Below are 60,948 nucleotides of genomic sequence, written 5' to 3' on the forward strand. Positions count from 1 at the left end.
CGGCAAGCATCATGTCCTTCAATGAGACTAGTGACCGGATGTTGGATGAGAATCCGGTTGACACTTTCAACCAGTGCAAGCACTTGCACATAGCCAATCTCTCATCTGGTGTTAAGTTGCTAGCCAGGGGAAGGTATTGTTTACCATTAGGAAGTTCTTGCGGGTGGAGCTCTAGCCTGATTTGAAGGTCAATTAGATCCTTCCATGATTTTAGTCCGTCCTTTGCCTTGCCTGATAAGCCCAAGAATCCGATGGTGCTATCGAACATATTCTTTTGAAGATGCATCCCATCAATGGCATGGTGCACCGCCAGCTCTGGCCAGTATGGCAAATACTTCAAGAAGATAGACATCTTCTTAAATGGCACGTCTGCGACATCTGTAGTTTTAGCCTGCTTCCTTCCCCTTTTTGAATTATTAGCACCACCTAATGACTTCTTACTGAGTTTAAACTTGACCTTCTCGCACATTTCAAATACTATTTTACCCATAGCCGGTTTTGGAGCAAAATCATTCTCATCTATGCCATCAAAAAAGTCCTTCATCCTACGGTATTTGTGCGTCTTCAATAAGAAGCGCCTGTGCCGTGTGAACATTGTCTTCATAGATCCCTTAAGGTACACATATGATGTACCATCCAAGAAAACTACGCGTGTTGTCTTACCTTTTACCTAAGCTGTCAGGACAAATAGGGTAGTATAATTATTGATGGTAACAAAGATAATAGCCCTTAATGTGAAGTGCTCCTATCTGTATTCATCCCACATCCGAACCCCATCTTCCCAAAGCTTCTACATATCTTCTATCAAAGACTCAAGGAAAACATCTATGTCGATGCCAGGTTGATTTGGGCCTTGTATGAGAATGGTTAGTAAAAAAAACTTTCTCTTGTGACATAGCCATAGGGGAAGGTTGTATATGGTCATCAGCACTGGCCATGTGCTGTGTGTGCTGCTTCTTTCACCAAACGGATTCATGTTGTATGTACTCAACACGAATCGTACATTCCTTTTTTTCATCTGAAAACTCTAGATGATTGGCATCAAAGGTCCTCCACTGGCGAGCATCGAAAGGATGTCGAAGCTTTCCATCAGCTTTTGCTGGGCGATCAGCATGCCAAGTCATCCTTTCAACGGTCTATGGGTTTGAAAATAAACGCTTCTAGACAGTCCACCATTGGCAAGTACCACATCACCAAGGTAGGAACTCTGCCCTAAGTTGTCATGTCAGTACCTATATAGGACTCGCCCTCCACTTGAGCACCTGCACTTTTCTTTGTACCATTCTTCTTCTTATTCCCGATAGAGGAATCGGCACGGTCCTCACAGAAATCGGTATTACTTTTGTAACGGCTAGCATCGCAATTTAGACACTTTTCCAATGCTGCATACTCACCGCGGTACAATATGTAATGGTTCCTGCACGCGTGTAATCTTTGCACGCATCTTTAATGGATTGATAATTTTCTTTGCTTCGTATGTGTTTTTTGGCACAAATTTAGGCTTTGGGAGCAACTTGCCCAGCAGGGTGAGGAGATCATTAAAACTACTGTCTGACCAGCCGAATTTAGCCTTCAGGATTAGAAGATGAAGGACGAAATGCAACACTGTCCACTCTTTCCCACATCCCTCATACATACGGTCCTTTGCTGCCTTTTTGAGTGTCTCAAAATTCTCTAACCCTTTAGCACTCCGTAGCAACACTTCTGATTCAATGTGGTGCAACATGTCCTCCATATCAACATCATGTTCATCGTCCACATGTGGTTCCACACGCGCATCTATTTGGTCACCATTTTGATCTCCACGGTCATAATCATCATCCATCATAACATGCTCATTTTCGTTTGCATCATCACCACCCACTTCATCAGAGCCAGTATCGATATCTGTGTTGTTGAAAATACCTTCCATCTCACCATGGTGGCACCAAATTGTGTATCCATCCATAAAATCTCGCTTTATCAAATGCCTCTTCATGACATCAGTATCCTCCCATACAATATCGTTGCTACAGTCAAAACACAGACAATATATTTGCTTTGTCTTGCAAATGCGAGCGTGCTTCTCTGCAGCCTCCACAAACTTTGATACCTCTAGCATGAATGTATGCGAATGTCTCCATATGCCATACATCCATGCTCTATGATCCATCTTTAACAACCTAAGACAACAATTCTACGTTATATTAACTAATTTATATAAACTCAATTAAATTATGGATGTAGTAACTAATAAGTAAGAAGAAATATAAGAAAAAAATAATTCTATATTACCCTAAATGAAACTCAATTAAACCATGGATGTAATAATTAATAAGTACAAGGTAAAAAAATCAAACTCAATTATATATTAATTCAATCAAACTCATTAATTAAAACTACGGATGTAATAAAAATATAATCAAACTCAATTCTATATTACATTAAAATGACAAACAAAGCATTGTAATAGTTATAGAAGTTGAAAAAGAAGGATGGAATGGCACAAACTTACCTTTTATAGCCACCTCCTATAAAGAAAATAAGAGCAAAACCTTCCCCCTTAGATTTAGTATTTTAGGAGCTTTTCCTAAGCTCCTCTCAGGCAAACTCCAAATGGAAGGTTGGATGGGGAAGAAGCTGTTCGCGGTTTTGTCTGGGTGGCATTTGTGCTGGCCTAACGCACCCGCCAGCACAGATGCATCCGATAGCGGGCACTAGCCCTGTGGCTCTAGTCACCCTTTGCGCTGGCAGGTGCCAATTCTGCCCGCCAGCACGCTAATTTCGACGTGCCAGCATAAATTGTTTCTAGCATAGTGTTCACAACTTCCTTGTTATATATATTATGTAATCAAAGTGTTTTTTTTCTTTTAATATGTTGAGGGCCTGAATATATAGTTTGTATCAAACGTACATACACTACTAGAAAAATGACATTTCATCCCAAAGATTAGTACCTGTCACTTTTTGACCCAGTAATAATGTTAGCATTAGTACCGGGCCTAACAGATAGCCCCCGAGGGCCCCCCATGACCACCTTTAGTATCGGCTGGGGGCTCCATCCGGTACTAAAGGGGGACCTTTAGTACTAGGTGGGAACTAAATCCCCCCACCCCGTGCATGGTGCTCCTCCGTCCTTATCCCTTCCTCCTCCTCCTCCTCCTTAGTCTCTCATCCCCCCCTCTCTCTCTCTCTCCATGTAGTGCCTTCCCTTATCCCTCTCTCTCTTACACAGTCTTCTCCTCCTCCTCTACTGCCTCCGCTACCCTCCCCCTCCGCTTGCCCCTCACCGGCGGTGAGGAGCAGTGACGGGGTGAGCTGAGGTGGCGACGGCGACGGCGGGCGGGGAAGGACGGAGCGGCGACGACTGCAGGGTGAGGTGAGGTAGCAGCGGCGACGGCCAGCGGGGCGGGGCGGAGTGGCAGCGACTGTGGGGTAGGACGGAGCGGCGGCGACGGCGGGGCGGAGCGCGGAGGGGCGGCGGGCGGAGGGGTGGAGGCGGATGCGGGGCGGTGGGGCCGGGCGCGCGGCTAGCGAAGGCAGGTGGGCGGAGGGGCGGGGTGGCCGGGTGGCAGCAGGAGCGGAGGAGGGCGGCGGGGTGACGGAGGGTGAACAGGTGGCGAGCGGAGGAGGGCGGCGGGCGGCGGGGCAGAGGGCGGCGGCGACGGGCGGCGGAAGGGGGCAGCGGTGGTGCAGCGGGGTCGGGGCCGGGCGGGAATTTTAGTTTTTTTATTTTTTTAATACTCTTTAGTACCGGTTATTTCAACCGGTACTAAAGGACCCCCTCTAATACCGAATTGACAGTACTGGTTGCGAAACCGGTACTAAAGGGTTCCCAACCGGCACTAGAACCGTTTTCTTTAGTGATGATAGACTAATATAGTTCGTGCCAAGCTCTGTTTGCCGGTTGTCGGTTTGGCACATACTCACGATCCATTAATTCATCACAAATATTCTTCATGGACAAAAATGAAAAAAAGAATTGAGGTGTAAACAATATCGTCCATATATGCCATATCACAGCTCAAGTTGACACAACTTGTATGAACTTTTATTCACGTATATATGAAGTTACAGACACAAATGTTTGTATGATGAAATAGAACAATATTTTACATGGCAAAAGCTCTCCCGATCCATCACCCGGACACCGAAGTGAAGAGAACACATACGTGCATTCAGATATAGACCAACACATAGACTATAATAACATAGGTGCACAAGATCGCAGCAAGGCAGTGGTTACTTAGAGGGGGCAGGTGAAGTCTGCGGGGCAGACCTTGCCACAGTGGTTGAGGAGGAGGCGCAGGTCGATGGGCACGTTGAGGTTGATGCCGAGGATGTTGGCCTTGATGGCGGTGCAGAGGCAGACGGCGGCGTCGAGGTCGACGAGCCCCTGCAGCAGCGGGCAGCACTGGTCGTTCCCCAGGCCGGGGATGTTGAGCTTCAGTAGGTTCAGCACGTTCGCGCACACCTGCAGCTTGAGCGCGTTGATCGGGCAGGATCCACCGCCGGACGGCGTCGGCACGACCGGCGGGGTGGGGACCACCGGCGGGGTAGGGCAGTACGGCGTGCAGCCGTGAACGGCCGCCGCGAAGGCGAGGACGGACAGGGCGAGAAAGAGGGCAAGCTTGGATGGCGCCATTGCTATCTCAGCTAGCTATAGCTTTTCAAGTGTGCTATGAGCTTCTCTAGCTATAGCTAGCTCTTGTGAGTAGTATTGGCTTGTGTGTGTGGGATGGTTATCTTGAAGTGGTGCTTCGGGTGGTATTTATAAGCTGATTGGGCGAGTACGTGATGGACGTGATGCCTGTAGGCCGTGGGCTGTGGGCTGTGGGCTGGTCTCTGTCAAACCCTACGTGGCTTCTGGTCCTGCAAGTTGCATCCGTGTGAAAATATGTAAGGTAGTAGCTGGCTGGGGATGAAAGAAGGGACAAAGGATTCATGTGGCCCGCGAAGGAATGAGCCTTGGTCGTTTTCGTTTCACTATGTTCATTAACGTGCCGACACTCCTCTGAATCCCAAAGACAAGTCCAGTCATCACAAAAATAAAAAATAAAAACAAGTCCAGTGAAACATTAACTTTTATCTGTCCCATATGAAAGCATTTTTCATAATAAGATTATAATTTAGAAAAAAAATTATCTTGTCACCCTATTCCCACCATCCACAAATTAATGTAACAACTTTTGGGGTTCAAAATTTGCCCTCAAATATAAGTCTTCTAACCTAATTTATCATAATAGGAAAGATCTAATGCTGTCGTTTATGGCATTGATTGCCTAAGGCGTGATTTATAATTGCATTGTTGTTATATTGGTGCTTGGATAAGGGGTACATGCACCCTTTGCCCCATGCTTGAACTGTCCTAAAAATCCCACAGGTAATTATATTTGTGGATGGAGTGAGTATGTGAATTTTTAGAAGTTAAACAAAAGGTTTGACCAGCAACAATGCTAGATGGGTTTCTCATTTTTAGTGTCAAGGTTCGTGGTTTATTGGTCTCCATTATTTAACACCTCTAGCGAAAACCTCATAAAACAAGGTTTTTCTTTATAATAAACAACAAAACGTCGAGAGATGCTCTGATTTATGGGATGGGAGTGTGGGTGTTTTATACCCAGCAACCTACTGAGGGGTATCTTGAGGTAGTAGATTGGTTGGTGGGGAATCGTCGGATGTGAAACTTAAAGATAAAAGCGAGGACACAAGACACGGATTTAAACAGGTTCGGACCGCCAGAGTAACGTAGTACCCTACATCCTATTTGGGGTGTTGTATATTGCGCCCTGCGCTTGGGTGTTGTTTGGTGTTGAGGATTTGGTCCTCTATTGTGGTTTTATGAGGTTTCACCTACCGATCTAGGGACCCCTACCCTCCTTTATATACTCCAGGGGTGGAATTACTAGTCAGTTACAAGGAGGAGTCCTAGTAGAATTACATGGTATGAGTCCTAGTAGGATTGCATAAGAATCCTAGTAGGAGTCCGTCTTTTTTCCTTCCTTACGGGTATTGGGGATCTATCCCCGATAAGCCTTCGAGCGCTTCATAGTCGAATGTAGCAGCCTTCGAGTACTTTTCAGATCCTCGCCAAGTAGTTTTGATGCTCTTTAAGTACTTTATCTGATTGAATCTTCAAAGTTCCTCAAAGCTGTTATGAGGCTATGGTGTGCTCAAGCCCTATGTTATCATGATTTTGTAATCTTCATCTTTCGAATGTGATATGGAGGCTGGCAGAAGTCGCAGTCCATATGGAGTAGGCTCTGAGCCATAAGTTAAATAGAAGAATCAGGCTGAGGGTCAATAAAATCTTGAATCTTCTTCCTTCATCTTGAAAAAAATCAACTGTTGGGTGTAGCTTATCAGCCCCCGAGCCTTGGAATGATTAAATAATCAATCCGAGGGTATTTAGTCTTCACGTTAGTCGTCTTTTGAGTAGTTTTGTGGCATCCAGACCCCGAGCTTATGCGCCAGGTGGGCCGTAGAAGCCACGTCAAGTAGTTATTTGACGCTTAGCGCCCAAGCTTGGAAGCTACCTTAGCCATTAGAAATATTCCGAGTAGTAATTGGTGCTTAGCCCCCGAGCTTGGGAGCTAGCGGAGCCATTGGAGGTACGCTGAGCATCCTGGAGAGTCGTAGCTGAAACTTGACCTGCAAAAAGAGATGCATATATTATGTAGCATATTTGTAGAATTTGGAACTACTGAAAATGTAAATGTTGTGTGTCATGCTCTTATTTCGACCATATTTTTCCCGAGTAGTTAGCCTATTACATTTAGGCTCTCAATCCCTATTTAGTCATTGCCATTGCGTGTGAGATCTTTGTCTCATGTACGCGTACTGGCAATGCTGCTACGGAGATCTTTGCATTTAGGCATGACAAAAGATCCGAGACTTTCATGAATTGAGGTGTGTTCTGCTTAAGGATATTGGCGACCGCTAAGAGAAGACATTTAAAATAAGTAGTCGGCATTGTGACAAAAAGATTGCGCGATTGCACGTATAGTAGTCATTGAGACTTTTCTGCCTTTTTGGCAAGGAGAGCGCGTGTTGCCGCGCATAGGATTTGTGCCTCCTTAGGGTGTAACCGCTTCGAGTCTCCAGCACTCAGTCCACCAAACTTCATGGTAGAGCCTCCTAATTCGGTGTAACAAGCCTGTGGCGGAGCGTCCAAAACTCAGTGCACCAAACCCGTGGTGATAGCCTCCGTAATTCGGTGTACCAAGCCTATGGCTGTCGGTCAACATGCCTCAAGAATAGTTGGCGAAGTGTAGCTCTGGAGGGTAATTACCGTCGAGAGGCGTATATAAATAAGTACTCGGCGCGTTGCCCTGCATGCAGAAAACAAGCCAAGAAAAATTATATAAAATAATTAAAAAAAGTGACTTAGCTTGATTCGTGAATGATTGTCAACGAAGCCGTGTCGATTGTTGATAAAGCTAACTAATCGGAGTCGATTCTGACTAGTTGTTGATCACGTCGAACCCGCCCTCGACTAGTTTTCTAGTCGAGACGAGTAGTCGAAGTAGACCATCCTCGACTAGTTTTCTAGTCGAGACGGGTAGTCAAAGTAGTCGTCGGCAACTTGATGCGGCCGGACGTCGGGTAGCAGTGCTCACGTACATCTTCTATGTACGTTAGGCTATGACTTTTTTGGTCTTGTGGTAGCCTTCCATGTGCTTGTAGCACAAATCCCTCAAAATTGCTTTTTACGGAGAGTAGTCGAAGCTAATTATTTGCTCAATCCGCGCGTGACTGTAACAGGTCTTTATCTTCTTGGAAATTATGGCATGGGTCCCTTAGTCAACCTGATCTCCCAACTCGAATCTGATTTGCCTCTGCCTTGATCGACGAGCCGTATGCAGCAGCCTGTGGCGGAAACCGACTGGGTCTTCGACTGGAATGTGGAGCACATCGATTCTATCTTGGCATAGATTTGTCTGCTCGGAACTCCGACTCGACGACTCGCTTCTTGTCGAGTAGATTGATTTTGATGATGAGATTCTTCAAGCTCGCCCGATGATCTCGACGATCACAATTACCCACCAGATGTCGGTGTTTTATACCTGGCAACCTACCGAGGGGTATCCCGAGGTAGTAGATTGGTTGATGGGGAATCGTCGGACCTGGAACTCGAAGGTAAAAGCAAGGACACAAGATACCGATTTATACAGGTTCGGGCCGTCAGAATAGCGTAATACCTACGTCCTGTTTGGGGTGTTGTATATTGCGCCCTGCGCTTGGGTGTTGTTTGGTGTTGAGGATTTGGTCCTCTGTCGTGGTTCTATGAGGTCTTCGCCTACCGATCTAGGGAGCCTCTGCCCTCCTTTATATACTCCAGGGGATGGGATTACTAGTCGGTTATAAGGAGTCCTAGTAGAATTACATAGTAGGACCATGAGTCCTAGTAGGATTACAGAGAAATTCTAGTAGGAGTCCATCTCCTTTCTTCCTTGTGGGTACTAGAGATCTATCCCCGACAGAGGTTTCATTCACAGGTTGAAACAAAGGAAGAAAAGAGATGTTAAACGAGCAACACCCACACCATGTTGATATATATAAAAGCTCCACGGTATATATGGTCATGGTAGCATTATACATGAGAGTTCTGATTTCATCCTCGTCACTGAGAAGGAATTAATCCAGAATTAGCCAAATGCTACACGAATACGAACCAGAGTTTTGAAAGCAAAAGACCTCTTAATAATAACAAATCTAAAAACTAAATGATCATTCGTGGGAGTTGGGAGGTCAAGAAATCCATTCACAAAATGTATTGCGCGCCACAGAAACTTAGTATATTATATATAGAAGCAGCTAGTGAGTTTTTTCCAAAATTCCAGTCGCATCATTTTGTAGCTATCTGTAGTATATATCATCGTTATCTGGGCACCGTATATATCATTGTTATCTAGTGGGTGCCCAGGTGGGTAGGTAAGCTCCCAGTTTAGCTTTAAAAAAAGTCCCAATTTCACTCAAAGCCACACGAAAGATAAATTGTGATAAGTATGTGGCTCTCTCTTCCTCTCTAGATACTCCATCCGTTCCAAATTGTAGGTCATTTTGACTTTTCTAAATTCATGTATAGTAGTGCTAGATTAGACTTTGAGATTGTAATATCCACAATACAATATGCATTTTCTTTTTGTTAACCTTGGTTGCTACTTTCAATTTTTTTTTTTTTTTGGCTGATGATCGTTGATCGATCAATAATAGTCGACGTGTCAAGTCTTGCAAATCGGCCATGCATGTCGCCGGTGTAGAGTAGCTAGCTAGCTCTACTCGTGCACACGCACGTCTGGCCCATCCAACGACGAGTAAAAATCTCATTGTTGACGAATATACATGTAAGGAGATTATTCTACGAGAGCCTAGAGCATTTTGACCTCTTTGCTTGATGCTAGGTATTCGACTTTCTGATGGGCAATCAGGCAGTACGTACCTCGCACATGTGGTGTAGCTGTGTGACACCGTGTATACGTTCATATATTTCCACATAACACACCTACTACTCTATAGTTTGTTTTTGCAAACTATTTTGCTACTTTCCAATCATCTATGATTAAAACACGCCGAGTAAAGGTCTAGAATTTCTGTGCAATATAACTCATTTTGCAGTTTTTTTTAACCATTTTGCAATAAGGGCTCACGTAGCTTTACTTTGTTGTGACTTTTGACTAGTTCCGGCAATCTGTTTTGGATCTTTTGGGCTTTCGTTAAACCTAAATTTGGTTTATGTTTATGGTTAAAAAACATCTTTTTGATTCAAAATTCATCATCAACACAAACACAACTGTTTTGCAATCATCTTTGATTAAAACACGCCGAGTACAGGTCTAGAATTACTGTGCAATATAATTCATAAAAAAACTTCACTGCTTTTTTTTGCAGTTTTTTTAACCATATATTTGCAAGAAAGGCTCACGTAGCTTTACTAGTTCCGACATTTTGTTTTTGGATCTTTTGGGCTTTAGCTAAACCTAAATTTCTTCTCATTCTATGTTTAAAAAAAACATCTTTGATTCAAAATTCATCATCAACACAAACAACAGAAGACAGGTTTGGTTGCTATTTTTCTGAAAGGGATAGGAGCAAGGGGCTTGCCCCTAACAAATGTATGCTGAATTGAGCAAGATCCATTTAAACCAAATGCTAAAGCAATGATACAAACAAGAACTTGCATTCTCTCCTGGACATGAGCCAACATTTGGAAGATTGACAAAGATTTGGGATTCAGTAAATTGGGCACTACAGTTTATTTGAACCTTGATGTGATAAGTTCAACAACATTCATACCGCCAACTGGCTAGTAGGCCGGTTCATTATTGGCTCAGAGTTAGTACCTCACGCATTCTATCTTAATTATTTTATTGTATACACAAATTTAGAAATATATGGTTTCTACTGCTATTATTAAGTACTCAACATGTATGATTCTTTTGTCTTAGCCTTGTGATATCTCAAAGTAGTACTCCAACATGATGATCTGGACTTCCTTGTTAAAGAGTTGATGTTGACAATGACATGGTAACTATATTCATATCGCATATACTCTAAATATAAACTTCAAAACCGTTGCGTGTGGTCCAGCATTATGCCACAGCTAGGTGCTAGAGGCGTATATTTTGTTCTGTGATTCAGATATACACGTTTATAGGCGCCATTTTCAGTAAAATTTCAAGTTTAATTCCTTGGCCATCATCTTATAACTGGATATATTGCTAGACATGATTTTATAACTGACGTCCAGTTGAATGAGTAAAAATATACTAACATAAATGTTGCATCATTGGTACGGTGTAAATCATGTGCGGTTGCCTATGAACCGCATATGGTGTAAACAGTCCACAAATGGGTTTAGGTATAGTCATGTTAAAGCCACATCTATTTTATTTTATTTTATTGCGAAGAACATCTATGTTAGCCAGAAGAGTTGTGTAGAGGATTTCCCTTTTCAAAACCCCTCATAATTATGTTAATGTTACATCATTGGTGTTTTCTAGGGTCATGTATACCACTCGGATGTAAGCCAACCTAATCGAGTAACCGTAGTGCCCCAGGAAAGAGTTGCGATAAAAACTAGGGAAAATGGACGATGTATGCCTCATTAACCATCAAGTTACCAAGCATTTCATTCGAATTTGTAAATTCACTCACATTATTATAATTTATTGCAGTTGCAAGGATTTACAAGTTTCTTCTCGTTTTATGCATTGCATTAGCAAGATGAAATTTTGCTTTAATATGTCAAGGGCGTGACTAGTTTGTATCAATTATTCAGCGCCTCCGTATTGATGCCAAGCTATGTTTGCATTGCCAATTGGCAGTTTGGAGCCCACATGATCCTTCATCGCAAATGCAGCATGCCGATCATTCTTCATGGTCGAAATTGAAAAAGGAGTTCAGGTGTAAACAATATCACAGCTCAAGTTGACACAACTCGTATAAACTTTTATTTCACGTATATATGAAGTTACAGACACATGTTTGCAGCAACAAGGACAGCAGTTTGCGAGCTCCCCTGAGATCGCTCGGACCCGAAGAGAAAAAGAACACAGATGCAGAACAACACATAGACTGACAACTAGGTGCACAAGATCGTATCAGATGATGCGTGGAAGCGTGGAGCGTTTCATCAACTGGTTACTTAGAGGGGGCAGGTGAAGTATGCGGGGCAGACCTTGCCACAGTGGTTGAGGAGGAGGCGCAAGTCGATGGGCACGTTGAGCTTGATACCGAGTATTTTGGCCTTGATGGCGGTGCAGAGGCAGACGGCGGCGTCTGGTCGACAAGGCCATGTAGCAACGGGCAGCACCGGTCGTTACCCAAGATGGGGATGTTGAGCTTCAGCAAGTTCAGCACATTAGCGCACACCTCTAGCTTCAGCACGTTGATCGGGCACGATCCGCCGCTAGACGGTGGTGTGGGGACAGGAGCGTAGTAGCTGCAGGGTATGCCGGGTGGGCCGCGGCATACCCTGTGTTTTGGCCCAGTAGAGCAATAGATACAGTCCATCAGCCCGCAAGTAAAAATAAAAAAACATCAAACCCTTCCGTCACCGCCACCGCCTCGTGCCCTCGTCTCGCGACGTTTGGTGCCGCGCGTCGCCGTCGTCCAGTGCCTTCACGTGGCCACACCTCCGACCATCCGCCATCCGCCGCCGCCTGTCCACTGCCCAGCAGCCCAGAGGCACCCGCCGGCAAGCGCCGAGTGGTCCGGCCATCACCACGTGCAGGACTCAGCAGGCACGCCGGTTGCCCCATTCATCTATAATCCTTTTCCTCAGTTCCTTTTGCAGACTTGCAGAACTTTCAACGCAGGTACAGTAAGAAGTATTCTCGTGTTGCTTGATGCGTTCTTCTCCATTAATACTCTTGTAATTAAATTAAATAATGATGCATGCAATTTTTTTGTTTGTAGAATGGTTGAATTATGAAGAGGAACGGAAACATTGCATCTTTTTTTCCAAAAACATGTAGCAAAGAAGGCGGCTGATGCTGCTTCATCTCCTTGCGCAGCTCCTGTTGCAACTTTTATAAAGGTGTGTAACCTTTTTATGCATATTTTGGACGATTTGTATTATACTTTAGGAAACTTTTGGACGATATATTTAAGATTTGGTATGTTATTTTTATAAATTTTTAAATTGTTTACCAGATTATATACACCGTTTATATATTGACTGAACCGAATTATATATGAAAAAATTATTGCGGCATACCCTTTGATAAAATTCTAACTACGCCACTGTGTGGGGATCACCGGTAGGGTAGGGCAGTACGGCGTGCAGCCGTGGACGGCCACCGCGCTAAGGCGAGGACGGACAGGGCAAGGAAGAGGGCAAGCTTGGATGGGGCCATTGCTATCAGCTAGCTAGATGTAGCTTCAGGTGTGTGCTAGATAAGCTGCTAGCTTTAGCTAAGCTTGTGAGTAGTATGAGCTCGTGTGTGTTGGGATGGTTCTCTTGAGGTGGTGGGGTTGTATTTATAGGCCAATTTTGCGAGTATATATATGTTTGATGTGATGCAAATTGCATCCATTCATGTGAACAGAAGATATAGTATGTTGATGAATGGGACAAACGATTGGTGTGGCCGTGACGAAGGAATTAGCGTTGGTCGTTTAACGGGGCAAAGGGCTTGGTTGGTTATCTCAGATATAAATCCATCGAGGCACACGTTTGTAGCAACAAGGATATAAGTTTGTAAACCGTAGGTTGTTGTAATTTTTCTAAATATATAGTTTTTTATGCATCGAGATATATATTAAATCTAGATACATAGCAAAATCTATGTATCTAAAAAATTCAAAACGACCTACAATTTGGAACGGAGAGAATACCCCCAAACCACACGTTAGTGATACAACTTGGTATGCAATAAGATAATAATGGGTGTGGAGGGTCAGAGAATAATACCACTGGCCAAATGCTCCCTTTAGTCTTTGGCCACGAAACATATAATCTCCAATATACTCCAACCTAAGGGAGGAAAATGCATGGTATCTTTTTATTAAGGTACTAATAAGGTTCGTCTGTTTTCCTTCTACTGCCGTATATTGTGCATCAAAAATTAAAATGAGTTGACATATAGGGTGCCAGGTTGTACTCTATCTGCATGCTTCATGGGACGGGTGTTCATACACAGGTTTGAAACAAGGTAGAAAAGACACGAATATCAAGCAACACCACTACCATACCGATATATAAAAAGCTATACTGCCAGTATATTGTATATACATAGTCCTCCATTACGTAGATCCAGCAGGGCAGCATACACCCATGAATCTTGATTTCGCGAGGCCTGCGTGCCGACAGGCTCGGCGCATTAGCAAAGTTATTAACTTATATTATTGGTAGCCCCTGGCATGTAGAAGGCCAGGCCTGCTTAAACACACACATCTGGATTGGCTAGCTTCAACATATTTAAACCAACCACACAAAGGCGTAGCGATAGCTGTATAGAGCTCATTTGCTGCAGACAACTCCGGTTTCTTCATCCATACTTGATCATTAAAGCTCTCCTTGCCATCGAACAACAAAGCCTTCAAGCTATTCATCCTGCAACGCTAAGACCTCGATAAGCACAAGCAGATATTGATCACTGAAGGCCTGTATCTCAGGTGATTCATTATTAATTATGCGAATTAATAACTTTATTTACAACGAAAAACGCAAAGCACCAGTGGTCTAGTGGTAGAATAGTACCCTGCCACGGTACAGACCCGGGTTCGATTCCCGGCTGGTGCAATGTTAATAAATTGTTTTAAAAATAATTAAAGATAACTCCGTAGATGGGCAGTGAATACGTGTGCTATGTAAATGCCTTGTTAACATTGCATTTTTTTCTATAGTTATTTTTTGAAGATTTTTATAGAAAATTTGACAACATAGTAGAGAATTAGGATTCTTGTACTCGGGAAAATAATAGGCAGAATTCAATATTTAGTCCTGTTTTGTTTGTAATTTGGCCATACCGTGGCTTACTATTTTTTTTGTTTTGAGAGGAAGGTTACCGTGGCGTACTATATTATTATCTCACACCTGCTGAATGATCTGTGTGATGCGTCCCGAGCTACCAGCCCACTAATGGTAAATGGGCTGGACCCAGCACGTTGAGCTAAAGAAAACCGAGATGGAGCATAAGTGTATGACTAGCAAGAAATCCGTTTTCCTCAAAACAAAAGGCAAGAAATTCGAATTAAATACGTTGAACAGTGTCATGGTGGTCTCAGGCCTGTAGGACAATGTCCTTTTGCATTGGTACTATTGGCTGATGTGTCGCCACGCCACCCTGTCCTCAGTGTTGCAGTTTTTGGCGGTGCCTCCATGGTTCTGCTTTCTGATCAATCTCAATACTGAATGCTATGAATATCTTCAGATAAATCGTGATATTGTACGTCTTGCAGTCTCCACACTCTACATACATGCAGTTTTATCCGGTCGCTCTATATGATTTTTCAAATGTTAACAGTCAAAACAAACAAAAATAGAATTTGACCAACGACAATGCTAATTGGATTTATATTTTCGATCAAAGGTGGTATTCAGATTGTGTTGACTGGCTGCAGTACGTGGAACACCCCACCCATTCAAGCCTAGCCCCTAGCTAATAACCATACAACTTGATATGCAATAAGTCAATAATGCGTGAAGGGTTAGAGAATGCCACTGGTCAATGCTCCATTTAGCTTGTTTGTTTTGTTCCTGGCAGGAGCTGCCTAAGTGCAGGCAGCATTCCCGAGCATCGCCTGAGGCTGAGCGAGATCGCTACATGCCTGGTCGGCAAGGTGCCTGCCAGATCTCAATCTAAACAAGTCTTTAGTCTGGCCATGAAAAATATGATCTCCAATATACTCCGACGGTTAAACCTGAGGGAGGGAAAATCCATGTCATCTGTTTTATCCTTCCGTCCTAAATTACTATTCGTTTTGATTTTTATAGATGCATAATTACTTTGTAAATTGTAACACTGTCGACTCTTCCTGGCCGCTCGAGTTCTGCCGCTGCGGCCTCCTCGGCGATGGGCAAATCTAGGGTCTAGGATCCATCTGTGCATTTGAGTCTCTCTCGAATTGCACTTTTTTATCTGATTCTCCTCCTGCCACTATATCCCCAATTACTTGTTTCCCTCTCACTCCTCTCACCATGGGTTCGGGACGACCAAGGGGCGAACCTTGCTTCGCTGCCCATCCTCGGCCTACGTCTGTGAGGGAGGTAGGGGATTAGGGAGTTGATCTACGGGATTTGCCTGGGGGAGATCGATTTCTTCTTGTCTCGTGGTGGGAGGAGGTGTTTCTGTGCTGCTGCACCTATGGAGGTCCATGGCGCCTCTAGATCTGGGGCTAATGTAGCAGAAATGTTGGGAAGACTCAATCTCACTGCTGAGGAAAATGACACACTAGCTATTGATGATGATTCAGTGGAGAGTCTGGCGACTTCGGATCTTGCAATCATTGGTAGGGTCCTATCGTCTAATGTTCTTCACATCCAAACAATCATGGCAGCTCTGCGTCCAGCATGGGGAAATCCAAAGGGATTAAAAGCAAAATATGTGGGGGAGATTTCGGTTCTAAATAGGATGTGGATCGAATCCTTGATGGTTCACCATGGAATGTACGCAACAAGGTTGTTCTGATTCAGAAATTTGATCCAAACCTAAGGCCAACAGATGTCAAGTTCGACAGGATGGCTGTGTGGATAAGGATCTACAATCTCCCCTTCGGTCTCATGAACAAGAAGTGGGGGATGGAATTAGCAGGGAAGGTTGGCATGGATGTAAAGGTGGAAGTTGATGCCCAGGACAGGGCATGGGGACTGTATCTTCGGGCTAGGGTGATGATCGATGTATCAAACCCATCCGTCGTTCTGTGTCAATCTTTTCTACTAAGAGGCAAACCCAAGAGTGGTATGATGTACGCTATGAGAAAATCCCCAACTACTGCTACTCTTGTGGGATCATTGGTCACTCATCCCTAGAGTGTCCGACGCCGGCAGAGCAAGATGAGGCAGAACTACTGCCCTACGGGAAGGACTTGAGTGCTCCTGATGACAACAAGAAGACGGGGGTGGGAGAAAAACAGTCCTCTTCTGCAGGATGCAGTTCAACACAAGTGAGCACCATGGCTCTTTCGACAATCGCACAACCCCTTGCAGCAATGACAATCGGGGCAAGGAGGGTATTTCATCAAAGGGTGGAGGAACGCACCAGAATGGTAAGGATGATGAGGCTATCTCACCTTTGAAGAGGCCAAGGTGCATGAGAAAGAAAATCGAAGATGATAAGTTGGGTAAAGCTGGGAAGGAGCTGTTTCCATCCCAAACAAAGGGGGAGGGGAAGAAACGCAAGCAGACTAAGAATGCTCGTCCTCTCTTTGATAACAAAGATGTGCTAATGGATAAGGGAACTCATCATGATGCAATGGCGCTAATTGTGGCAAAAGTGGCTGGAAGGCCCCCAACTGAAGAAGAGGCACCACAAGCAGAAATTGTTCTGGAAGAGCATAGAGATAAGAATGCCAAGAAGATGAAGAAAGAGCTACTCACAAATCCTATGATATCGGCGGTGGCTGGCAACCAGCCCGGCCATGAGCCATGAATCTCCTAAGTTGGAACTATCAAGGTCTGAGGCGGGACTTGACAGTTGGTGAGCTTCACTAGCTAGTGAAGCAATACCTTCCCTCCCTCCTATTCTTATCGGAAACAAAAATGAGGGATGACAGGGTGAAGGGTTTTATGTGGTCTTTAGGATATAATGGTTGTATTGTTGTTAGTAGTGAGGGTAGAAGTGGGGGCCTTGCACCTTTTTAGCCTTCCAGTATCTGTGTAAACTTAAAATCTCTGTGTTGTAACTTTATAAATGTTCATATTACCGAGGGGTCGGGCGTCATTTGGCGAGCCACTTTTGTCTATGGCGAGCCAAGGATAGAGCTCCGACATGTTTTTTGGAATCGGCTTCATTTCCTCAAAGCTGAGTGGGCTGGTCCATGGGTTTATGATAGGGGTGAAGCACAGATGCAATTATTCCACGATTGCTTGGAGGATTGTCAGCTTATGGACTTGGATTTTACAAGCCCAAAATTAACATGGAACAACAGGCAAAATGGGGAGTGCAATGTTCGAGTTCGTCTTGACCGGGCTGTAGTAAATGGACAATTTGTTCAGCTTTTTGATAACATCCTAGTTGAGAATATTATCACAATCTCCTCAGATCACTTTGTAGTAATGTTGTCACTTGCGAAGCATGGCCACAAGCAAGAATATAATAAACCGATGACTCAACCTTTCAGATATGATGAGGTATGGGGCAGAGCTGCTGATTATACAGAGACAGTGCAAAAACTTTGGGCTGAAGGTTTAGTTGGCCCAAGAAATCTACAAACAACTTGGGAGAACCTGGATAGAATGGCTAGATCTTTAAAATTATGAAGTCAGCAATCTTTGGGCTCTGTCCATAGAGAAATCAAGAAACTTGGACGACGTTTGTCGAGACTGAGACTGACTACCACAAGGACTTATTCTCAAGAGGAAAAGGATATTGAACGAAAGCTCTGTGAACTATTTGAAAGGAAAGAAATAATGACTCGACAACATTCTAGAGTAGATTGGCTTCAAGCAGGTGATCGAAATACCGCATTCTTTCAGGCAAGTGCGACAGCTAGGAGGAGAATAAATAAGATTAAATATCCATTGAAATCAGATGGGAGTAGGTGTGAAGATCAAGCTGAGATTCTAAGTATGACTAGGTCTTTTATAAAAATTTGTTCTCTACAGAACCACATGATAGAGCTGAGTTAGTGCTTGAGACAATCTCAGTGCGTATCGATCCTAGCACAAATGATAATCTTGGTAAACCTTACTCAAATGAAGAAATAAAGATAGCTCTTTTCAAAATGGATCCAACAAAAGCACCAGGTCCGGATGGGTTCCCGGCTCTATTTTATCAACGACATTGGGACCTCTTATAGGAGGACATATGCTGTGCAGTAAGAAGCTTTTTGTTAGGAGAAGATATTCCAGAAGGTTTATGTGATACTATAATTGTTTTTATCCCCAAACTTTCAAGACTAGAGCATTTGACAAATTTTCGGCCAATCAGCTTGTGTAATGTTCTCTACAAAATAGCTTTCAAAGTGTTGGCAAATAGATTTAAGATTATCTTACCAAATATTATATCAGACGAACAAAGTGCCTTTGTCCGTAGGAGGTTAATCACCGACAATGTACTTATAGCCTATAAGTGTATGCACACGATCAGGAGGCAGCGAGCTAAGACTCCATTTTTTGCCCTCAAAATTGACATGATGAAAGCATATGATAGAGTGAAATGGGACTACCTACAGGGTGTTTTTTAGAAGCTTGGTTTTGCCCCAAGTTGGATCAATCATGTTATGCGTTGTGTTTCCTCTGCTCGATATGCAGTTAAAGTGAATGGGGAGTTATCTGAACCTTTTATTCCAACCCGTGGTTTGAGGCAAGGTGATCTGATTAGCCCATACTTATTCTTACTTTGTGCAAAGGGCCTTTCCAGTTCACTTACGAAAGAGAAACAAATAGGTCGAATGAAGGTGGTGAGAAATGGAGCAACAGGTCCAGCCATCTCACATCTTCTTTTTGCTAATGACAACATTTTCTTCACAAGATCCTATATGAGAAGCATCAGCACACTTAAAATGGTCTTACAAACATACAATGAGGGATCTGGCCAAAAGATTAATTTGCATAAATCATCATTATTTTTTGGTAATAACTGCCCCCAGGTTATCAAACAAAGAGTTATGGACTCCTTGGATGTACATAAGGTTACACTACATGACACATACATTGGCATGCCGACCTATGTGGGACAATCCAGAATAAGTGTTTCCAAGTTCACCTCTGAGAAGATGTGGAAAAGAGTACAAGGCTGGAGTGATAAACCAATGTCTAGAGCTGGGAAGGAGGTTATGCTAAAAGGAGTGGCTCAAGCTATTCCTACATATGTTATGAGTTGCTTCCAGCTACCTACTGGGCTATGTGACAAGATGAGGTTAACAACTTCTAATCACTGGTAGGGCTACGAAAATGGCAAAAAGAAGATGCATAGGCGTTCCTGGGACTAGCTGACAACACCAAAGGCTTTGGGGGGGGGGGGACTGGCTGACAACTCCAGAAATATGGAGTTATTTAATCAAGCAATGTTAGGCCGACAATGCTGGAGATTAGCAACTAACCCTGAATCGTTGTGTGCAAGAGTTCTTAAAGGTAGGTACTATCCAAATAATTCTTTCATGGAGTCTAAACCAACTCGCAACTGCTCGTACTGAATCATTGTGTGCAAGAGTGCTTAAAGGTAGGTACTATACAAATAATTCTTTCATGGAGTCTAAACCAACTTGCAGGTGATTGTACACCTGGCGCAGTTTGAAGCATGGCAAGCAGCTCTTGAACCATGGTATTATCTGGCGAGTGGGCAATGGGGAACAAATCAGTTTGACCCGGGACCGATGGGTCCCTGGTTCATCCACCCACCAAATACGCCAAACAATCCTGCTACCAGATGAACTTAATGGTGAGTTTTTAATTAATGTGACTTCTGATTGCTGGAATGAGGAACTGGTACGGGCTTGCTTTAGTGCTGCAGATACAGAGCTTGTTTTGAAAATACCTCTAAGCATGAATCGAATTCAGGACTTTGTGTCTTGGTCTCATACAAAATCAGGAATCTACACAGTAAAGTTTGCATATCTTATGGCTAGAACGGAGTCATTCTACTGGTGTGAAAGTGCCAATGGGAGAGGTACAACACCAAACCAAACAAGTATGGCCAAAGAATGGAAGGAGCTCTGGGCAATCAAGGCACCACTGAAAATGAAAATTGTTTTGTGGAGGCTAGCACACAATTGTCTGCCAACAAGCCAAGAACTGAAAAGGAGACATGTCCCAGCACCTGATGTCTGTTATTACTGTGGAAGGCCAAGAACTGAAAATGAGACATGTCCCAGCACCAGATGTCTGTTATTACTGTGGAAGGGAAGAAACACTAGAACATACATTCCTAACTTGTCAATATGTTGTTGAAATTTGGAGAGAGCTGAAGAAAGAATATGGCTTAACAAGGCACCTGCAAAATTTCTCGTCCGCGAAGCAGTGGTTATTTGATTATTTGATGAAATCTCCACAATCTTAATAGTTACTCTATGGCATATTTGGGAGGCTAGAAATGAGGTTTGAAATGGTCAGTGCCAGTTGCATCCTCACTGCATTGTATAGAAAATTCAAGCTTATGTTGAAATGGTTTTGCTGCATCTTTACAAAACCATTGATTCCAAAAGGTGTGACCCTACTGGTCCTAGATGATGGGCTCCACCGCCGGAAGGATGGGTGAAGATGAATGTTGATGCTACTTTGTTTGCAGAATCAAATCGAATAGGGATTGGTGTAGTGATCAAAGACCACAATGGTAGCTTCCTAGCTGCTTGCAAGCAAAGCATTAGCTGGGTCACTAAACCAGAAGTAGCGGAGACAATAGCTCTCAGACATGCAGTCCGCTTTGCCTCAAATCTTCCTTTTAACAAAGATGATAATAGCCTCTGATTGCCTCTCTGTAGTCCAAAAACTTCAATCAAATGGCAAGGATCGCTCTCTCATGGCCTTAATCATTCAAGGCATCAAGCAGGAGGCAAGAACTTCTTCAGAAGATTTGTCCTTCATCCATGTCAGTAGATGTTGTAATGTGGTAGCTCATGTCCTAGCTAGATCAGCTGGTCAGTGTTCTGATTCAGTTTGGTTTCATGATGCCCCGAAGCTTCTTCATGCTTCATTATGTAATGACCTGTTGTCTTAATGCAAGACTGCCCATTACTTAAAAATGCATAACTTTTACTATGTATCGAGACATAATATATATCTAGGTGCATAACAAAATTATGTATATAAAAAATAAATAGTAATTTGGAATGGAGGGAGTAAGTAGTTCGTGTTTTTCTCTTCTACCGTATATTGTGCATCAAAAATTAAAATTAGTTGACTGTTGACATAGAGCGTACGGTGCTAGATTGTAGTTGACATAGGGCGTACGGTGCCAGATTGTACTCTATTTGCATGCTTCATGGGACGGATGTTCGTTCATTCACAGGTTTGAAACAAGGTAGAAAAGACACGGACATCAAGCAACACCACTACCACGCCGATATATTAAAAGCTACGTACTGGTAGTATTGTACTATACATATAGAGTCCATCAGTCCTCCACTACATAGATCCTGGGCGTGCCGACAGCTCGGCGCATTAGCAAAGTTATGGAAACCTGCTGGCATGTAGAAGGCCTAGGCCTGCATGATTGCATTGCATGAACACGTCTGGATTTTGGATTGGCTATTGGCTCCGAACTGCTGGAAGCCCATCATATGCGGCCGCACCCTCAGCGAACCCCTAGCGGGCCTCTAGGTTTGTATGGTTTTCAAACACGAGCCTAGCAATTCTGCTTTCTTCGAAAGGGAGGTGCAACTGACCGCCGCGAAAGCCTCGGGATTACCCTCAACTATTCATAAAGTTATTATGATTTTGCCCTTAGTCTTTATGTATTTGCTCCTATTTTGAGCGTTGACTAGGAGAAAAATCATTTTGACTTGTTAATAATCAAGGGCAAAATCACAAAATTGAAAAAATAAAGGTAAAATCACAATTACACTTTAAGACCGGGGCAAGAGCACAAATGCCCCTCTTCTATTCAGTAAAACAATGGGCAGCTAGTGTGTACGCAAATGTGGTGTGCATAGTGACGTACGTTCACCTCCACTCCAAATATCAAGATTAGGATTCTTGTATTCGAGAAAAACAACGGACAATTGAAGGTGTAGTCCTGTTTTTTTTTAATGCCAAGGCGTAGTCCTGTTTGTTGTATTTCGTTTCATAGCTTTCCTTTCTAGGGGAATTTCATTTCACAGCTGTGTTGTTAACCTGGCGGGTGGCGGCATTATGCTAGGCCTGACTCACAAATGACAACTGTAGTGTGTATCTGTGTGTGATGCTGCTGCTGCCCGAGCTAGCAGCCCACTAACGGTAAACGGGCTGGACCCAGCACGCTGAAGCAGGCTTGTGGAAAAGCGTCAGGGGCGGCCAATAGCGCTGAAGAAAATCGAGATGAAGGAGCATGATGACGAGCAAGAAATTCGAAATTATGAACGTTGAAATGCCATGGTTCCTGCAGTACAATGCCCTTTTTCATTGGCACCTCAGACTCAGTGTTGCAGTTTCTATCGGTGCCCTCCATCTCCGTGATTTTGTTTTCTGATAAATCTTAGTAATGCTCATGAGTAGTTCAGTTAAATCATGAAAACTGTTAGGTGCACTGCACATTCTTCCAGATGAGGTGCGTAATCGAATCATATGAGCCCTGATGTTCTTGCACGTAATTCTTTAGTCCAAGCACGCACGCACGTGTGACACTGCTAACTGATCAGTCTATCTAATTTTGCTGCTCAGTTAAGCGGCCACTAACTGACATATCGACGAGTGGCTGGCGAGCTGTCACTGTCTCACACCGGCGCCATGCCTGTATGATCTCACAAGCTATAGCTGCGCTATGGAACGATGTGACGCGTCGCCTAATGGCACTAACGTTTTAACACAACCAACATCTTCATGCGCAGCAGCAGTTCGGTAGTTTCATTTCATTTCATTTCTTCCCCCTCTCGTGTGAGCGTACTACGATGCGTAGATCAGACCCCGTTGTTGGCTTCATTTTAGTAGCAACGTACAGCATCGATCTCCAAACGGTAGCTAGAGATTTATAATTTGTCCTGAAATTAGAGTTTCTAATAATTTGAGGATAAATTACAGAAACAAATCATAATGACTCTCTCAGTGTACAATTTGAGTTCAAGTTCTGGAACGGCTCCACGTGTATATTACATAAATTTATTCTCCCACAAGATCTGAAAATGAGACATGATTACATGAACAAAATTAACAGCGTAATAATTAACGATGTATCCCGAAGAAAACTAATTACCGCTTTGCCAGAGTACCCGCGCGCTACTACATTCACCGGCCAACCGGCCTACACCTCGACGCTGCATCCCGTGGGCTGCGCGAACTTGAGCGCCGACAGCGTGGCATTGGCGCCGCCGCCGAAGCCGGGGAAGCCCGCGGAGAGCACGGCGGGGCAGCTGACGAAGAGGTGGTAGCTCCCGGACACCCAGCTTCCGACCTTCCACTTGATGCGGCCGTCGACCTTGACCTGCAGCGCGACGAACCCGGCGGCGACGTCCTGCTTCATGGCGTCGGCGACGTACCCGGCGACGGGCACGGACTGGGCCGACAGGACCGGCGACCAGACGGTGACGTCGCGGTGGCCCTGGTACTGCGGCGGCAGCGAGACGGGGACCGTGACGGGCTCGTCGCGGTAGGTGACGAAGACGTCGAGGCGGCGGTAGAGGACGCCGACGTGGTCGTTGGGGTTGCGGGAGGCCAGCGTCACCTGCGCCGACGCCGAGAGGGACGGGTCGCCCACGGTGATGGGGCGGCGGAGCTGCAGGTCCTGCAGGTAGAAGGACGGCTTGGAGGGGCGGAGCGCGAGGTAGACGACGAGCGCGACGAAGGCCACGATGAGGACCAGCGCCAGGAGGCACGACGCCATGCACCCGCAGCAGCGCCGCAGGTGGTGCTCGTGGCGGTGGTGCTTGCCCTCCTTGCTCATGGCTGATCAGTGGTCACGACCGCGCTCTGCTCTGCTCTCTCCCCTGCTCCGGTGAGCTGTGGGTGTGCCTGGAGCTCTGAGCTGAACCTGCTGTGTGTGAGTGAGTGAGTGAGTGAGTGAGAGAGAGTGAGCCGTGTGGTGTAGGAAAGCGTAATGGCTTTTAATTTAAAATCGGTGGCGGCGGTAGTGGCTACACATCGCATGTGTCAAAAAGGTTTCTAGCAGCAGCACGGCTGGTTAATAACCCTTGGTGCAGGGATAATATGGAGGTTGAGCAGTGGAGGGGAAAGCAACGTCTCAACCGAAGAAGATTCCTCCATCTGCCAATGGGGCCGGGTCGGTTGGTGCGGGGGACCTGTGTTGCATGTGCCAGTGCTTTGAGATTACCGTGTTATCTTTTGACCGTGGCACGAGTGCGATGGCGGGAACCGGTACACCGTACACATGAGCTTGAGGTCCACTCTGACCATGGAGGCGTTTGAATGAACAGGTACGGTGACCGACAGTTGCACATCCATGCTAGCTCTTGTCATGTGTGATTGTTGATATTTGTTCATCGCTAACTTGAGAATGATAGCCGTAAAAGGTCCGGGAGGGCTATTTACCTTAAACATATTGTGCATCAGTGCAAAGATTGAACATCAAACTCAGTAACGATAAGTGCGATTGTTCTGTATTTATCAAGCCAGAGACTTGGGCCCTCTTTGTTGGGAGCATGGATGAAAATAGTCAGGGTAAATTCCGAACCAACCGCTTTCGTATTCTGTATTATAATATCATTTTCGTCGATTTTCGTTTTTAGCAAACCATTAAAGTTGTCAGATTCAATTAGGCTGCTGCTTCTGTATTTCTCCTTTCTCACCCTCCAAACAAGATCGTTTAGAGAACTCAGTATGGTACAGAGCAGGCTCGGAGGCGTTGGTTAGCGTGGGCACTGTCCCTCCTTGCCGCGGCATTTGTCCGGGCGAAGTGGAGAGTGGAGAAGGTTGGTGGGGCGTAGCGCCCACGCAGGCACGCACGCTCATCATGCTGGTAGTTCCGGCGTCGACTCCATCCGCCCCAGGCAAAACGCCGAGGGAGCAGACGGACGGCCCCCGTTCCATCTCTATGATGAAAAAAACAACCTAACCTTCCCCAGCGTAGCATACTGCACTCGACCATGCTCCCATATATTTTCAGACCCCAAAGTGTGTTGTGCTTTGTGTGGTGCTGCCTGCCCTTGCATTGGTTGCTTGGCACCTTATCTTCCCCACCGACCCCGCGCGTTGCGTGCATGCCCTGAACCTGAACCAGATCTCTGAACCCCGAAGGTTTTCGGATCCCGGGCAAAAGGTCGTATGGTAAGAGCATTGTTTTCATTAGTATAAATCATCTATAAGATGTTCTGATGCATATTTTGCAAAAAAAAAAAGGGGGCTGTTCTCGGAAATTGTTTGGTGGGATCATATATCTTATCTAATTTTAAGTGCTTTATTTATACTCACTCCATCCAAATTATAAGTCATTTTGATTTTTTAATATCCATAACTTTTGGTATGTACGTAGACCTGATATATATTTTAAGGTGCATAGCAAGATCTATGAATCTTAAAAAATCAAAACAACTTATAATTTGGAACGGAGGGAGGAATAAATTTCTTTGTCAATTAGGGAGAGGCAATCAGTAGACCAGGTCATTAGGATTAATCCGGATCAGACTCAGCATGACCTCAATAGGCTTATATAAAGCAGGCATCATCCAACCAATTCTTGGACATGCACATACCTACCGCTGTATCTAATTCTATAGGCCCTCGTTTGGTCCAGGAGCAAGAGCAAAGCATAGTTCATAGTCCTGTACATGCAGTTGGTAGCCACCGGAAAGCGTGGATAATTATTATTTAACCTCGAGTCCTCTCTCTTCCCGTCTTTGATTTCTGGCCATATAATCATTAATCGAAGAGTAGGGTAGCCCTTTGCCCCTTTCACTCTTTTCCTCCCTTTCGAGAGGAGGGGCCACCATTACTAAATTGGGCTTGGATCTCAATTGGGCTTTATACCAGCTAAAATTAAAAAATTCATTGCCTCAGCTGAAGAAAAGATATCTCCATGTCAGCGCAACACAACCACAGAGACGTTTAAAAAAACAAAAAAAAACACAGAGAAATTAGGAACATCAGAAGATCATCAGACGCCATCAGAAGTTGAAATGACATGAGCACACGTTAAAACCTACGAATGGCGAAGAAATAACAACCAGACGAAACCAGCAACAAAGAGCGACCATAGCTCAACGCATGGCTCAGGCCTCAGGAGATCGTCAGAGCGCTGCAACTTCACTAGCACACGCAAGAGCATCAAACGAGCAGATAGCAACTGCTAAACGGCAAGCCAACCAAGCTTGCTTCACTTCGTCAGTTCTCAAATCTGGGAGTCAAACTGCAGCACTCTACCAGGTAAAACTAAGCTGATAACCTCTGTAATTCCCCACAACGAGGACAGATGCACCCTACTCTCCTAGTCAACGATAGGACCTCAACTCAAATCTATGCTCCGGTAAGGTTAGCGAAAAGTTATGCCTCGATTTTTCTTCTAAGAGGTATCGGGCCGGCTGCTGTCACAGACCATAGCCGCCGCCTCTTGGGGAGACTGAGCTGTCATTCAGGCTGAGCTTCGCCATGTCAGGCATCTGCCAATTGACTGCTGGTGCATCTCCATAAGGGCTCATGTTATAACAGGAAGTGACGCTTCTGCTCCTGCGGTGACGGGCAGACATCTGCTTCAACCTCTCAGCTTCATTCTTTAGGGCCTGCGTCTGACCTGCAGATTTCATTTCAAAAGCATTCATTTAGGTGAGTCTGAACCATGTTCTGGAGCCATAATACTCTAGACACATAATCTGACATTTCATACTCATTAACATTAGGAAAGAATACCAAATAGTTGCAATAATGCAAACAATTTTTTTGTCAGGGGATGGATTACAAAAAAAAAACATAGAAACAACTTGCATATGCTGTAATTAGATTATTCTGCACCCAAAACAAAATTACATTTCAAAATTATCCACACAAAAACAAACATTCCTGGCACACTATAGATCAAGCTGTAATGTAAAAAAAAAAAGGAACAGAAACTATTATCAACAGCGAGCTATTGAGCTTGAACTTAAAACCCAGATGGGGTTTCCAATCATCCGTGGATTATATTCACAATATTTTTTGGATTTTCTTTTGTGTTAACACAGGTGTGGATACAACACCTATCTATTAGGGATGCAGCATATTTGACACCCACTATATGATTTGATTGAACAAGGACAGAAGGCTTTCATGATTATTGAAATGTCACTGTCCCTACCATTGTATGGAGGTAATGAATCACAAACACAATTAAAAGAATGGCCAATGTTAGGCAGTGACCAAAAGGCAATGCGACTTTTATGTGGAAATTCAGGCTTTTCTGCAATAAACAAGGAGCCTGTGCAGATAGCTAATTATTCTTCTATCTAACATCATTTGAATTGCATTTAACATTTGAGCACAACTTGAACCATACAGCAGAAGCATGCAGCTTTAGTAGGCACCAAATAATCAAGATAAAAACCTTTGAACTCCATATATTTAGTAATCATCTGGTTCAGCAAAGGTACTGTTTCACATATGACCTATAAATATAGGGCGCATGATATTCCTGTCTATGGTCATTTATGATAGTTTCTTGTTGCATAACTACAAATCTTTCATGAACCATATGCTACTAAAAAGGATGGAACCCTAAATTACATTACACTAGTTCTAACAATTCAAAAAAGAGCATGATGTTTCTTGGACATACCATCTTTAATTAGTTTTGCATGCTGAAGATTAGAAATCTGTATCCTCAGTTGCTCATTTTCCATTGATAGAGCATTATGAAGCTGGAAAAGTGAAGCCACTCTGACAGCTAAATCAGCTCCCATGTTCTGAAAAGAATAAAACGACATTATTGTCAAACAATAAGTACTACTTAAGCCCTTGACATCAAAATAAAATAGAAGATCAACAGAATTACCTGAAGTGAGTCAACAGTTCTCTCAAGTTCAGCAATGTACTGAAGTTTCCGGACCCTAGATCTCTGCCCCGGACGCCTGCACAAATGTTGATTTTCTGAGTAGACATCAATTGAATATCAATGGACGTTACATTTTCTTTTGCACTGTAGTATATTTAACTAGAAAAGCTCAACATTCATCAAACAAAAAATTTTAGGTCCGAAACATAAACTATTGACCATGCAAAGAATTCAAAAAATTCCAGATACAAGCACACATGTGGTGTGAATGTAAATAAATATTGACCTGGTAACATCAAACTTCTAAATTGGAACCTTAGGCATGGATTTCTGCGAGTAAAGCAATCAACATCAAGATAGTCATAGCTTGAAACATCAGCCCGACTCATCATTGTTTGAAAACAAAATTGACTTAGCACAAAAACATACCCAGTACTATAAAAAAATATGATTTAGCATAAAAACATATATCCATTAAAAGCCACACATTCCACGTTCTTTGCAGCACTGTTTAGAATTGCTCCAATGTGTGCCAAATGGAAACATAAGACAACTATTTACAAAGAAAGGTTCTCTAAACAAATTTCGTATACTTAGAACTGAAAGCTATCGCTACTTTAGTTGGCACATTTAGTGCCTCTAATAAGTAAAGCTAGTATAAAATCAGCAAAATAACTTTCTGGTATACATTCAGGCTCCATTTATATGTATAATTTGCACATCTTGGAAAAAGAAGAATTCTGATTGACACATGACAGCAGCAGACTTTGACTGTTGGAGAATCTGGGGAGTGTCAAGTATTTACAAAACTAACAGGCAATTTTTACAATAGTCAAGCAATGAGAATTTAGTACTAATTTTTCAACACACCACACATTCACGATTTGAACTACTTATGCTGCCAAGGTCATGACAGTCAATTCTACCTGAAATTGCTACTGCTGGTTATAGAACTCAAAATTACCAGTGTCACACAACTGGAAGTATCAGCAGTTAATTTTTGTTTCTGCAAAGTAGAGTATCATACTTCTTTTCTGTTGGCAAGAGCCAAAGTTCACAATTGCACTTCCTTGATAAAATTTCTATATTTCCTGCATTTTCACTATGAACTATATTTTAGAAGAAGTGATAATTCTATTGATTGCCACAAGCTCCTACTTTCTGAATCAGAAAACATCTGAAGAACGTACAGTAGATATTGCACTCACAAACATTAGTGTACCTTTTAAATGACTTGTCTTGATCAGGATGACCAAAAGCATCAGTGGCATCAGCAGTTCCATTGGCCACATTACCATTCACGCCACTGGAGGTGTCGATGGTCAGGTACTGCAAGGGGTTGCTGGGGACGTTCTCAAGCACAGCATTTACCATGGAACTCTCTGAAGTTGTCAGACTACTCTTCTGTCTTGGCGAATTCGGCCCATAAACACAGCTGGCCTCAACCAGAGAACTGCTTTCCCCACCTTCGACAGCATCCAACAGGTCCTTGGCTTCACCACCTGGGCTTAGATCCCCTTCCTCAATCGGATGAATCGGGCTCTGGAACACCGACAGGGCGTCCAAGATAGCATCGGAATCGCTACAAGCCCTTCTGAGAGGAGGAAGGTTGGAAGCCTTCCCAGAATCTGCAAGGAGATCATCGAGCCAGCACGGCGGCTCACCATAGAATGGATCCCCAGATGGAAACCTGCAGCTCTGGGTGAACAAGCTGTCATCCCTTCGAGTGATCTGAGGACCCAGGGGTGGGCAGCGCGGCGGGAGGTGCGGTGACCGGGACATGGCGAGAACAAGCCCTTGTATCTCCGATGTCCTTCCTCTTTTGCTTCGCTGCTAAGCAACTAGAAGCCAATCCAGCATCCCTTCCTTGCTTCTGTTCATTCGGAAAACCAGCAGCCAATTAACACAGAAAACATGTGACAAGCAACACAGGCAGGGGCTGAAACACATGGGTATACACATTGATAATTTTCGGAAAAGAAATCGAAGTTTCCTTTTTTGTCAGAATCAAGAAATCGAAGTTAGGTGGTAATATACATGTATGAACCTGCAATTTGGTCAGATCCGAATACAGATAACTTACATTAGGGTTTGGGGAGGGTTTAGGGTTTGGGAGTACTCAGTTCCGCGCAGCAGGAAGGGAAGGGAAGGGAAGGAAGGGGCGGGACTGCGGGAGTACCTGGCGGATGGTTGTCGCCGGCGAAGGGGACGGTGGCGGCGCCGCTCGCCAGTCGGCGCGGTAGGAAAGGACGAGGGAGGTGCAAGTGCAAAAGGAGGAAGGAAAAGGAGGACGTGAACGGCCTTGTTGTTGAGTTGGCGGCGGAATGGAATGGGCCTTGCGTTGGAGTCACATGTGGGCTGCGCGCCGAAATACCAAGCAAGCACGAAAATAACAAAAATCGGCTAATTTTTTGGTTCGGGTTTTGATGGTTTATTTATTCCAGGCAGCTGCATTTGGTTGGGAGCACGTGCTGCCATCCCAGTCTTGTAAATGTTTGGTTGGAGGGTGTTAGGCGCTAGAAATCGGTCAACCGAATTCCCAGCGTCTGACACACGACCCGGGAGAATCTGCTTAGCTCCTGTTCGGGTGATTGCCCTGGTGCGGTTTGCGCGGCGTGACAGCCAATCTGACCTGTTGATTGGCAAGGAAGTATACGTGTCAAATCCAAAAGCCACGATCGGCTAAATTTCCGATCTCGAGGGAGCTTATCAGCGAATCAGCCGATTTGCCGTAATAGAGAAATCGGCTATGAAGCAGCCGACTAACAGGCAGCGTGAACGATGACTAATCGAGATAATCGGTACAACGCTACGACAGCAACACTAGGAACAGATCTAATCGGCTATGCGTAGAATAAGTGAATTAAACAGCAAAATATGAGAAAAGCCGAAACTGCCGATTCCTAGCTGGATAACTGGTGATAAGACTAGAAAAACAGGTAAAACCTACAATTCTAGTAAATATCGATAACTGGTGAATAAATCTAAACGAAACAACAGCGATGCGCCCGAAGTTAAAGCCTAGAATTTACTCGATAAACGGAACTTACAAGATCGGCTGGAGGTCAAGTTGATGCAGCCCCGCCAACCCGTACGAACTCGTGAAAAAGAAGAAAGTACTTGGCGAAGTCGCCTGCTTGAAAGTAAGCACGAAGAAATAGTAATTTGTTGTATTGAGTAGTCGATGATTACAGATCTACAAAGGTAGCTATTTATAGCCCCATACAGGCGACTCCTTATCTGACTAGAACTCTATCCCTAATTCAAATAGAAAACGAATATTTACAAGTACGATTCGTACTAGATTGGTTATTATACGCTTCACGTGCTGATTTCCTCTTCATCCTTCTGTCCCCTTCCAAGCCCATACCGGCCCAATTATTCCAACCTCCTAATCGGCCGATTCCTCATCGGCAAAGGGTAACCGATCGGGAACCTGGCGGGTCCGATCCAAACCCCAAGGGTTAAGCGAGGCAGAAGTCTTTAAAGATCCATCGGCCGATCCTGTACTGTAGCATCGGCCGATCGTGGACTGTAGCGCCAACCAACCGATCCCTAACTGTAGCGCCAACCAACCGATCCCTAACTGTAGCGCCATTCGGCCGATTTCCAACTGTCACCCCCGCATTCTACTGTACCTTCCCATTTCCTCTCCTCCTGGCGCCGATTTCACTTGTGACGAAATCTGGCGTCAACACATGCCCCCCAGTTTCGGAGTAAAACATAGTCTTTTACTTCGAAATTCTTTTCAACTTCTCCTCCGAAACAGCCGCAATGAAAATATCCTTCCGTTTCGCGGTCTTCCAGCTGATGATTGCAATTTTTTCGAAACGGGCGCCCACGACAACCACTACTCCCGAAAAACTCGAAACGCCGGCGCGGTAAAAATTCCATTTTTACCCTTCATCAGGCACCCTTTAAATAGCAGTTCACCCGGCACCTCCTTTTCGAGCTCACGTCCTTCTTCGTCAGCGCGCGCGCCTTCTTCTTCCCCCAGCACTTTCCCTTAGCTCCGAAGCTTCCTAGCGCCATCTTCCTATCGCTTGTCCTCCTCCCCTCCAATGGCGGCACCTTCAGGCAACTCTCCCGCACGCGATGCTCCAGCAATGACGCCTCCGGCGGAAGTGGCGACAGTGGTGGCTCCATCGTCAGAAGAAGGAGCTTCATCGGAGATCCCAATAGCGATCCCCATAGCGGCCTCATCCTCCGCAGCTGCACCGGCGGTCACGCCGACTACAAGGAACTTCATCCCAGAGGTTATTACCGAATCCTTCCTCTATCGGCAATGCATTTACTTTAGATCTATTTCTTACTTTTGCACCCCCTTTCCTTTTTTAGGCGGTTAGGCATCGCATTACTATCCATCTTACGGAAAATCCCGGCCTTATTTGTCTTGGACCCATGGGGAACCCAGATCCAACCGAACTCATCAATTTGGAAACCCATAGAATCCCCTTCAAACAATCCACCATGTACCTGGATCACTGGCTGGGCACTTTTAGGTCTTGGCCGAATGAAACCCCTGGTTGGAGGGAGTGGTACCAACGGATAGTCGAACCGAAGAGGGTCCAATGGGACGAGCTCAAAATCGGCCAATGCATCAACCTATCTTTGTCCCAGATGGAGCGAAATGAACCATTGGTGATAGCAGCTTCTTACTTTTGGTCTGATGCCCTCAATGCATTCTTGTTTGGGCATGGACCTATGACCCCCACACTGGCTGATGTGGTTCTGCTGACCGGCCTTGACATCTCCTCCCCGGACACACCTTTCCGCCTCTTAGCCGCAACATCGCATCGGCTGGACACGAGAGGAATCGGCGGATGGAAAGGATTTATCAGATGCAACAAAAGGGCCGGGTCTGTTGAGAACAGGGAGCACACGGCCTTCTTAATGATGTGGTTGGAAAAGCACTTCTTTTGCGGAAGAGCAGCCGGCCCATCAACCAACACCCAGGCTTTAGCTGAAGCACTATCAGTAGGAACCCCTGTTCTCCTTGGAAAACACTTGCTAGGGGCGGCCTACCACATGATCCACCAAATCGGCACCAAACTCTCGAAGGGAGAGCCGATTGGAAATCCAGGCGGACCCTGGTGGTTCATCAATTTGTGGCTGAACCTGTATATGAGTAAGATCTCTCAGCAGAGGGTGGAACACATGACGTTCCCCAACATTGAATCGGCAGAAGATCCTACTAATCGATGCCGATGCACATCTTTCGGTGAAGCGGCATCGGCCTTCCCCGGTTGCCTGTACTCTGCTACGAAAGTGGCCGAGTAATTCCGATGCTTTTACAACGGCTTTAATGAAGATGCAACCGTCTGGTTTCCTTATCGGCGAGATGACCCAGTCTTCGAACTCCCAACTTGCTTCGACTCAACCACTGGCCGATTCGACGAAGAACTCACCGATGAGTTAATCAAGCCAGGAATCCTGCCAGCTAACTTCTTTTCGGGGAAAGATGCCCCTACATATGAGTTCTACAATCCCTCTGCTGCAGCACGCCAACTCGGCATGGGTCAGCTGCCGATTCAAGTATAATTTGTTGGCCGAGCCAAGTTCAGAGATGGGCTCACAACAGGTCTGGACTACAGTCGGCTGCGAGACCGGATCCCAGACTCTACCACCATTGACCTGAACAACTGGATAGTAGCTTCCTTCGCTGTCCAGCCATTCAAGCTTTGGTGGGCCGAATGGAAACAATTCCTTTTCTGCAACTCCGCATCGGCATACTGCAATCTCCTGGACCCAACCAACATCGACCCAAACGCTGAGGTATTTTTCCTTAGCCGATTTTTATTCTTTTATCAACGCAGCTGAACACTAACGTTTTGCTATTGTTTCAGTCCGAGAATCGTGTCCCCCCAACGCACAGCCGGAGTGGTCGGCTAATAGAAGATCACCATCCGTACACCACCTTCCCTCTCATCGGCTATGATGCCCCGTCCGTGGACGTGATTGCTGGCCGATCGAAGCAAACACAGAAGAAAGTCACCAAGAAGACCAGTCGCCGAGTCCGAGCCTGTATAGAATCGGCAGATCCTCCCGCGCTCGCATCGGCAGAGACTTCGGCCGCACCACCTCTTCCAGCTGCCAGAGACATCGACACTCAAGTTGTCGCGCAAGCTGGGGCAGCCGCTGCGTCACTACTATTAGAGGCCGTGCAGGTAAACTTATGTTTAACCCTTCCGATTGTTGTTTCGATATTAATCCTTCTTTTCTTAGACCGCACAGATTACCCCTATGGACACACAACAATCGGCAGCAACCCAATTGGCCATCGACGCGCCCCCGCTTCCATCCGTTGAGGTATAACACAATTTCACCAATTCCCCTAGTATTTGAATAATATGCTTACTTAACCTTCTGACACAGGTCATCGGCACGCCAAGCGCTCCTCAACTACTGGTCCTCTCTCGGGAAGCTGGTCCAAGCACAACGCCAATCATCGTGGAGTCTTCTTCTTCTGATGAACCCATGGCACCAGCCCCTGAACCGAGGGTGACGGCTTCCCAAATGCATCTTGAGGAGATCCGATTCAAAGAGGTAAGAAATCTTCCATCTTTATTTAACCGATTTGCTATCACCATCAGCCGATTTATTTTTCTTCTTTACTATTTCCAGGAATAGGACACCCCTGACAACAGCCTCTTCTCTTTTGCGGTCGCCCTCTCTGATGACGAAGAAGTCGCCTCCCGCCAGGTCACCTTGGGCTCCATCCCCGACGATGTCCGAGCCAAGCTTACCAGCATCCGATCCCTTCTTCAAGGGGACATCGGCCGATTGGTAGAAGATGCCTTGCCGATTCGGCAGCTCTTTGGTGACGTCAGTGGACGAGTGCCAGAAGAAGCGGAGGAAGCCTTGGCGCCGGCCGCATACATCGAATCGATGAGGATCCCGGTCTTCAGAGCCCTTCGTCACATGGCCGATCGCGCCAAGTTGGCCAAGACTCGTGAAGAAGAGGATGCGTACAAACGCCAAGCCCAAGAGGTGCATCAACGCATTCACTTTCTGGAGGACTCTCGCCCAGGGATCGTCGGCGAGATAGACCGCCTCAAACGCCGAAGGGCAGAGCTTGCCAAGGAGATGGAGCAGGTGACCAAGGCGATAAGTGCTGAAGAGAAAAGGCTCCAAGAGCTCCCCTCTGTCATCGCCGATCTAAAACAGGAGAGGCAGCATTTGGCCCATGAAGCCCTGAAGCTTCACCGTAGCGCGTCAGAAGTCCCAGGATCGGCGGATGATGACCAACGGGTCTTGGACTCTGCCGATCAGATCCGGCGTCGAGCGATTGCGGCTATCGATGCCCTTCTGGGCAATCTGTAAAAGTACTGACTATTTTGTACTAACCTTTAATGACTGCTTTGACCATCCTTCGTGACGCCTCTTTTATTTATTACCTTTCCCACTTCCGACGGGACGCACTTTTACGCCTCGTTTTCTTATAAATGCCGGCCTAGACCCTCCTTCCGAGAGTACCAGTTTAGGCTCGGCTCTGCTTTCTCAACCTGCTCTCGTCGATGCAACCTTCAGTTATGTCTTCATCATCTTCTTCTTCCTCTGTCAACCAGGTGAAAATCCGGCCTCGATCTTTCTTCTATATTTAACTCCTTTGAAGGGGATCGTCTTTTAAGTCGTTCTTTTCTTCAGCCACGGCGTCTTAGCCCCGAACTTGAACGCGCCATCGAGCTCATGCACTCTGATGAACCGCTATCGTCAGAAGACAAGGATTTAATCAGGGCCCATCGTGACGAACTTCAAGAACATGTCCCTGCTGACATCCGTCGGATCTGGGACTTTCTGGACGGCAACGCCCGCCGGCGACCTCAAGCCGACCGAAGTCATCCGCTTCCTCCACAAGTCGCCCTTGAAGATGCGGCGGCTGGAACTTCGCGCCCGGCCATGGACCGGAGTCACCCTCTCCCCCGTCAAGTCGAAGCGGAAGCTTCAATGAAAGAGACAGAAGAAGAGTACATCCGTCGCATAATAGAGTTAGGTCGGGCTGAGAGAGAGCGTAAGAAGAAGAATGGTTAATTATTATTTTTTGTTCTAAGGGCGACTTGTACCTTGTCGGCCGTGTAACCCACCGTCCGTACCGAATGAATACATCGGCCGATTTGGATGATTACATGTCTTTTTTCCTAGACGAACCGTTTTGTATCGGCTGTGTACTGTTGTTTTGTGGTCAATCCTTTATGCTCGGACCCATATACTAGGGTAGTATCTTTTCAGGTACCTTCCGTTCAGAGCCCTAGTAAACTCTTCTCCCTCGATTGTTTCCAAAATATAAGCATTTCCTGGAGCACATCTGCCGATTTTATACGGCCCTTCCCATGTAGGGGACCATTTTCCGAACTTAGGATCTTTCGACCCAATCGACAATTCTAACTTCCAAACCAGGTCCCCAGGGGAGAATTGTTTGACTTTGACCTTCTTGTCGTACCACTTGGCTACTTTCTTCTTGTTTTCCTCAATGCTTATCAGAGCTCTCAATCGCTGGCCAGCCAAGTCATCAAGTTCCCTTTTCATGAGTGACGAGTAGTCATCGGCCGTTAACTGGTCCTGGAGCGAAATGCGCCTCGATCCCGCCCTTGATTCCCACGGTAGTACTGCATCGTGACCGTACACCAACTGATAAGGGGATAACTTGGTGGCTCCATGGCAAGCCATCCTGTATGCCCATAGGGCTTCAGTTAGACATAGATGCCATTTTTTCGGCTGCTCCTCTATCTTCCTTTTGATTAACTTAATTATCCCTTTGTTGGAGGATTCGGCGTGGCCGTTAGCCTGGGCGTAATATGGAGAGGAGTTTAATAATTTGATCCCCATATCGGCTGTGAATTCTTCGAATTCCCCTGATGTGAACATTGTTCCCTGATCGGTTGTAATAGTCTGGGGAATACCGAATCGGTAGACGATATGGTCCCTTACGAAGTCGGCCATGGTAGCCGATGTCACGGCTCTTAACGAAATTGCCTCCACCCATTTGGTAAAGTAATCGGTAGCCACCAGAATAAATTTGTGCCCCTTGCTTGATGGAGGGTAAATTTGGCCGATAAGGTCTATTCCCCATCCTCTGAACGGCCATGGCTTGATAATGGGATTCATGGCCGATGCGGGTGCACGTTGGACATTTCCGAATTTCTGACAATCCTGGCATCCCTTATAATATTTGAAGCAATCTTCGAGGATCGTTGGCCAGTAATACCCATTATTCCTGATCATCCATTTCATCTTATGGGCCGATTGGTGGGCTCCACATACCCCTTCATGGATTTCTCCCATCAGAGTCTTAGCCTCCTCCGTTCCTAGACATTTGAGTAGGACGCCGTCAATTGTTCGATAGAACAAGTCATCTTCAAGCAGTACGTATTTGGTAGCATGGAAACGCACTCGTCAATCCACTTTCTTAGACGGGTCTTTCAAGTAGTCGGCAATTTCTTTTCGCCAGTCATCGGCCGCAAGTTCCAGAGCCATAGCGCCTAGAATTGGCCGATATCCAGATGCGTGCTGGGCGAGTTTGTTGGCATCCTCGTTGTGATCTCTTGGGATGTGCTCGATTACTGTCGATTTGAATTCTTTTAAGAGCTGCAGGCAATCTTCATAATAAATTCTCAATACATCGTCCTTGCATTCGGACCTCCCCGTTAATTGATCCACAATAAGCATGGAATCTCCGAAGACTTCAACAAAATCGGCCTTGACTTCTCTTAGTAGTTGTAAACCCTTCAATACAGCCCGGTACTCTGCTTGATTGTTAGTGGCGGTGGCTTCTATCGGCAGAGAAAAATCATAACTTGCCCCCCGAGGCGATATGAGGACGATGCCGATTCCTGATCCGACCCCACATGACGATCCATCAAAGTATAAAGTCCAAGGCGCCGGTTCTACGAAGGTAGTCTCTGGCCCGCAGTGTTGGGCGACGAAATCGGCCATGACCTGACCCTTGACGGCTTTTGCCGATTCATACCGCAGGTCAAACTCTGACAAAGCTAAGATCCATTTGCCGATTCGTCCTTTCAAGATCGGCAGTGACAGCATGTATTTTACTACGTCGTCTTTGCATACGACCACACATTCCGCCGACAGTAAATAGTGCCTGAGTTTGGTGCATGAGAAATAAAGACACAGGCACAACCGCTCTACTGGAGGATATCTTGTTTCAGCGTCCAGAAGTTTTCTACTGACATAATAAATTACTCGTTCTTTTCCCTCGAACTCCTGGACTAGAGCTGACCCAATAGCCTTTTCATCGGCTGATAAGTATAATTTAAATGGCTTACCAGTTTGAGGAGGGACCAATACCGATGGTGAGACCAAGTACTGCTTGATATCTTCCAGTGCCTTGCGTTGCTCCTCCCCCCATATGAACTCCTGGTCGGGCTTCAACTTTAATAGTGGTGTGAAAGCCTGGATCCGCCCAGATAGATTAGATATGAATCTTCTGATGAAATTCACCTTGCCGATCAAAGACTGCAATTCAGTTTTATTCTGCGGGGCCACGACTTTGTTGATAGCCACTATGGTCTTCCGATTGATTTCTATTCCCCGCTCGTGCACCATGAATCCTAAGAACTGTCCGGCGGACACGCCGAAAGCACATTTATTCGGGTTCATCTTCGGCCCGTGTTTCTTAGTGCATTCCAGCACTTTTCGCAAATCGGCCAGATGCTCCTCGTGTCCTTTGGACTTGACCACGACGTCGTCGATGTAGATTTCTACCAGAATGCCGATGAGTTTGTGAAATATGTAGTTCATGGCTCTCTGATACGTGGCGCCGGCGTTTTTCAAGCCAAAAGTCATCACCACCCACTCGAATAAACCAAGGTGGCCCGGGCATCTGAAGGCCGTTTTGGGTATGTCCTCTTCGGCCATAAGTATTTGATTGTACCCAGCATTTCCGTCCATGAAGCTAATAATCTTGTGTCCCGCGGCAGCGTCTATTAGCACATCGGCCGTTGGCATGGGGTACCCGTCCATCGGTGTGGCCTGATTAAGATTCCTGAAATCAACACACACGCGTAGCTTTCCGTTCTTCTTGTACACTGGTACAATGTTGGAGATCCACTCGGCATAACGGCATTGCCGAATAAATTTCGCTTCGATTAGCCGAGTTATTTCGGCTTTTATGTCTGGTAGAATTTTAGGATTGCACCGCCGTGCCGGCTGTTGATACGGCCGATATCCTGGTTTTATGGGTAGCCGATGTTCAACAATAGATCGATCTAATCCAGGCATCTCATGATACTCCCAAGCAAAACAATTCTTAAATTCTCTTAACAAATTTGTCAGTTTACATTTGTATTCCGGGTCTAAATTTGCACTAATATAAGTCGGCCTTGATTTGGTGCCGTCGCCTAAGTCTATCATTTCTAATGAATCGGTCGACGTGAACCCGTGCCCTAGCTTCCCATCTTCTCGGGCGAACTGATCCATTTAATCTGAGTCCTCGGAGCCGACTGCTCGGATCGGCTGTAGGCCAAAATCGGACACCTTCAGGAAATCGGTATCCCATACTCTACCGGATATGCACTTGACGGTTTCGCAGCCCCACTGCTGCGTGTCGGCTGCCGCGATGCTGTATGCGGAATCGGCATTGACCACCTCGATGTTGTCGCCGACCCATTGTACAAGACATTGGTGCATCATCGATGGGATGCAGCAATTTGCGTGTATCCAGTCTCAGCCGAGTAGCATGTTGTAGGATCCCTTGCCATTAATAATAAAGAAGGTAGTGGGAAGGGTCTTACTGCCAATGGTGAGGTCGACGCAGAGGGCGCCGCGAGTGGGAGACACGTTGTTCTCGAAATCTTTGAGCATCATGTCTGTCTTGGTCAAGTCATCATCGCTTTTCCCAAGCTTCCGGAGCACGGCATATGGCATGATGTTGACCGCGGCTCCTCCGTCTACCATTAATCTGGTGAGGGGGCGGCCGTTGACATGCCCTTTAAGGAACAATGCTTTCAGGTGTTGCCGTTTGTCGTCCTCGGGCTTCTCGAACGTGGCTGTCATTGGCTCCAAAGCCAATTGTGCCATCTGTTCTTCTATCGCCGACACATCCTGTCGGTCGGCAGGGGTCATAAATTCCATCGGCAGTATGAAAACCATGCCGATGTCGGCTGCCGATTCATCACCCGCCGATTCATCGCCCCCTCTATCGTTTCTTTTGGGGCGCCATACCCGAGGCCTGCCTTCCCTCTTATCCGTCGTGTTCTGTTGTTCCTCCTCCTCCTGTTCCCACTGGCGGAGATGTTGGATCCTTCGTTTTTGAGATTTGGTCAATCCGTCGGGACACCACCTGGGGTTTATTGGTTTGGTTCTTGGCCTGGCGCGTTCCCACTTCGGCTCGCGTCCTAACGGGTTTTCGTCTGTCACCCGAGCGTCGGCCATCTCTTTAAGTCGACTGTGAACGTTGGCCCTGTTTTCTGGCTGGTCATGTTTATCAAACCTGCCCCCCGGCCTATCATGGCGTCTGTCTTCCGACCGGTCATATCGGTCACTTCTGCCCCCCAGCCGATCACGCACGGGAGGGCGCCGGTCGTCTTGATCGCGCCGATTCCTGCTGATCGGTTCTGGTCTCCCATCTCTGGAGCGAGATCTGTTGAACGTCCGATTGTTACGATACGGGCCGTTGCATTCAGGGCAATTATCGGCCGAAGGTAGCCTGATGTTGCTCTCCCAACAGTGGATGAAGAACGGGCATCTCCAATGATCTTCGTGTCGCCGCATCGCTTCTTCCCGGGATCTTGAGCGTTCATGTTGACGCTGATATTTTTGGAGCAGGAACTGGGAAGTAATGCGTGGCTCACCTGGTTCGCCATCGTCGTCCTCCATCCGCCGCTTCCCCTTGACTTCTTCAGGCGTCGCTTGATTTCTGGGGTCTACGGCACCACTCTTTTTAGCCGATTCGGACGTCAGCACCTTTGTTTGGAGCGAGTTCTTCCCTGTGTCAACCATGTTGGTGGGGAAGGGGTGCTGGTTGATCTTCATCGGCTTGGCTGATTTTGTTGGCACTTCAAATTTAAGTCTGCCCTGCTCAATGGCCGACTGTATCTGCTGCCGGAAGATTTTGCACTCATTAGTGTCATGGGATGTAGCGTTGTGCCACTTGCAGTATTTCATCTTCTTCAATTGTTCGGCAGAAGGTATTGTATGATATGGCGAGAGCTTGATCTGTCCTTCCTGGAGGAGAAGGTCGAAGATTTTATCGGCCTTCGTCATGTCAAAGCCGAACGTCTCTGGCTCTTTCTTGCCGAACGGGCACGATATTGGCTTCTTTCCCTTGACCCACTCTGCAAGGCCAACTTCAGCATCTTCTTCGGCTTCAACCTCTTCTAGGAACGCAACCTTCTTCTGGAAGTTCCTCCGTGGATCGAAAGAACGTACCTCCTGTCCAGACAATCGGTGAACGATTTGGCTTAAGCTCTCAAACTCCTGTGAGGCGTACTTCTCTTTGATGTGTGGCTGGAGACCTTGAAAGGCTATATCAGCCAGCTGTGCGTCGTTTAGAGCCAAAGAGTAGCATTTGTTCCTGATTTCCCGAAACCTCTGTACATATGAGGGTATCGGCTCGTCGCTTCTCTGTTTGAGGCTGGTCAAATCGGACAGCTTCATCTCATGCACCCCGGCGTAGAAGTATTTATGAAACTGTCTTTCCAAATCGGCCCATGTAATAATCGAGTTCGGCGGTAATGTCGTGAACCACTGGAAGGCCGACCCAGATAGAGATGACGAGAATAGCCGCACCCGTAGAGCGTCTTGCGCTGCTGCCTCTCCACATTGGATGATGAACTTGTTAACGTGTTCCACGGTTGAAGTGTCATCCATCCCCGAGAACTTGGTGAAGTCAGGAACTTTATACCGATGGGGAAACGGCAGTAGGTTGTACGTAGACGGGTATGGTGTCCTATAAGTGTAAGTCTGTACCTTCGGCTTCAAGCCGAATTGTTCCTGAATCACTTCTGCTATACGTGCCGACCAGTCCGGCTGTTGCTGGTAAACTGTTGGCTGAGGGACTGGCACGTGCTGGTATATCGGAGGTGGAATGGCCTGATGCTGAGTAAAAGTAGGTGGCATCTGAGTGAAAGCCGGCTGTGTATTCAGGATCGGCTGTTTGAATGAGCCACTCGCTTCATCGTATAGTACGAGCTCTGCTGCTTTACTCATCTCCGGTGCGACAGGCTGGTACGGCGGCATGGTTGGTCGAGTGGCTGCTTGGAAAGATGCCTGGAATTGGGGACTTCCCTGACCGGCCGATTGATCCTGAACGGCCGTAGCTGATGGTGCCCCCCAAGGCGCTGGGCTAACTGGAGGGAACGGCGCAGAGGACAGCTGGACGGGATGTGGCTGAAGGTGTTGTGTACCATTATAGCCCGTAGGGTTTGATGATGAGGAAGCGCCTGAACCCCCAACGGGAAATTGGATCGGCTGAGAAGCCGAATACCCCTTGTTTGGTGGAATCGGCTGAGTATATGCCGGTCCCTTGTATCCTTGAGATGTTCCGCTAGCCATGGAGCTGATGACGGCATTGTACACCGTATTTGCAAGGACCGGAGATTGATCAATGAAGGCGTGATAAACGGATTGTTGGACCATCTCGGCCACCCTGTCCGAGTCCTCGGTGATTGTAATTTGACGGGGAGTTGGAAACGGAGACTTTTTGATAGTCTCCCCGCTTCTGGTGCGACAGAAGGACTGCAGGCAAGCTTTCCGGTATTGTGCCGTCTGTTTCTCGAGTTCTTCCTTCTGGTCGTCCCTGAGATCTGCCTCGGTCACTTCGATGACGTTATCTTCGGAGACTTCAGCAGCTTTCGACATGGTGGCGGTTGTACTGGTCCCACTGGGCGTGCCAAAAGTGTGTTGGCGCTAGAAATCGGTCAACCGAATCCCCAGCGTCTGACACACGACCCGGGAGAATTTGCTTAGCTCCTGTTCGGGTGATTGCCCTGGTGCGGTTCGCGCGGCGTGCCAGCCAATCTGACCTGTTGATTGGCAAGGAAGTATACGTGTCAAATCCAAAAGCCACGATCGGCTAAATTTCCGATCTCGAGGGAGCTTATCAGCGAATCAGCCGATTTGCCGTAATAGAGAAATCGGCTATGAAGCAGCCGACTAACAGGCAGCGTGAACGATGACTAATCGAGATAATCGGTACAACGCTACGACAGCAACACTAGGAACAGATCTAATCGGCTATGCGTAGAATAAGTGAATTAAACAGCAAAATATGAGAAAAGCCGAAACTGCCGATTCCTAGCTGGATAACTGGTGATAAGACTAGAAAAACAGGTAAAACCTATAATTCTAGTAAATATCGATAACTAGTGAATAAATCTAAACGAAACAACAGCAATGCGCCCGAAGTTAAAGCCTAGAATTTACTCGATAAACGGAACTTACAAGATCGGCCGGAGGTCAAGTTGATGCAGCCCCGCCAACCCGTACGAACTCGTGAAAAAGAAGAAAGTACTTGGCGAAGTCGCCTGCTTGAAAGTAAGCACGAAGAAATAGTAATTTGTTGTATTGAGTAGTCGATGATTACAGATCTACAAAGGTAGCTATTTATAGCCCCATACAGGCGACTCCTTATCTGACTAGAACTCTATCCCTAATTCAAATAGAAAACGAATATTTACAAGTACGATTCGTACTAGATTGGTTATTATACGCTTCACGTGCTGATTTCCTCTTCATCCTTCTGTCCCCTTCCAAGCCCATACCGGCCCAATTATTCCAACCTCCTAATCGGCCGATTCCTCATCGGCAAAGGGTAACTGATCGGGAACCTGGCGGGTCCGATCCAAACCCCAAGGGTTAAGCGAGGCAGAAGTCTTTAAAGATCCATTGGCCGATCCTGTACTGTAGCATCGGCCGATCATGGACTGTAGCGCCAACCAACCGATCCCTAACTGTAGCGCCAACCAACCGATCCCTAACTGTAGCGCCATTCGGCCGATTTCCAACTGTCACCCCCGCATTCTACTGTACCTTCCAATTTCCTCTCCTCCTGGCGCCGATTTCACTTGTGACGAAATCTTGCGTCAACAGAGGGTAACTGAAATAGACTCAACTGGAAATATCTTTTTTCCCTTTAATTTGGAATGGACTGTCTCAAAGATGGAGTGAGTTCTTCCAAGCCCATACCATCTCTTCTCATTCCGTCCCTCTACACACTTCCTTGTGTTGCTACCCTCTGCTCACCCTACTGCCAAGCAGCACCAGCCTCTGCTTGCCCCGCTCCTAAGCACCACCACTCTCCAATCAACCCGCTACCATCCTCTGGTTGCCTTGTGCCTCACACGGCAGTAGCTACGCGACTCCGGTGAGACAAGGTTCAAGCGTGTTGGGGAAAAGCGGCTCTAGTGAGGCGACGCTTGAGTATGGCAGGATTGATGGTGGTTAGGTAGCGGTGGCGGGGCTCACATGGCCAAGTAGTGGTGGCAGCTCACCTGTAAGGAGCGGCAGCTCAACTAGCCGGATAGGATGGCGGGCCGAGCAGGGCTGGCTCTACAATTTTGAGTGCCCTCAAGCGAATTGGACATTATGTGCCCTCTAGGCTAATTTATTTTCATTTGTAACGATATAAAGGAGATAATAGTACTAACAATATATATTTAATTCTTGAAGTCAATATCCATAGTACAATCTAAAAGAGGGGTAAAATAAAACTAGTATGATTACCTCAAATAATAACTAAGCTCCGTGACTCAATAAAGCTTCGGTCCTTAAAAAAAACTTCTTATGGCATTTCTTGATGTAAAATCATTAAGAACAATATCAAGATTAATGTTGTCTAAGATATTCTTCTCAATGCTGCACATAGCCAAGCCGTTCAATCTTTGTTGTAGTATAGTTGACCTCAAATAGTTTTCCAGTAGTTTCAATTTTGAGAAACTTATTTCAGCTGAGGCCACTATCACAGGTACAGTTAAGAGGATCCGATATGCAACAGAGACATTTTGATATCAATCTACAATTGTAACAAACTGAAGAATCTCAGTCGCTGATACTAAACCGTCATGCAAAGTTACTTGCAATACTTTTAATTCAGAGAAAAAAAATCATCTAGATCAACATCAGATGAGTTATCATGAGAAAAAACTTCTGCAAAAGTAGTGCAATGCTCCCGTAGATCATTATCATCCAAGGACTTCAGATTTTCTGAGTTGAATAGGAAACCAAACACCTTTTCAAATATCTTCAGCTGCTCAAATCCGCTAGTCAATGAAGCAATTGCAGCAGCATCGATGACAACAAAATAATTAACTCTAAAGGATTCCCTGGCAGTCAATTGTATTTCTTCTTCATCATTATTTATTTCATCAAAATGCTTCTACCTTTTACCTTGGTGTTTTGTAGGGAATTTTGGCTCTATATCCATATCAGATGCAAATGGCTTTTGCAACTTCAATACTAGAGTCAAAACCTTCGTTTCTCTACTTTTGAAAATATGAGATGGCCCCTTCAATTTGTTTCAGAGTTGCATCCATGCACACAATCTTAGATTGTAACTTTGTGCTCACCATGTTTGTAGAAAATAAAATATCGTGCCAAATAACCATACCAACTAGAAATTCAAAATTCTCAAGTGTGCTAACCAAAGATTGAGCATCACTTACTGTTGTTGCATCATCAGTACAAATCTCCTCCACTTTCTGCAAGGCTGATCTTATTTGCGGAGTTTGATACCGGATAGGTTGCACACTCTTTATTCGACTCTCCCAACGAGTATTAGATACAGGTTTAAGAGTCAGTTTTGGAACATGGTCAAGCAAAATCTTCCACCTTTTAGTAGAACGTGCAAACAATGCATATATCCGTTGTATAATACCGAAGAATAAAATAACTTGCCTGCAAGATTTTGCCATATCACAAAGAGTAAGATTCAGACTATGACATGCACATGGCATGTATAATACTTTGGGGTTGATTTGAAGCAAACAATTTTGGACACCTTTGTTGTGTCCCTTCATATTGGAACCATTGTCATAACCTTGACCTCTAACATCAGCGACATTCAAATCTAGATTAGCCAATGTATCTATCAATACATTAAAAAGGTCCAATCCTGATGTGTCATCAACCTTTAAGAGCCCTAGAAAAAACTCTTCCACTCTCGGAATGTGACTTGCCATATTGACACAACGCACAATTAAGGTCATCTGTTCTTCATGGCTCGCATCTGGGGTACAATGCAGGATAATAGATAAATACTTAGCATCCTCGACGATCTTTAAGATATACTCCTTCACGGTATCAGTAAGAATAGAAATTAACTCATTCTGAATATTGTGGCCAATATAATGATGATGAATTTCATTACTTTGAATGTGCCTAATGTGTTCTTGCATCACAAGATCAAACTCAGCAATCATTTCGACCGTGCCTAGAAAATTACCATTATTATCTTGATAAAACTTCTCATTTGATCCTCGAAAGGCCAAATTATGTTTAGCAAGAAACTTCACAGTAGAAACTATTCTGATCAAAATTTATCTCCAACGCTCTTTTTCCTTTGTGATTTCTCGTTACATATCATCGTCAATTGTTTGATTTTTTCTTAACCTCACTCTAAGTTCATTCCATGTATTCATGTTTGTCAAATGCTTAACACTGCTCTCATGTTCTTTGAGTCTCCTACTAAGATGCTGCCAGTCCCTCACTCCATCAAATGCTCATGTTCTTTGAGTCTCCTGCTAAGACGCTGCCGGTCCCTCACTCCATCAGATGCTAACATAGACTTGCTTTTATTTGACTTGAACAACTTGCAACAAAAACAATAAACTTTGTCCACATGTTTAGAGTAAACCAACCACTTTCTATTAACAGACTCACCATTAGATAAATTTCTGGAGTAGTAAGCATATGAAAAATATCTGCCAATGGCATCCTTAGGGAACTCCAAATTCAATTCTCTCATAGGCCCCTTTTCAATTAAAATATCCCTTTTGCTATTGTCAAGATTATCTCATGTTCTTAGATCATAGATAGATATATCAGAACCTTCTTATTCATCACCATTTAAATTTTCATGATCAAATGAGGGATGCAAATCAACCCCCCCCAATACTCAGGGACATCAATTTTTACAATTAAATCTTCTTCCCCTATAGCATTTTCAGTGACCTCAACATCTGCATTTAAATCATGATCATGTGGCTACCCGTGATCAGTTTCCTGCTCTTGAGCTTCATTGACATCAACATTACTTGAAGCTACGAAGAACTTGTGTAAAGCACCCCTTTGCGATTCAACCAACTGATCATCGTGTTTTCTTTTTTTCCTTTTATGAGCACCTGACAATTGCTTCTTGGGTAACATCTAAGATCTAAATTATAGGTGAAAGTAAATAATTGTTACTGAATCTCAAAGTTTAAAATTGAAGAATAAGTTGATAACTCACGTGTGATGAATAGCAAGCTGGCCCAGGACGACATCGTTCGTTGCCGGTGAGTCGATCACTGATGCGGTGATGCTGGAGCTCGGAGCAGTGCAGGGCAGGGCCTTGCAGGCGCCAGGCGGCCTCCTCACCTCCTCAATTGTGATGGCAGCAACGAATAGGAATCGGCGAGACGATGATTAGTTTTGTCGAGATAGCCTACGGCGGCTGCGCACGCATGGAGGACTCGGGAGTCTGATCGTCTCTTATCTGGAGCCTGGAGACCTGCTGTGCACAGCATTGATAGAGAAATAACTTTCGATCCTTGGACAAAAATCTCGGAACGAATCAGACCCAGGACTAAAGAGGCATTAGTCTCGAGTCTAAATTTCATAGTCCCTCAGAGCCCTTTTAGTCCCGATTGGTGGTTCCAACCATGATAAAAGTGGAACTTTTAGTCCCGGTTGGAGCCACCAACCGGGACTAAATCCACCGGCGACCTTTAATTCTCTCCGACTCTATCTCTCTCCCTTATCCTTATCTCATTCTGCTCCTCGATCCCTCCTCCTCCCTCTGCTCCTCTCCCTCCTCCTCCTCCTCTAGCTCCTCCCAGGCCTCCTCCTCCCTCTAGCTCCTCCCCGACCTCCTCCTCCCTCTGCTCCCCCTTCCTTCCCGCCGCGGCCCAGCAAGGCGTGGCGTGGGCGGGCGAGCCGCCGCCACACGCGACCAACCGGTGTGGTGTGATGCGGGCGGGCGAGCCATCACCATGCGACGGCCCGGCGCGGCGCGGAGCAGCCAGGTTAGCTGCAGGTAGGTGAGATTGGCGAGCGGTGAATGATTATTTGTTTGTGAATGATTCATTTCTGATTTTTGCTATCCACCGCATGTTGTGAATCAAATTGAACTCATGTGTTGTGAATAAGATCTTGTGCGAATTGATTGATTGTGTGTTCTTACTTGTGTGATGGTCATTATGAGATGAGCATGTTTGTTGCTCTTGATTTGATTGTCTATGTGGTGGAGTTGGAGCTCAAGGAGGTGGTAGAGAAAGTCGAGACGGAGCTGCAGGGGGCGGCAGGGTGAGCAGGTAGGACGGGGGCAGCCTATTTTGTTTATTTTATTGGAATATTTTTAGTCCCGTTTGGTAATACCAACCGGGACTGAAGGAGATCTTTAGTCCCGAGTGAATAATTCGGGACTAGAGATAGGAACCTTTAGTCTTGAATAATTAGTCCCGGTTGGATTTTCGAGACCTATGCGTCTCTCCAACCGGGACTAAAGCTTAGTTTTCCACCAGTGCAAGGTCTTTGCATTGCATGTTAAGTATTGATGTTGGCCTATTGGGCCCCTCTCTTGCCTGAGCCCCGGCCGTCGCCTAGGTTGCATGGGGTCAGAGCCGGCCCTGGGGCCGAGCCACCGAGCGCGGAAGGGAAGGAAATCAAAGGGGGCTACGGGGCGAGGCTTATATAGAACATAAGCGATAAGCTTGTTTGACTGAGAAGCTAGATCTACGGTTAACACAACATGTGAAACCTTTCATCTCCATCCCTCTAACCAAATAAAGAAATAATATCATTCAGTTATCTAACCAAATATAAGGATGGAACCATTCCATCTCTAAACTTAAGGATGAAACCATTCCATCTCCACTCCCTTCCCAATCAAATGAACCACATATAACTCATATTATCTGACTGGGATGCCTTTTGGAGGTTTTCCGTAGAAAAACTGCAAAAAGAATGGATTGGAAGGGATCGAGATAACAAGTGTGTAGTAAATTCAAATGCTTTGGTATTTTTTCCTCGCATATTACAGGACAAATATCATTGTACTTTCAGTAGAAATTCTGTAAATTTAACTGAATAGTGAGGCCACCGCTCACAAAGAGAACTCAAACATGGAGCATCCACATATGTTACCTTATTCTATTTTTTATGCTTCACAAGTCCACACCATAGTGGCAGATGCCGCAAATTTCAAGTCAAGGAAAGCACAGGAAAGAGTTATTACTCTTGCTTTATGTCTTCTGTAAATCATATTTAGCACTAGAATTTAATATTTGTAATTGTAAATCATATCTCGATTCCTTGTTTCCCTTTTTTTGGCCCACAATCAACCGCACAAAAAAGCAGTGAGCTCAGTTTCACTGGACAATGCAGCAGACATAGAACTACAGAAGCGAGTGAAAGTTACTGAAGCTGGCCTTTTTGCATTGGACTGTGGCCGCATCTTTGGAGAGTAATATACTAATATGATAAGATGAGAACTTCTTTCTTTTCTACTCCGTTAATGTTAGAATGCAAGTCATGCAGACCTGCCACCGTTCAGTGCCCCAGCCCACAGGACACTATATAAAGCACTAAACTTTTCAAGCTCTTGACTAACTTACACTCCTAATAGCTAATGGGGATAAGCACAGGTGCTGCAAAGCACTGCTGGCGTGGAGAAATAAAATTTAGACACCAGAAATCGTTTGCTCACATGTTATTTAGCTAGCTTTCTTGCTGGGAACTTATGCGAACAGTCAACAGATCAAGCAACACTATAAAAGAAATTGTGTCTAAAAAATGTCAGAAATAATCTTGAGATTATAGTCACCTAACCTGGCTGAATGACTGAATTTATCAAAGAGTAATAGCATGTGATACTTAGCATAATGAGATTTTGCCTCATCAATGAACAAATGTATTACTAAACAACAGATGAAACTTAACTGAATTGTTCAGATTTTGTGAAGGAAGCAAGGCTGACGAATGGTTTTCAGGTTGTTTTATCCAAAGTGTCCAGTAAGCTCCGTTTTGTTGACAACTTGATCTGCAATTCCCATATATTAAAATTTGAAATATTTATGAAATATCAGATGAAGAGTTATCATCCACATCTGGGACAAGATACTAATTATCCTTCAGAAAGATATCAGGTCGTTTTCATCTTCATTAGAATCAAGGGCATGATACTAAAAAGTACTCCCTACGTTTCAAATTGTAGGTCATTTTGGCATTTAGTTTTTCTATGTATCTAAACATAGCGTATATCTAAATAAATAGCAAAATCTATGAACCTAGAAAAATCAAAACGACCTACAATTTGAAATGGGGAGAGTAATGTTGCTCCACTAGAACTGCCAAGCATATCAAAACTGTACCAACTCCATACTTTGCACATTTGATTATTATATTTTCAGTGTATAGGGCAAAATCTGGAGCCAAAGGTATAATTTCCTACATTATGTTAACAAAATTACACTTTCCTCGCAAGAGTTCGCTGTTTCGTGCCATGCTCCACAACTTTCTCTTCAACATGTAGGCCCTTTCTTCGCCTCACAGAATTCATGAGCTTCTTAGCCAAGTTTGGCCCAATGCTTGAGCGATCACCAAATTCTTCAGTCTCTTCCTGCGTTTTCGGGGTAAAGAAAGGGTCCTGAGAGATGGATTCCCAGTGGCTAAAAGCTAGAATCGCACTAGCTGCACCTGACGTTCGCTTCCTAAGTTTCTCAGCGAACTCAGAGCTCTCGGCAACTGGCAAGTGAGCATGCACTGTGAACAAAGATGTACAAGCACCTTGGCTCGACAATCACGCAGAACAGAAAATGCGGCATGTACCTGCTCCATCGGTGTGGTCAATTCACAAAAGTAGATTGGTTCCACAAGCCTTGGCTTGCTCTGAAGAACAGCTTCTCGGCATGCTTCCTTCACTACAGTAATTACTTGCAGTGAAGATTTCATCGGAGCTACAGCATCAGAGTTGTTGACAGAAATGTAGGACTCAACAACGAACGCCACACCCCTTATAGGTTCATCACATATGGGACCTGCATTTGTGGCAAACTGAAAACCTGAGACAATGCTGTTCCTTAGTGCCTCAAAATCAAGAGAATACGTTGATGCCTGTGTTTCACTGTTTACATGGCATTTTTGGTTTCTGCATCAGATGCACTCACAAACCCCAACCTCTCTGAGACATGACACCTACTACTCACAAGAATACCTCCCCATCCATTTTGGCTTGCTGTGACACCACTAGTTGATTTCAAGTCAGGCAAGAGAAGGAAGTTTGGCCCAACATGTGAAGGACCTAGGGCCATGATTCTTTGAAGGTATCCCAGCAATGTTTTCCTACACCTCTCAAGTTTCTCCTTTTCCACTTGCTCAGAGATCGCTTCCACTTCACTGTCAATGGCACTGATCACACGCTGCCTAAGCGTTGCTGTTGAATTACTACCATCCTGAGCAAATTGTGAACTTTCCCCCTCAATGATTTGACCAAGCAATTCTTCATTTTCCGCAAGGACCTTGGTCAGTGCATTGGGAAGATTGATGACTTGAACTCTCACAGTGAATCTCCCATTCGGAGTGGTCCTCTCAACAAACCCCTGTTGAGCCTTCATGCTTCCCATTAAGCTAACACACTCTCCTTGGATGGTCTCCTTGAATGATACCAATGGCTTTGAGACCTCCAGCTGGACGTTGGCGAACCTCTCCTGCAAATCTTTGATGCAGCGCTCCAAATGCACCTCGCCAGCTGCAGCAAGGACATGCTCGCCCCTCTGCGAGACAGTGTACACAACCAACGGGTCTGCCTGGTTAAGAAGCTTCAGTCCTTTCAGAAAGTCTCCCAGATCAGCAGGATTGGAGAGGGCTCAACTGCGACCTTGAGCATCGGCGACAACTGGGACGTCATGCTCGAGAATGGCCAGCAATTCTTGGTCGACGACAGCGTTGCACTCTTCAGCACGTGCTGGCCAAGGCCCTGAATCGCAACAACATTGCCGGCAGCCACACTGTCAACCGGCAGCAGGTCCTGCCCAAGCATCTCGTACAGGCAGTGCAACTCCACCTCCTGCACATGCTTGCCCGACGCGTCATCCCCTTTTACCGGATCATACAGCGGCGACAGGACGAACACCTTCTGCCCTGCACGGAGCACCCCGCTGAAGACCCTCGCGAACGCCAGGAAGCACTCCTCATCCGGCTCCAACTCGTTGTGCCCATGGTTGTGGTTCAAGTGCTCCCCATTAAGCCCCTTGGACGGCAGCATCGAGTATGGAACTGCAAACATCTTGGACACGAACACCACCACGGGCGCGCTTTTGCTTGTGCTGCAGGCCGCCACACAGCTCCTCACCTGCTCCGCCTCGGTGACAATGCTGGCGCAACCGCTGGCAGCAACCCTCCTCTCAGGCATAAGCCTTGGCACTCTGAACGCCTGGGCGGCGACGGGGTCGGGCGTGCACTCGACGAGCATCTCCATGACCGACTCCGCGAGCGGCAGCCACGCCCGCAGCACGGCGTGCAGCGAGACCTTGGGTTCCTTGCTGTGCAGCTCCAGCGGTGACACCTGATTGAAGACGGACACGACGTTGTTGTGCATCCACTCTGAGCTGTTCGGCATCAGGCCCCTCTGGTACAGCTTCCACAGTGGCTTGAGCACGTTCTGCACGAACGCCGGCTGCTGGTCCGCGCTGCCGTCAGAGGCAGAACCGCCTTCTTCTCCTTGTCGATGTAGTAGGGGCCCCAGAAACCCCTGAGAAGCCTGGCCTTGCTAGCGCCGGTTTTCTGGGCGTACAGGTCGGCCAAGCGGTGGATGCGGAAGCCCCAGCCGTCGCGTGCGCAGGTGAAGACGACGTTTCCCTTGTGGGGATGGAAGGTGTGCCGTCGTCCTCGTCCTCGTCGTCGCCGCCGCCGCCGCCGCCCGCGAGGCGGCCGTCGTCGTCCTGGAGGAGGGAGGAGAAGTAGGACCCGGAGCGCAGCGCGGAGTAGATGGAGTTGACCTCGGCGAGGGTGCGGCCGAGGAGCGCGTAGGCTTCCTCGGGCGAGAGGAGGAGGTCGGTGATGAGGCGGTCGAGCTTGTTGAGGACGAGGCAGGGGCGCAGGCACTCGACGAACGCCTGGCGCAGCGCGGCGTGGGTCTGGACGCGGACGCACTTGGCGGCGTCGACGACGGTGAGCGCCGAGTCCGAGAGGCGCGCCGCGGCGGAGACCTCGGAGCAGAAGTCGGCGTGGCCCGGGGAGTCGATCAGGTGCACACGGTGGACGCCCGTGGGGTGCGCGTGCCGGAGCGCGACCGAGGAGGACTTCATGGTGATGGCGCGCCGCTGCTCCTCCGGCAGGTGGTCCATGAACATGGCGCTGCCGGCCAGCTTCGGGTGGAGGAGCCCATCGCCGCCGGAGGCCACCAGGTGGTCCGCGAGGGAGGTCTTGCCGTGGTCCACGCGGGCTAGGATGCAAGTATTGCGCACGAGGCGGGGGTCGGCAGCCGCCGCCGCCGCCATCGCCCATCGGCGGTTAGGGAGAAATCCGCCGCCGAACTTGGGCTCGATCGATTCGGTACTGACGGCGCGACTAGACGTGGCCGCGTGGGGTCGGGGTGAGGCGTTGGCGTTGCCGCGTTGGTGGGCTACCGGAGACCGAATTGGACTGTAGCTATTCACCTTTGGGCTTTGGGCTTACTTTTAGATTCGTTTGGCTGGCTCCTGCTAACACGGGTGCGGCTTCTTTTTAGGTCTTTCTATATCTCAATCAATTGACAATCACTTTCATCCTTCTTATCCTCTCCCCACGCCTTCTTCCTTCTTCGTCTTCCTCTCGCCCGCCGCTAGCCCACCCTCCACCTCGTCGGCGCCAGGCGTCCCCAGCGTCGGCAGGGCCCATCGTCGACCCCCCACCCCCAATGCTCTCCTCCTCCTCCCCCTCCTCCTCCTCCGCTGATGGCTGCTCACCCCCACCTCCGGCGCTACCCTGCCCGTCTCTGGCAGCCCCGCCGCCGCATCCACCACCACCGTCCTGACTGCTCCCGCGCTAACCTATTGCTGGCGCTCGCCCCAGCCGCCTCCACCACCCAGCTAGGGTCCTCCACCGCCTAGCTCCGGCGGTGCCCACGCCGCCTCCGCTCTCCCACCATCTCAACCGCCACCACCGTCGGCCGGCAAGCTGCCTCGAAGCCTCTTTTAGGCCCGCAGACCACAGCTAACCCTACCCCCCAACCCCAGACCCAGGAACCCAAACCCTAAGGCTCGCTGGCGCCATTGCCAGAGCTGTGGGAGAACACCCAGAAAAAGTGATTGAGAGAAATTTAAAAATCAAGCATGTGAGCTCTAGCAAATCTCCAGCTTTTTCTTTACCTCTCACCAGTAAATATTTGTTAATATTTTTGGAAGGAACCAAATCTTTACCTAATATTAAAGTGTGTAAGCAATCCTTCATGTATTCTGCCCTATTAATTTTCGTCCATCAACTCCCCTTAATTTTTCATCTGTTGTGGCCTCCGTATCATTTTCGAACTCGCATCGGTATCTTCGAGACTCGAGTGTACATAGCGTGAGAAAGGAGAAGAGCGAGAGGCACTCGAAGTTAAAAAAATATATGAACTTCTCTGGAAGCTGGGCGTTGTACGACGCTGCTTCTTGGCATGAGTACGACAGCGTGATCTCTTCCATGGCTCGGCTGGAGCCGGCGAGAGCGCACCACCCAACATCCATGCCTTGGCTACAAGTATAGTAATCACCTGCAAGCCGGTGAAGAGAAGGTCCACGTCATCAGAAAAAAGCCACGTTAGGAGAGAGATTATGGAGCGGGTGCTATTCTCTTCGCCCGACTGTAGCGCACCATACGAGAAAAAAATGCCCTCTTCTAGCCCGATGCGAGCGATAAGCCGGCGCTTCATTCTCCCGTCTCTCCCCTTCCCGATCCAGTGCTCTGCTTCCCCTTCTAGCGCCAAATCGACCATGCTCTTCCCGCCAAATTGGTTCCTCATGCGCCAAATCGGTTCCTCGCATGCCAAATCAAAGGACTTAAGCCCCAAATCTTCCCCAATCACCACCTCTCCCAAACCCTAGATGCCATACCCAGCAGCCATCACTTGTCCATTGGTGAGATGAGTCAGAGGTCCAAGAGAACATCGGCACCAACGCTTATGGAGGTTCCGCCGCCGGTGGCTCAATCAGGTCAACCCGCTCCTCCGCCGTCCATCCCTTCCATGTTTGGACCTGGTGTTTGGTGCCCGCCTCGCCTGCCGCAATCCATGCCTCCCTCCTCCGCACCATCTTAGCTAATCGGTGTACAGCAACCAGGCATGGCAATGCTGGTGTTGGTGCTTCAACATATCCTTGGTCTAGGCCTAATAATCCTGAGGAGTTCGATGTGCAAGAATGGTATGTTATCTCTGTAGTGATGATGATTAATATTTATGTGCAAGTATGCCATCTCTGTAGCTATGAAATTAGATGTCCTGTATGCGAGAGACTTCTACAGTATTTGTGATGCTTCTTATCTAGTTACACACGAATTTTGTTAACTGTGGATTTCTAGTTCTAAGCTGCGATTTATTTATATCTAGTGCTTGAACGCAAATTTTTATTTAGGGTAAATTTTTTTGCCAGGGGATTAGATTCTTACCCTCCTGGTGGCTTCCTAAATATTTTGAAGAGCAGACCACAAGCTGCGAGCAATGGGAGTTCATCACAAGCAATACATATTGACAATGACAACAATGATGGCAATTGCTCTAGGACTGAGAAACGCTTGATATGGACAAAAGAGGAGGATCTTAGATTGGTAAGTTCTTTTTTTGTTAATGGGCTCCATGTGCTACATTGCTAGCACATCAGTTAACATCTTTTGAAATTTGACAATGTTTTAGGTTAGTGCTTGGGTGAATAATTCAAATGATCCAATCCAATCCAATTTTAAGAAGAATGATCAGTACTGGAAAGGTGTTGCTTATGTATTTAATAGCACCACCCCAAAAAACCGAGTCAGGACAGCCAAGCAAATAAAGGATCACTTTGGAAGAATTAAGAAAAGGGTTGCTTGGTTTTATGGTAGCTAGAAGGAGGCCAATGCTATGTGGGCTAGTGGTGAATCTAATGAGGATGTAATGATGAAGGCACTGCAAAGTTACAAAGAAGACCACAAAAAAGATGGGTCATTCATGTTTAGGCATTGTTGGGAAGTTCTTTGCAAGGAACCAAAATGGGACACTTATTTGGAACACCTTGATGATCTTGAACCAGACAAGAGAAAGTTTAGTGTTGACGAGGATGTGGGGTAACATTTCTCTCTAGATGATGCTAGAGATGAACGGCCAATAGGGGGCAAGAAAGCTAAGGAGCAGATGAAGAAAAGAAAAAAAGAGCAGCCTTGTATAATAAATCTTGAAGATGAGCTTAACAACTTTTTAGATGCTCAGAAAATAGAAAATGAAGGGTGCAAAGAGATGTTAGAAACACAACGACGTGTGTCTAATAAGAATCTTGAAGCTCGGAAGCTTGCACACCTTGTAGCAAAAGAGCACAAGGAGTCAATTATGCTTGAAACATATCGAGCGCTATTAATAAAAGAGACAATAGGTATGCCTGAAGATGTGAAATCTGAGGATGTGTTGGCACTAAAGTGTTTGAGGGAGAAGCTTTTAATAAAAATGACTAAGGTACTAAGCTTAGATTTTTTTTGTTACTATGCATGATCATAACTATGGTATGAATGATAACTCATGCTTTTCATGTCACCATGCAGGAAAGCATAGTTGGAAAATTTTGCCACGCCTCAAAGTTACTTCAATAATTCAGGTATACTCCCTCTGTATACAAATTTGAAGTCGTTCTGGGTGACACTTCATCGATGCGAAAGGAAGTCGTTCTGGCTTGAGGGGCCAATTTTTGACGCGTTTGCCCCTGGCGACGCTTTGTTCCACGCGCCCGCCAGTTCTCCGTTCGATGCCCAGCACGCTCGCCGCCCGCTTCGTTAATAGCCTAGCATGCTCGCCGCCGGCTTCGTCGCTCGCGTCAAGGCAGTAAACACACGCCACCCTCGCACAGGTGCTGCTCGCCTTCGCCCTCGCTTTCACTTGCTCATCCGCGGCTTAGTGTTTAGAGTTTGCCATGGACTTCAGCGGCGCAGGTGGTGCTCGTCGTGGAGTTTGGCGGTGCAGGTGCGGAGGAGTTGCAGGAGATCGCACTGGAGTCGCTACAGAGGTCATCACGCCGGAGTCGCTGGAGGTTATCCCGCCGGAGTCGTAGGGATCGGAGGAGGTCGTCACGCCGGACTTGGAGATGGAGGTGGTGCCGGACTCGCAGATGGAGGCGGTGCCAGACTCCATCACGCTAGAGTTGCAGATGGCGCCCGACTCCACCACGCTGAACTCCATCGCGACGGTGGCAGAGGCCGAGTCCATCATGACGGACTCCATGCCGGACTTGCAGATGGCGCCCGACTCCATCGCGATGGACTCCATCGTGCCGGATTCCTTGCTGTCGGGCGCTTTTCTTTGCGGTCGCTGCGGTCTTGTCCATGAGGACCGCGAAGCATGGAATCGTGCACACTCGCGGTTCAGGCCATGCCGTCGCTGTGGTCTCGTCCACGCGGACTACATGAGTGACGCCATTGCCGGCCGCGTCGAGGTGGACTGCAACCTTTTCATCGAGCATTACGGTTGGTTGCTGCCGAGAAAGGATGATGCCAAAGCATTGGTAAGATATGGTTTGATTGTTACATGCAGCAAGAGTAGCACAGGCTAAATTTAGTTCTAATTAATTGTTATAAGAGAGTGACTCTACTACTTAAGCTAACTAGCATCATTCTAATTTTTTCATGCAGCAAGAGTAGCCTCGGCTTCATGTAGCAATGATGGATCACAAGGGATGCAAGTTGGCAGACGATCTCCTCTTTCCAATGTTTCTTTTTTCATGTGAGGTACCTTGAAGTTGTTGCAACCTTTCTTCTTCATAGCTTCCATCAAAACACCTTGTAGTGTTAGAAATATTCGGTTTTCTTTGCGGTCGAGTACTCCATGAATGCCTAAAAAACAAGTGTGCAAGAAATGAATGAATGGGCAAATTTGTTGTGGAAGAAAACATTGAAACATGTGTGAACAATTTGGGCAAATTACCTCTTGCACGGCTGGAACTAGAGCCTCTATTGTTTTTGCATTCTTCTTATATTGAATTGCTTGTATAGCTCGAAAAAACTCAAGTCAAGAATGTTGAAATCCGGAGAGTTTGGTGGTTGACATATTAGGCGAATATCGAATCCTCCTAGCTTAGCGGCCTCACAAAAATCCGGATCATCCAATTTCAAGTGGGAAGGTGCATTGTCCTGTTGAATAAAGATTGGTTTGCCCACATCCTCTCTTGGCCACTTAGCTCAAATGGTAGGCAACACTTGGTTGATCATAAAATCTCTAATCACTTCTCTAGTGATGGAAGTAATGGGCTTCATAACCAAGTTTCCATGGACACGGCCGGTTCTCTCGTTACCTCTCTGAGCTGGTTCATAACGAACAAGTGGAAAACAACCAATCCTACCATTAAAAATACAATTCCCATCCCTAAACCTTGGTCGAGCGCAAACACACAAGAACATGAGCCTAGGGATGTAGTTCTTATTCTTACAAGTCCGATGGGGATCATCTTCTTCGGGTAGCAAATAATAGCTTTCAGATTTTTAAGATAGGCAGAACCATTTCTCATCAATGAACACAAAGTCAAACAACTCCTTGAACCTTGGATCATCAAGCAATTCCCTATTAACCATGTCAACACACCACTGTAACCTAGACCTCTTGTTAGCTTGAGTGAGATATGGTTTGATGCTACTAGAGTGGCGCCTAATCAATCCTTTTTTCAAGTACCTTTGAATTTTCCATTTGCTCATGTTTAGTTTGGCGCGCACATCCTCTATAGTCATTCTTTCCTTTAGAGGAATGTTACGCAATGCTTCTAAATCAACAGGAATTGCTTTACGGCCAACTCTACCCTTCTTTAGACTAGAAATCACAACCGGAACATTGCTTTTAAACTGTGTTTTACCTCGTTTCCAAACACGCTGAACTGACCGAATGTGAAGGGCAAATTGAGCAACAACAAATGCAGTATCTTTCTTGTGTAGTGTAGCATTATTGCTTCTAGTCAACAAAGCTTGGTAAACATGTTGTCGGAGTTTTCAGTCATATCTTTCCTCCGGTTGGGTTCTTGCTCTTGTTCTTGCACGATGGGGTTGTCCTCAGCAGGTTCTGTTAAAAGAAAACAAGCATTAGTTGTCGGCAACATGTTCTATTTATAGTGAAAAAAACAAGAACTCTTGGTCGGCAACATGTTCTATTTATAGTGAAAAAAACAAACACATTCTTCTACGAGTCACGGCATGTTCTATTTATAGTGAAAAAACAAGCACTATTGTTTGGCAACATGTTCTATTTATAGTGAGAAAAACAAGCACATTCATCTATTTGTCACGGCATGTGCATAATAGTAATAGCCATGTCATGTGCATATTGTAAATAATATGGAAAAAATAATGTACCAGCGAGATTTTGTAGATAATTGAAATCGATCGCACCAAATTCATCTAGTGGCAAGTTTAAATCAAATCCTATAACAATAGTCCTTTTGATATGAGAAACGATTGAGAGGAAGAGATAGCACGGTAGAAAATGGACAAGAGACGAACAAGTAATACCGTTGTCATGCTCCAACAGAGGGTTGTTGAGATCAAATGCAACATCGCCGTCGTCATCGTCTTCTAATCGAACATTGAGATCAAACGCAGGAAGGAAATCAGCCATTGTGCCATAGAGTGGAAGAAGTAGATGAACAAGAGCTAAGCCATGTCGTATAGGATAGGAACAAGCTAAGAAGCAGGCAAGCTAGCTAGGCGTGCAAGTAGTAGATGCAAGCGTCGGACTCCTAGCGTCGAAGCGTCTTAAATAGAATAAGCAAGACTCCAAGCGTTGTACTCGTGCGCGCCAGAATTGAAATGCCGTGAGTGCCAACGAAGCAAACGCGAAAAAATTAGCAGCATACAAAGAAAACGAGAGCGTCAGCGGCCACAATCGAAGATAACGCGCCCAAACCTGTAACGACCTTGGTTTAATCAGCCGAGTTAATCCCAAGACAAACCCCAAATCTGCAGTTTCCATCGGTCCGACCCCTAAAAACCCAACAAAATCGCACCAACCCAGCAAACAGCAACTCTTCTCTAAGTCCCGAAATCAGTGTTCCTCCAAAAATCTTAAAGCTGTGGGAGAGCCAGAGACTGGATGGTGGATCCACAACCAGATCCCCCAGATCTCTCAAGTCAAACGCACCAGAGCCGCATGCGCCCCGCTTCAGAGCTACTCCGCCGCGTGGCTCAACCTCCCCGACGCGCGCCGCCTCGCCCAGTTGCCGACCGCGACAAGATAGATCAACGCGTCTCCTTCCCAATCACGCGCGGAAGCCCCTGCAGCCCTTTCTGCCTCGCCTTGTCTCGCTCGCAACCTCGCCGGCCGCGCCAAGGCAACCTGTCGCCGCCGCGACAGAGGATTTGCCGCTGCCGCGCCAGACCGCCTCGCATCCCGCACCCATCACCTTGCCCGGATCCCCAGCCGCGCGCCCCGATGCCTTCCGGC

General features: G+C 46.2%; 4 protein-coding genes, 1 non-coding gene and 1 pseudogene across 5 annotated transcripts; 1 reads left to right on the top strand and 5 right to left on the bottom strand.

The window, feature by feature from the left end:
• Window positions 1-4,008: 4,008 nt before the first annotated feature.
• On the bottom strand, window positions 4,009-4,717 carry LOC101757211 (cortical cell-delineating protein). Its single transcript, XM_004952614.2, has one exon. It carries the CDS (start codon window positions 4,622-4,624, stop codon window positions 4,226-4,228), a length of 399 nt encoding a protein of 132 aa, XP_004952671.1. The 5' UTR covers window positions 4,625-4,717; the 3' UTR covers window positions 4,009-4,225.
• Window positions 4,718-11,626: 6,909 nt separating this feature from the next.
• Window positions 11,627-12,839, bottom strand: LOC101757600 (annotated as a pseudogene).
• A 1,317-nt stretch (window positions 12,840-14,156) lies between these two features.
• Window positions 14,157-14,227, top strand: TRNAG-GCC. Its single transcript has one exon. It is a non-coding gene; the product is annotated as a tRNA-Gly (tRNA).
• A 9,066-nt stretch (window positions 14,228-23,293) lies between these two features.
• Window positions 23,294-24,390, bottom strand: LOC101757999 (NDR1/HIN1-like protein 1). The gene has a single exon (XM_004952615.3). The coding sequence runs from the start codon at window positions 24,156-24,158 to the stop codon at window positions 23,520-23,522; it is 639 nt and encodes a 212-aa protein (XP_004952672.1). The 5' UTR covers window positions 24,159-24,390; the 3' UTR covers window positions 23,294-23,519.
• A 1,947-nt stretch (window positions 24,391-26,337) lies between these two features.
• On the bottom strand, window positions 26,338-30,518 carry LOC101758412 (basic leucine zipper 34). Its single transcript, XM_004952616.3, has 5 exons — window positions 30,370-30,518; window positions 29,413-30,063; window positions 28,191-28,266; window positions 27,975-28,101; window positions 26,338-26,957 (listed from the first exon to the last, which is right to left on the bottom strand). Exons 2-5 carry the CDS (start codon window positions 29,970-29,972, stop codon window positions 26,755-26,757), a joined length of 966 nt encoding a protein of 321 aa, XP_004952673.1. The 5' UTR covers window positions 29,973-30,063; window positions 30,370-30,518; the 3' UTR covers window positions 26,338-26,754.
• Window positions 30,519-50,805: 20,287 nt separating this feature from the next.
• On the bottom strand, window positions 50,806-53,836 carry LOC101758823 (elongation factor-like GTPase 1). Its single transcript, XM_022828434.1, is given in 6 exon segments — window positions 50,806-51,119; window positions 51,122-51,473; window positions 51,476-52,198; window positions 52,201-53,048; window positions 53,051-53,218; window positions 53,221-53,836. Coding segments are annotated over 6 exon segments (3,021 nt in total).
• Between the last annotated feature and the right edge of the window lie 7,112 nt (window positions 53,837-60,948).

Source organism: Setaria italica, chromosome I, assembly GCF_000263155.2.
Source record: "Setaria italica strain Yugu1 chromosome I, Setaria_italica_v2.0, whole genome shotgun sequence".
NCBI classification, from domain to species: Eukaryota; Viridiplantae; Streptophyta; class Magnoliopsida; order Poales; family Poaceae; genus Setaria; species Setaria italica.

Coding starts and splice junctions, on each gene's coding strand:
- LOC101757211 (XM_004952614.2), bottom strand. CDS start 4,624: ATGGCGCCATCCAAGCTTGCCCTCTTTCTCGCCCTGTCCGTCCTCGCC.
- LOC101757999 (XM_004952615.3), bottom strand. CDS start 24,158: ATGAGCAAGGAGGGCAAGCACCACCGCCACGAGCACCACCTGCGGCGC.
- LOC101758412 (XM_004952616.3), bottom strand. CDS start 29,972: ATGTCCCGGTCACCGCACCTCCCGCCGCGCTGCCCACCCCTGGGTCCT. Junction 28,102..28,190: donor GAACTGTTGACTCACTTCAG/GTAATTCTGTTG, acceptor TATTCTTTTCAG/AACATGGGAGCTGATTTAGC. Junction 26,958..27,974: donor TGCAAAACTAATTAAAGATG/GTATGTCCAAGA, acceptor TGAAATCTGCAG/GTCAGACGCAGGCCCTAAAG.